Source organism: Pleurodeles waltl, chromosome 10, assembly GCF_031143425.1.
Source record: "Pleurodeles waltl isolate 20211129_DDA chromosome 10, aPleWal1.hap1.20221129, whole genome shotgun sequence".
NCBI classification, from domain to species: Eukaryota; Metazoa; Chordata; class Amphibia; order Caudata; family Salamandridae; genus Pleurodeles; species Pleurodeles waltl.
The window spans coordinates 908,131,152-908,203,240 of NC_090449.1; positions in this window are offsets into that span (position 1 = coordinate 908,131,152).

The following is a 72,089-nucleotide window of genomic DNA, read 5'->3' on the forward strand; positions in this document are numbered from 1 at the left end:
GGTCCACGGCACTCTAACCTGCATTGCATGACTTTCTAAGTTGGTCTCCGGCGACGTGGGACCCCTTTGTGCGACTTCGGGTGAGCACCGCTTCACGCATCCTCGTAGTGCCTGTTTCTGGCACTTCTCTGGGTGCTACCTGCTGCTGAGAGGGCTCCTTGTCTTGCTTGACGTCCCCTATCTCTCCTGGTCCAATTTGCGACCTCCTGGTCCCTTCTGGCCCACAGCAGCGTCCAAAAATGCTAACCGCACGATTTGCAGCTAGCAAGGCTTGTTGGCGTTCTTTCGGCGGGAAAACACTTCTGCACGACTCTCCACGGCAAGAGGGATCCGTCCACCAAAGGGGAAGTCTCTAGCCCTTTTCGTTCCTGCAGAAACCTCAGCTTCTTCTGTCCAGTAGAAGCTTCTTTGCATCCACAGCTGGCATTTCCTGGGCATATGCCCATCTCCGACTTGCTTGTGACTTTTGGACTTGGTCCCCTTGTTCCACAGGTACCCTAGATTGGAAATCCACAGTTGTTGCATTGTTGGTTTGTGTCTTTCCTGCATTATTCCTCTAACACGACTTCTTTGTCCTTAGGGGAACTTTAGTGCACTTTGCACTCACTTTTCAGGGTCTTGGGGAGGGTTATTTTTCTAACTCTCACTATTTTCTAATAGTCCCAGCGACCCTCTACAAGGTCACATAGGTTTGGGGTCTATTCGTGGTTCACATTCCACTTTTGGAGTATATGGTTTGTGTTGCCCCTATCCCTATGTTTCCCCATTGCATCCTATTGTAACTATACATTGTTTGCACTGTTTTCTAAGACTATACTGCATATTTTTGCTATTGTGTATATATATCTTGTGTATATTTCCTATCCTCTCACTGAGGGTACACTCTAAGATACTTTGGCATATTGTCATAAAAATAAAGTACCTTTATTTTTAGTATAACTGTGTATTGTGTTTTCTTATGATATTGTGCATATGACACTAAGTGGTACTGTAGTAGCTTCACACGTCTCCTAGTTCAGCCTAAGCTGCTCTGCTAAGCTACCATTATCTATCAGCCTAAGCTGCTAGACACCCTATACACTAATAAGGGAGAACTGGGCCTGGTGCAAGGTGCAAGTACCCCTTGGTACTCACTACAAGCCAGTCCAGCCTCCTACATTGGTTGTGCAGTGGTGGGATAAGTGCTTTGAGACTACTTACCACTCTTGTCATTGTACTTTTCATTAGAGAAAAATATACAAAAGAAGTTCAGTGTATATACACATAGCCAAAAAGTTTTGCATTTCCTCTTTTCACTCTTTTCCAAGTGCTGAAAAGTACTTCTAACTTTCTAAAAAGTTCTAAAAATTTAAAAAGTTTTTTTCTCTGTCTTTCTAAAAGCTCTGACAAACTTTTTATCTTTTACTATCACTTTAACTCTCTCTAAAAATGTCTGGCACAGGCCAAAATGTTGATCTGTCCAAACTTGCATATGACCACCTTAGCTGGAAAGGAGCAAGGAGTCTCTGTGTAGAGAGAGGTTTGAGTGTAGGGAAGAATCCTTCCTTGGAACTGTTACTTAACATGCTTAGAGAACAGGATAAGGCTAGAAGTGCCCCATCTGTTGAAAAAGTAGCTAATGGTTCTCAATCTGATCCAGGGACTCCCCCAGGAAAAGATTCAGGAAAGAAACTTCCTAGCCTGCCCATTACTAGACAGTCTAGCATAGTTGGTAATGATGATGAGCCACACCATATAAATAGTGTTGTCTCACATCATAGCAAAAGCATTTATTCTCACCATACTGGTAGTGATGTTTCTGTTAGCCAAGCTGTTAGGGTGGCTTCTGTAAGGGACAGGTCTCCTTCTGTCCATTCTCACCATACTTCTGTTTCAAGGCATGTCCCTCCCACCCACCCTGATGACAGATTGTTAGAAAGGGAGCTCAATAGATTGAGAGTGGAACAAACCAGACTGAAGCTCAAGAAGCAACAGCTGGATTTGGATAGACAGACTTTAGAAGTAGAGAAGGAGAGACAGAAACTGGGTTTAGAAACCCATGGTGGCAGCAGCAGTATTCCCCATAGTCATCCTGCAAAAGAGCATGATTCCAGGAATCTGCACAAGATAGTTCCCCCTTATAAGGAGGGGGATGACATTAACAAGTGGTTTGCTGCACTTGAGAGGGCCTGTGTTGTACAGGATGTCCCTCAAAGGCAGTGGGCTGCTATCCTATGGCTATCATTTAGTGGAAAAGGTAGGGATAGGCTCCTTACTGTGAAAGAAAATGATGCTAATAATTACCAAGTTCTTAAGAATGCACTCCTGGATGGTTATGGCTTAACCACTGAACAATACAGGATAAAGTTCAGAGAGACCAAAAAGGAGTCTTCACAAGACTGGGTTGATTTCATTGACCATTCAGTGAAGGCCTTGGAGGGGTGGTTACATGGCAGTAAAGTTACTGATTATGACAGCCTGTATAACTTGATCCTGAGAGAGCATATTCTTAATAATTGTGTGTCTGATTTGTTACACCAGTACTTGGTGGACTCTGATCTGACCTCTCCCCAAGAATTGGGAAAGAAGGCAGACAAATGGGTCAGAACAAGGGTGAACAGAAAAGTTCATACAGGGGGTGACAAAGATGGCAACAAAAAGAAGGATGGTAAGTCTTCTGACAAGGGTGGGGACAAATCTAAAAATGAGTCTTCATCAGGCCCACAAAAACACTCTGGTGGGGGTGGTGGGCCCAAATCCTCTTTTAATCAGAACAAGGAAAAGAAACCATGGTGCTATTTATGTAAAATAAAAGGCCATTGGACAACAGATCCAAGTTGTCCAAAGAAAGGCACCAAGCCTCCTACCACTACAACCCCTACTGCTACACCTAGTGTCCCTACTAATAGCAGTGGTGGTGGGAGCAAACCTACTAATAGCCAATCCAAGGGAGTAGCTGGGCTCACTATTGGTAACTTAGTTGGGGTTGGCCTTGTTAGGGAGGCCACAGAGGCTGTGTTAGTCTCTGAGGGGGCTATTGATTTAGCCACCTTAGTTGCTTGTCCCCTTAATATGGATAAGTACAAGCAGCTACCCCTAATAAATGGTGTTGAGGTTCAGGCCTACAGGGACACTGGTGCCAGTGTGACTATGGTCATAGAGAAACTGGTCCACTCTGAACAACACCTACTTGGTCACCAGTACCAAGTAACCGATGCTCACAACAACACACTTAGCCACCCCATGGCTGTTGTAAATCTCAACTGAGGGGGGGGGGGGGGTTACTGGTCCAAAGAACGTTGTGGTAGCTTCAGATTTACCTGTAGACTGTCTATTAGGGAATGATTTGGAGACATCAGCTTGGTCAGATGTGGAGTTGGAGGCCCATGCAGCAATGCTGGGCATCCCAGGGCATATTTTTGCTTTGACAAGGGCTCAGGCCAAAAAGCAAAAAGGACAGGGAAGCTTGGATCCTGGAACAATGGACCAAGTGCTCCCTAAAGCTAGGGCTAGTAGAAGCAAACCACTTCCTACTATCCCTCCCTCTACAGTGGATTCTACTTCTGAGGAAGAAGAATTCCCTCCCTGTGCAGAACCTACACCAGAGGAGCTGGAAGCAGACACTGCTGAGCTTTTGGGTGAAGGAGGGCCTGCCAGAGAGGAGCTGAGTGTGGCACAGCAAACCTGTCCCACATTAGAGGGTCTCAGACAGCAAGCTGTCAAACAGGCTAATGGGGATGTCAGTGACTCTCACAGAGTTTACTGGGAGGACAACCTCTTGTACACTGAGCATAGGGATCCTAAACCTGGAGCTGCCAGGAGATTAGTGATTCCTCAGGAGTACAGAAAGTTCCTCCTAACCCTGGCACATGACATTCCCCTAACTGGGCATCTAGGACAAATGAAAACTTGGGACAGGCTTGTTCCCCTGTTTCATTGGCCTAGAATGTCTGAGGACACAAAGGAATTTTGTAAGTCCTGTGAAACCTGTCAAGCCAGTGGCAAGACAGGTGGCACCCCAAAGGCACCCCTTATTCCACTGCCTGTGGTTGGGGTTCCCTTTGAAAGGGAAGGGGTTGACATAGTTGGCCCCCTTGACCCTCCTACTGCTTCAGGCAATAGATTCATCTTAGTGGTAGTGGACCATGCCACAAGATATCCTGAAGCTATTCCTTTAAGGACCACTACAGCACCTGCAGTGGCAAAGGCCCTCCTGGGAATATTTTCCAGGGTGGGCTTCCCAAAGGAAGTAGTATCAGACAGAGGAAGCAATTTCATGTCTGCATACTTAAAAGCCATGTGGAAGGAGTGTGGTGTAACATACAAGTTCACAACACCCTATCATCCACAAACAAATGGACTGGTGGAGAGATTTAATAAAACTCTCAAAGGCATGATTATGGGTCTCCCTGAAAAACTCCGCAGGAGATGGGATATCCTTCTACCATGCCTCCTTTTTGCCTACAGGGAGGTACCCCAGAAAGGAGTGGGCTTCAGCCCCTTTGAACTTCTTTTTGGACACCCTGTTAGGGGTCCACTCACACTTGTAAAGGAGGGTTGGGAACAACCTTTAAAAGCTCCTAAGCAGGATATTGTGGATTATGTACTTGGCCTCAGATCAAGGATGGCTGAGTATATGAAAAAGGCCAGTAAGAACCTTCAGGCCAGCCAAGAGCTCCAGAAGCAATGGCATGATCAGAAGGCTGTTTTGGTGCAGTACCAACCAGGACAGAAAGTGTGGGTCTTGGAGCCTGTGGCCCCAAGAGCACTTCAAGATAAATGGAGTGGACCCCACACAATTGTTGAGAAAAAGGGTGAAGTCACTTATTTAGTTGACTTAGGCACTGCCAGGAGTCCCCTCAGGGTGCTCCATATCAACCGCCTGAAACCCTACTATGACAGGGCTGATCTCACCCTGCTCATGGCAACAGATGAGGGACAGGAAGAAGACAGTGATCCTCTACCTGATCTCTTCTCTTCCACAGAACAAGATGCTCTGGTGGAAGGTGTAGTTTTGGCTGATTGTCTTACTGCTGAGCAGAAAGACCATTGCATAAATCTCCTAGATCAATTCTCTGAACTCTTCTCTACTGTGCCAGGGACCACTTCTTTGTGTGAGCACACTATAGATACTGGAGACAGCTTGCCTGTCAAAAGTAAGATCTATAGGCAGCCTGACCATGTCAGGGACTGCATAAAGCAAGAGGTCCAGAAAATGTTAGAACTAGGAGTGGTTGAGCACTCTGACAGTCCATGGGCTTCTCCTGTGGTACTGGTACCAAAACCCCATTCCAAAGATGGAAAGAAGGAAATGTGGTTTTGTGTAGACTATAGAGGTCTCAACTTAGTAACCAAAACTGATGCTCACCCTATACCCAGGGCAGATGAGCTCATAGATACACTGGCATCTGCCAAGTATCTAAGCACTTTTGATTTGACTGCAGGGTATTGGCAGATCAAATTGTCAGAAGATGCTAAACCTAAGACTGCATTTTCTACCATTGGAGGACATTACCAGTTTACTGTAATGCCTTTTGGTTTGAAAAATGCACTTGCCACTTTTCAGAGGTTGGTGAACACAGTCCTGCAAGGGCTGGAAGCTTTCAGTGCAGCATATTTGGACGATATAGCTGTCTTTAGCTCCAGCTGGGATGATCACCTGGTCCACCTATGGAAAGTTTTGGAGGCCCTGCAAAAGGCAGGCCTCACTATCAAGGCTTCAAAGTACCAGATAGGGCAGGGTAAGGTGGTTTATCTGGGACACCTTGTTGGTGGGGAACAGATTGCACCACTTCAGGGGAGAATCCAAACAATTATTGATTGGGTTCCCCCTACCACTCAGACTCAGGTGAGAGCCTTCCTAGGCCTCACTGGGTATTACAGGAGGTTCATTAAGAACTATGGCTCCATTGCAGCCCCTCTTAATGACCTCACATCCAAGAAAATGCCTAAAAAGGTATTATGGACAGCAAACTGTCAGAAAGCTTTTGAGGAGCTGAAGCAGGCCATGTGCTCTGCACCTGTCCTGAAAAGCCCTTGTTACTCTAAAAAATTCTATGTCCAAACTGATGCATCTGAATTAGGAGTAGGGGCAGTCCTATCACAACTTAATTCTGAGGGCCAGGATCAACCTGTTGCTTTTATTAGTAGGAGGTTGACCCCTAGAGAAAAGCGTTGGTCTGCCATTGAGAGGGAGGCCTTTGCTGTGGTCTGGGCACTGAAGAAGTTGAGGCCATACCTGTTTGGCACTCACTTCATTGTTCAGACAGACCACAAACCTCTACTTTGGCTAAAACAAATGAAAGGTGAAAATCCTAAATTGTTGAGGTGGTCCATATCCCTACAGGGAATGGACTATACAGTGGAACATAGACCTGGGAGTAGCCACTCCAATGCAGATGGACTCTCCAGATATTTCCACTTAGACAATGAAGACTCATCAGGTCATGGCTAGTCTTATTGTCCTTCGTTTGGGGGGGGGGTTGTGTAGGAAAGTACCATCTTGCCTGGCATGTTACCCCCATTTTTCACTGTATATATGTTGTTTTAGTTGTATGTGTCACTGGGACCCTGGTAACCCAGGGCCCCAGTGCTCATAAGTGTGCCTGAATGTGTTACCTGTGTAGTGACTAACTGTCTCACTGAGGCTCTGCTAATCAGAACCTCAGTGGTTATGCTCTCTCATTTCTTTCCAAATTGTCACTAACAGGCTAGTGACCATTTTTACCAATTTACATTGGCTTACTGGAACACCCTTATAATTCCCTAGTATATGGTACTGAGGTACCCAGGGTATTGGGGTTCCAGGAGATCCCTATGGGCTGCAGCATTTTTTTTTGCCACCCATAGGGAGCTCTGACAATTCTTACACAGGCCTGCCACTGCAGCCTGAGTGAAATAACGTCCACGTTATTTCACAGCCATTTTACACTGCACTTAAGTAACTTATAAGTAACCTATATGTCTAACCTTTACCTGGTAAAGGTTAGGTGCAAAGTTACTTAGTGTGAGGGCACCCTGGCACTAGCCAAGGTGCCCCCACATTGTTCAGAGCCAATTCCCTGAACTTTGTGAGTGCGGGGACACCATTACACGCGTGCACTACATATAGGTCACTACCTATATGTAGCTTCACAATGGTAACTCCGAATATGGCCATGTAACATGTCTATGATCATGGAATTGCCCCCTCTATGCCATCCTGGCATGGTTGGCACAATCCCATGATCCCAGTAGTCTGTAGCACAGACCCTGGTACTGCCAAACTGCCCTTCCTGAGGTTTCACTGCAGCTGCTGCTGCTGCCAACCCCTCAGACAGGCATCTGCCCTCCTGGGGTCCAGCCAGGCCTGGCCCAGGATGGCAGAACAAAGAACTTCCTCTGAGAGAGGGTGTGACACCCTCTCCCTTTGGAAAATGGTGTGAAGGCAGGGGAGGAGTAGCCTCCCCCAGCCTCTGGAAATGCTTTCTTGGGCACAGATGTGCCCAATTCTGCATAAGCCAGTCTACACCGGTTCAGGGGACCCCTTAGCCCTGCTCTGGCGCGAAACTGGACAAAGGAAAGGGGAGTGACCACTCCCCTGACCTGCACCTCCCCTGGGAGGTGTCCAGAGCTCCTCCAGTGTGCTCCAGACCTCTGCCATCTTGGAAACAGAGGTGCTGCTGGCACACTGGACTGCTCTGAGTGGCCAGTGCCACCAGGTGACGTCAGAGACTCCTGCTGATAGGCTCCTTCAGGTGTTAGTAGCCTATCCTCTCTCCTAAGTAGCCAAACCCTCTTTTCTGGCTATTTAGGGTCTCTGTCTCTGGGGAAACTTTAGATAACGAATGCAAGAGCTCATCCGAGTTCCTCTGCATCTCTCTCTTCACCTTCTGCCAAGGAATCGACTGCTGACCGCGCTGGAAGCCTGCAAACCTGCAACATAGTAGCAAAGACGACTACTGCAACTCTGTAACGCTGATCCTGCCGCCTTCTCGACTGTTTTCCTGCTTGTGCATGCTGTGGGGGTAGTCTGCCTCCTCTCTGCACCAGAAGCTCCGAAGAAATCTCCCGTGGGTCGACGGAATCTTCCCCCTGCAACCGCAGGCAACGAAAAGCTGCATTACCGGTCCCTTGGGTCTCCTCTCAGCACGACGAGCGAGATCCCTCGAATCCAGTGACTCTGTCCAAGTGACCCCCACAGTCCAGTGACTCTTCAGTCCAAGTTTGGTGGAGGTAAGTCCTTGCCTCACCTCGCTGGGCTGCATTGCTGGGAACCGCGACTTTTGCAGCTACTCCGGCCCCTGTGCACTTCCGGCGGAAATCCTTTGTGCACAGCCAAGCCTGGGTCCACGGCACTCTAACCTGCATTGCACGACTTTCTAAGTTGGTCTCCGGCGACGTGGGACCCCTTTGTGCGACTTCGGGTGAGCACCATTTCATGCATCCTCGTAGTGCCTATTTCTGGGACTTCTCCGGGTGCTACCTGCTCTTGAGAGGGCTCCTTGTCTTGCTCGACGTCCCCTATCTCTCCTGGTCCAATTTGCGACCTCCTGGTCCCTTCTGGCCCACAGCAGCGTCAAAAAATGCTAACCACACGATTTGCAGCTAGCAAGGCTTGTTGGCGTTCTTTCGGCGGGAAAACACTTCTGCACGACTCTCCACGGCAAGAGGGATCCGCCCACCAAAGGGGAAGTCTCTAGCCCTTTTCGTTCCTGCAGAAACCTCAGCTTCTTCTGTCCAGTAGAAGCTTCTTTGCATCCACAGCTGGCATTTCCTGGGCATATGCCCATCTCCGACTTGCTTGTGACTTTTGGACTTGGTCCCCTTGTTCCACAGGTACCCTAGATTGGAAATCCACAGTTGTTGCATTGTTGGTTTGTGTCTTTCCTGCATTATTCCTCTAACACGACTTCTTTGTCCTTAGGGGAACTGTAGTGCACTTTGCACTCACTTTTCAGGGTCTTGGGGAGGGTTATTTTTCTAACTCTCACTATTTTCTAATAGTCCCAGCGACCCTCTACAAGGTCACATAGGTTTGGGGTCCATTCGTGGTTCACATTCCACTTTTGGAGTATATGGTTTGTGTTGCCCCTATCCCTATGTTTCCCCATTGCATCCTATTGTAACTATACATTGTTTGCACTGTTTTCTAAGACTATACTGCATATTTTTGCTATTGTGTATATATATCTTGTGTATATTTCCTATCCTCTCACTGAGGGTACACTCTAAGATACTTTGGCATATTGTCATAAAAATAAAGTACCTTTATTTTTAGTATAACTGTGTATTGTGTTTTCTTATGATATTGTGCATATGACACTAAGTGGTACTGTAGTAGCTTCACACGTCTCCTAGTTCAGCCTAAGCTGCTCTGCTAAGCTACCATTATCTATCAGCCTAAGCTGCTAGACACCCTATACACTAATAAGGGATAACTGGGCCTGGTGCAAGGTGCAAGTACCCCTTGGTACTCACTACAAGCCAGTCCAGCCTCCTACAGTAAGCTTCAATCCAGTGACTAAAAATGCACACAATCACCAACACATATCTCAAACCTCCACACACAGGCATCTCAATAAAATCCATCTGCATTCTGCTGAATGGACCGCCTGCCCTTCCAATCTGGCTCAAATTAACCACTGTCCCTTGTCCTGTGTTCAATTGTTAGCAAATGATGCAACAATGGCCAACTGTTTCAGCAACCTGTCTAAACCTTGGGTTGAACCAATCATGCTTGAACAAACAAATCATGGCATCCCTCCCAACATGTGCTTGACCATGATAATACCTAGCCATTTGAGACAACAGAATATTAGACAAAACTAATTGACCCTCTTCTGAAACCCACAATTCATCTTGTTGCTGTTCATTATGCTCCATGAACTTTTTTCCTCCCTGTCAACATTGTTCTGTAACATTTTCAATTCCTCCAACGTACTTTCCATGCAAAACTTGGACATGTTTCATCTTCTTCAGGCAACAGTTCCCACTTAGCCTTGAACGATATACAGTTTCATGCGCAAAACCTTGCGACTTGATCAGCATATCCATTTCCCAATTACACAAATTCCTGCGACTTCAGATGTGTGTTGCATTTCACCACGGCAATCCTTTCAGGCATTTGGATAGCATGCAACAGTTCTCTAATTCTCTCACCATTTCTCACTGGTGAACCAGAAGAGGTCATGAAACCTCTATCTGGCCTCAACTGGCCAAAATCATGTACTATTCCAAATCCATACTGGCTATTCACATAGATGGTAACGTTCAGCTGAGCAGAAACATGGCACGCTCTAGTAAGGGCTACCAGTTCGGCTACTTGGTCAGAATACAGTCCTCAAAGCCAAGAAGCTTCCAGAATACCAGTAATTATGCACACGGCATATCCTGCTCTCAGTGTCCTTGCACTGTCTCTTAGGCAAGAACCATCAACAAAGCTAATTTGGTAATTCTCTTCCAATCGAGTGTCCTAACTGTCAGGTATCGGTTTTGTGCACAAGTCAGTTACTTCAAGACAATCATGCTCAACATCTTTTAATTTTTAAATTTCAACATTTTCATTCGGAAGTAATGTTGTCAGGTTCAGCACTGTACATCTTTTCATTGACATATACTCATTTCAAATCTGGCCAATCTTGCACCAGTCAAATATTGGGTTTTCGCCTTTCTAAGTAAGATCTCGATAGAGTAGGGGACCATTATAGTCAAGGGATACCCATCACAATGCCCTCACACTGTGCAAGGCTTTGTCCAACTGCTGCAACTGCACGCAAACAACCCAGTAAGTGTGCTGCAACTGGGTCCAAAGTAGCTTATAAATATGATACTGGGTGGTTTACACCTCCATGGCCCTGTGTCAAGACAGACAAATAACGTGGATCACGCTCATGGCAAAACAATGTGAAAGGTTTCATGTAGTCAGGCATACCCAAAGCTGGAGCCTTGCACAGACTCTCTCTCAATTCAGTAAACGCTTTCATTCCAGCCTGGTCTAACACTATGGGATCAGGGACTTCCTTATGAGTCAGCTTCTGCAGTGGTCTTGAAATGAGTGAAAAATTAGGAATCCATTGGTGACAGTAGCCTGCCATCCCAAGAAACATCCTGACATCTCTCTGTGTATTTAGGGGATTTGTCTGCAATATGGTTGTAACCCTTTCTCTAGATATCTTTCTCGATCCCTTCTCAGTCTGATGACCCAAGTATTTCACTTCTTTCTGACAATGTTACAATTTTAGCGGGACACTTTGGCCCATATTTATACTTTTTTAGCGCCGCGTTTGCGCTGCTTTTTGACGCAAAAGTGGAGCAAATTTACAAAATACAGTTGTATTTTTTAACTTTGCAAAGCTTTTGCATCAAAAATCTGCGCAAACGCGGCTCTAAAAAAGTATAAATATGGGCCTTTATGTCCATTCTTTCCCAAATAGTTCAGCAAAGCAATTGTGTCATACTTGCACTCGTCCCTTGGTTTGGACGCAATCAGCAAGTCATCAATGTACTGTACGGAGATAGATTGGGAAGGCAATTCCACGGACTCCAAATTATTTTTCAAGATCTGGTTGAATATGGAAGGTGACTCTGAAAACTCTTGAGGAATTCAACACCACCAATAAACTATGTCCAAACATTTGAAACAAAAGAGAAATTGGCTGTCCTCATGAAGAGGCACAGAAAAGAAGGCTTGCAACAACTGAAACATTATTACAGCTGGATTTGGCACCACAGGACAACATTTTACCACAATGTAATTTACTTTTCTCAGATCCTGGACAATTCGAACTTTCACACAGGGCTTTTTCAAACCCATCATCGGTGAATTACATGTGCTGCTCAATACGTCCTTCAAAACCCCTTGTTTTACAAATTCATCAATTATTTGGGCAACCTTTATAAGAACATCCTGTGGCATGTGGTGCTGGGGAATTTAAGAGAAAACAGCATTCGGCTTTACAGTAACTTTGACTGGCTCAACTCCCTTTATCAGACCTATCTCTTTTCCTGTCAAATCCCACACCTTCTCCTTAACTGTTCACTGTAAGTCAGGATGAAGCTCCTACACTGTGAACACTGGAAAAAATTCAGTCAGAGGGTATTCCTCCTTTATTGTCTCACGTTCTGTCTCTTGGGCCTGGTCATCTTCATCATCGCTATTCATCTGAATCTCAATTCCATCATTTGAATAAGTAATCAAGCATTTTGTTTTACACAGCAAGTCCCTTCCCAGTAGGGATACTGGACTTGAATCACAGACTACGAATTTGTGGAATCCCTGGAAGTTGCCAATTTTTAACCTGAACTAGTTCTGTAATTGGGTTAGTCAAATACTGATTGGCCACTCCTACAATCTAAACCTTTTTATCTGAAAGGGGCAAGTTTGGAACCTCACTGATCTTACTGTAAAGCGTGTAGCTCCAGTGTCAACCAAGAATGAAACTCGGTGACCCATGACTCTTCCCTTCACATATAGACCTCTCTGATCTACTTCTAAGGAGGTTGCAAGCACACATGGCTTCTCATCTGAATGTTCCCTCATCCAATCATTGTTTACTCCATTCTCAATTTGTAACAGGAATTGGTGCACTATGTGATTGCTTTGGTTAGGCTTCTGACCTGTGACCTGTTGAGAAAGCATCATTTGCTGCTGTTCCATTGGGGCTTGAGGTATTTGAATTTGTTGTCTAGGTACCATGGGAACTTGCTGCTGCATTGGCTGCAACTGTGTCATTTTTACATGTGGTATTTGCACCTGCTGCATGGGTTGGAAGTTCTGCACTTGATTCGCATTATTTTGAAGATTCAGATTAGGACCTCTCATTCTCAGTCCTCTCGTGTTCTGGAACAAATTGATATCATTAATCTGCTGAACAACACCTTCCTGCACCAGCATTGACACTCCTGTTTCCAATGTCCGATGGCTCTGCAAACAATTTCATCATCCCTTGAACATTATTATGAACCACTACAGTACCCAAGTCTGGACCACTATTCATATTACTTCTGCCACCTCTACCCCTCAGGGGCTGAAACGCCATGTTTCCCTGCTGCTGCTGTGCTAGCTGTTGGGGAAAATTCCCTTGCATGCCTGTCTGACCAGCTTTAATCCACATCACCATCGCCTTTTCTTTCAACTTTCTCTGATTCAACTCAGTTTCATCACTACAGTATTTTGCATACTGCAAGACCTCAACAATTGGCTTGGCTTGCCAACAGATCAAATGACTCTTAATTATCTGGCTAATTTGAAGTCTCAATCCTTCCACAAATCTGAACACAAAATGAATCATGCCCTACGCCTCATTTGTCTCTGTACCACTGTAATGCTTGAACAACTGTAAAAGTCTCTCATAGTATGCATGTATTGACTCCTTTGCTTCCTGAGCTGTCCTGTCAATTCGCCGCCAATCAATGTTCTTGGGTGAAATTCTCGTTTTCAAAAACTTAATCACCTTATAGTAATATTTCATAACCTTGGGAGACGGTGCACCTGTAATTTAATCTCTCTCTGGTTCTCTTGTTGGCCACTCTACACTCCTCTCACACTCTATCTACAGATCAGCTGGGACCACTATCTCTAATAAGGTTTTCAGATCTTCCCACAGGCACTTTGCAAGTTTCACAAACCTATCTATCTTCTGGTACCACTCCACTGGCTTCTCCCTCAATTTTAGACAATCATTTGTAAATGGTAGAATATTGCATCTGCTCCAAGGGACATGAACACAATTCTCTACTGGAATCTCTCTCATTGGTAAATTCTTCACTGGATCTTGACCTTGCTGCTCATTTTCAGTCAGCTCCACAGAATCCCTTTTCCTTTTGTCTCTTTTCTTTACCCATCTGCCTTCCCATTAGTCTAATGCTCCCCAGGTCTGGGCACTTTGAAATAATTCCCTAAGGTGTGCCTTCATTCCGGCAGATCTCATGTGTTCAGAATCTTTAGTCTCAAAATCTAATCTGTAACTCCTTTTCAAATGCTTCATTTTCTCTATTTCTATGCCGTACTTCTCTACCAGGTCTGCTAGCTTCTGATGCACATTGCTCAATTCCCTTGCAATCTTTGGGCACAAATATTTCAACTCTGCTTCTGTGTAGGATTCTAACCTGTCCACACCCATTGTTCCCTCAATGAGCTCAACAGCTTCCGTGCTTAGCCTAGCGTAATTCAAATATTCCTCTCCCTTAGGAGGACTTTGCAGGGTATTCAGCTTGTCTAACCATTCAGTCAACTGTTGAGCAGTCAAAACTTGCAACAAGATGTTGCTGGCTTGGACAGGTGTTACCTGCTGTGCAGCTGCATTCGGGGTCTGTGGTGTCAGCAATTTTAAGCTCTGGCTAATGTTTGACCCTATCATAGTATCTGGAAGTACTCTGAATGGACTAAGATCCAGCAAAGAGCTCGATCCATCAAAAGTCTTTCCCACAGGAGAGGCTACTCAAGTATTTTCTCTATGTCCTCCCCCCATTGCATTTTGTGTCCTGACACCCTGTTTACATCCACTGGGTTTCTTTTGTGCAAATAAGGGTACAGCCGGACCAACAGTAATAGATAACGATATAGCATCTGGGGTTGACCTGGTGCTTAAGTTCCCATGTTCTGATTCATCATTGAAGACATATCTGACTGTGTCCCTGTTACCGGGATAAATCTCTTCATTACTTGTGGCTGCAATTGGGGCAGTAAAAGTGGAGTTGGTTCTGTCTGAACCATCATCGGTCTCGGGAAGACCTGTTCCGTATGCACCATTAAGTTTGTAGCTGTTTCCATGATGGATACATCAGGGTAAATTCTCTGAACCTCTGGTGGCTGCACCTGATTTTGTACCACTGGAGTATTAGGCGCGTTAAGACCACCTTGCATCGTACTCTGTGTCTGGCTAGTATTAACCTGCACCGGACTCTCTGTCCCATTAACCTGTGTCAGAGTTTAAGGATCAGCACTGGTGCTCGGATCACCCTCATGTGCTGCATATGGTGGTGAAAGATTTCTCAATAGCTGTAAAATAAATTCATCATCATCTGATTCTTCTTCCACTGCTGAAGTCTTTCTAGCCTCCCTACTTTCGGATGGGCTTCTGTTAATCTTGATAGTAGCTTTCTATCCTTCCTTCTCATTTCATGCAAATTCTCATTCCTCCAAATTCTCTGAACACGGTCCCGTCTGGCCTCTGTTAATGCCTTTTTGGCCTTTCTCATTCTCCTCTTGAATTTCTCTTGCTGTTGCTGTCTGGCTACTAGCTCCCAGATCGCTAATGCCTCAAACTGTGCTTGTCTCAGAGGGGGTTTCAGATCATACAGTACCCTCCTCAAATGCTCTAAAACACTCAAATTGAATGTTCCGTGAGCAGCAACTGCTAAACTCCCATCTTTATCTGTCACTATGCACCATTGAATAAGCCAAAGACATGGCATGACACCCTTCTCTTCCATTACAATATAAGCTGGTGTACTTTCTGGCGGTGTAGCTTCGCCTATATTCGTTGTAATGTACGTATCTCCCCTTAAAGCACTGTTTAAAGCCTCATGTTTTTGACTTTTATGTTATTCAAAATCAAATCAGTGACTTTTAATCCCAGAATTCTGTTCACCCACTTTCTCAACCAGTTAGGCCTCACAGATGGCTGCCAATCCGTGTGCGACCCTTCTCACTAACCAACCTATCCTAGCACGGCTCTAAAGACGTCACACTCACACATACTGCGGCTGACAAAGTCTTGCAGCTTGCCCTCCCAACTCTGATTCACACAAAATTAATGCAAAAATTGCGGGCACTTACCCAAAATCAAAAAACAAATCTGCTGGCTTACTACAGGAAAGATAACACAATCGCTTCAGCAACTTTACGGATTTTTCACTGACAGCTCTTCCCGCACTTACAGCTACTCCTTCTTTCTCAGTCTCCCAGATTTGCAAGCACAATTCGACCCGCAAATTTTACACTCAATTGATCAGTGAGTCTGTCCTGGTGCACATAGGACTCGCCAGATCTGAGTCAAAATTCACTTCACTCATTTTGACTCACACTCTCAATTGTCGACCACACCCGATAGACCTACTTAACCAGACAAATTACAAAATTAAACTAAGGCCCATATTTATACTTTGTTAGCGCCACATTTGCGTCATTTTTTTATGCAAAAGAGGTGCAAATTTACAAAATACCATTGCATTTTGTAAGTTCGCGCTGCTTTTGCATCAAATGCGGCACAAATGCGGCACTATAAAAGTATAAATATGGGCCCAAGTGTCTCGTACACCTTTCAATATACTCTGGAGTCTTAGACCACACAGGGTCCATACATCAACAACCAGGTGGACAATTTTTGGGCACAAAGCGCCATACACATGTGAAGTTTGACGACTTCTCTTCTCTCACACTGTGGAGTGAACACACTCCTGCTACAACTTCATTTGGAGTACACAAACTCCCTAAACCCTCACAAACATTGTGCAAGCGCAAACCTACTTCATTCACACTGTCACTAGAATGCCGAGAACATCCTTAAACAACCATTGGCAGACTCCAAGGTTGTGGGTAAGTCATTTCAGGACATAGGGAAACATTTTCTCTTCCATTTGTATAATTGAAAAATAAATCCAAATCTAAGTAATAATGAACTCACAAAAGACAAAATCATCAAGCTACTACCATCTTTGGGAACACCTGTCATTTCTCAGTACCATGTACCAGGCTTCTATGATGGGCTCTTAAGGAGCCTAACTATCGGTCTGCTACCGTCTCTGTTAGCACGTCTGACCTTAATAAGTAAACTTACAAGGGGACCGAATAGGTCGTTGAACCTTTTGACTCACAATTAAGACGTTCCCACCATAACTCCAGTACATGCAGAACAATAACCAATAATTAATCAGTAACATCAATGAATAATGATAATCAATAGCATTAGTAATCAACGGAGTCAGTAATTGTGACACACCATGACCTTTCAGTCTTGAATAACCACACCTTTATGTAAAAGTTAGAATATTAATTTCCCTATATTAACAATGCTAATGTCCTGAAGATAACCTCAATTCAAATAATACACATACAGAGACATCATTGGCTGTCTGAAGTAGTGAAAGAAGCGTAATCTCATCAAAGCTTGAGCCACTTTACTTTCTAAAGTTAAAGTGCAAATTAATAATCACAACAATTGCGCAAACGATATCACATACATTTGGATTCAGCAAAGAAAATACATCAAACGTTATTCCCTATGACAGATTTTCATTAATAAGGATCACTTAACTAACACCAGATTAGCATCAGCATGTTGGGCTTCATGCAAAACAATTTGGTAAACACAAATTTGGAAAACATCTAACTATGGCTCTATCAAAATAGTGTGGTTGGTACATAGAAATTGAAAGCAAATAGTCTTAAGAAACACATCAGTAATGATATACCTCTCCTCAAATGGATCGGCAAGCTAAGGTAGTCTTCGTCATTAGGACATCAGTTTGGTCAGCAAGGCATCAGGATTCAGCATCAAAGTTCAGAAAAAGCAAAGTCTTTAAGCAGCAAAGTTAAACACGTCTCTTGTTAAGACGCTCAAGAAAGTAATAGCTGTGGAAAAAGGCAAAAGCGCAATGGCGACTTCTTCTCAGTGCAGTCCTGCTAAGTTAGATTTCCTAAAACTACTTCCCAAGTCTCTATTGGTCAAGGGATCGCATGCTCCAATAAAACTAAAACCTCAAATATATACTTTCTACTAGTACTCGGTTCACATATCGCTGATTGGCTCTCCTTATCCTGTCCTCATCATTCGGCTGGTCAGGGAACAATGTTGCAGCTTATACTCCAGTCAGTGTCTCCATTGTTCTTCTCTTGAGAAAGTCAGTCTTACACACACTACACTCATATTGTTACATTTAGCAAGAAGAGCATCTTCTAGCAATCACTTCTCATGAGAAAGTCTTTTAGCTATGAGCACATGGGCAATACAGTGGAAAATCACAATTTAATTCTCTAAGCAAACATTTTATTAATCGGTTTAGAAATACAGCTTGACATGAGGCCGTGCAACTAGTCCAAGACCTCCGCTAAGTTAAGGCCTACAAATAATAAATCTAATAAATAATGCATAACCCCTAATATGACATATTACTACATTAATCATACATAAACTCCACATTTCACAATAATAAGCCATTAATAAGTACACTTTGTGAACATTGGTGGCCACTCATCGTGATCACACTTTCAAATACGTGCATTATTTTTCTCTATATTATTACATTTTCTACACAAATCCATCACACAGAGTACATGAATATTCATTAATATTTTTTATTAAAACTCCTGCTTTAGCATGTCCTAAATAAAAAGTTAATAAAGTCATTAGTCCTTCAGTTTTATGTTGTGGTATGTGGATTTGTAAAGCGCACTTGCACACTCTTGGATTTCCTGGTGCACAGCAGGTGTTAATCCAGACACATAAACAAGGACACACCCTGTAAATTTAGTAGTTGACATCCACACGTGCAGATAATGTTATAGAGTGTGTAGGTGTTCTAGACATTGTTCAAATTAATCAGCAAAGTAGAGGTACAATTTAGTTAACTATAAAGAATATATTTAAAGATGCGGTTGCCCTGGTTTGTGGGTTTTTTCTTCTCCTATAATCTTTAACCATTGACGGTTGAGCAGTATTTAGATTGAAAGAATAATCTTTTTTTCTACATTTAGTCTTCATCAGTTCAAATCCTATTGCGAGAAAATTTGAATTTACTTGCAGTACCTCTGGTGGCATTTAGGACATTTTCGCTTTTTTCTGAAATATAATTTCTGTTGGGGCGATTGACAGTTCCCTTTGGTTTGGCCTTTGTACTTGTGAAAATTTGACAGTCTGAGATTTCCTTACAGTTCACAACAAAAGGTCAGGCTATCCCCTTTTCAGACAGAAATGCAAATTCGCTTCAAGTGAATTGCTAAAAATGCTAATTTGAGCCATGGCTCTCAGAGAGCTTATATGTGGACGGCACAAAAGCCTATTTAAAATTCAAGTTAGTAAAACTAAGAGGGCGATTTGCCCTGAGCTTCATTTCCTAGTTTTCTGAGGTAGGTTATGATACATTCGTATATACGAAAATAAAACGACGTGATTTTTGGAAAACAAATCTCTTTCTGACACATGCTAGATAAAAAAGGCTAAAATGTATTTGTATTTTGTCTAACAGACAATGGTGGTCCTACTACTGGGAAGCCAGGTAATGCAAAATAGGTCAGAAATGATCTACTGGCTAATCGCTAATCTGCTCTGCTGTCATGTGATTCTGGGCGATTCGTGTTATCTCCTTGTGCTTGAAATTGGAAAAGTATGGAATGGGATGTAAGATCCGCCATATGAACAAAGCAATGTCTACTGCTATCTTCAGTGTTCTTTATAACGCTCTCTGGTGCTCTTTGAAGCATCGCTGGTCCTACATATATTAGAAATAAAACTTATATTTTCCCTAGAGAGTTTTCTGATTCATTTATCCGTATCAATGAAATCGATGGTGAACAGCAATTCTCTATGCACCGTGCGCAAAATAATTAATATTTGCAGCTAGAATCATAATCAGGTAGCTTTTATGCTTCCTAGTAGTGCTTCTCTCATGGTAGCTAGGGGCAAAATCCATAATAGCACAGTATTAGGAGTGGTTTACAGCGAGAGGAATAACATAACCAATCCTCTCACGTGTAATGCATAGGAATTGTAATTTAATTTCAGTATAATTAGGGGTAAACATTAATATACTACTCACTGTAGCTGTTCAGTTTCTTACTACAGGTGCATGCTGACATCAGAGTACACCTCGCGTAAGAAACATTACATCAGAGTGGAACAGCAAGGAGAGCAAGATCTAGGATGGTAGCTGTTGATCGGGTGTAGCACTCTTCTCTGCTCTCCATCGTGTTACAATAACGCTGCATTCGCGTTCCTTCAGTCTTCTTCCTTATTTTGTTTTTTTTAGATCGCCTTTGTAATCTTTGTGAATAACATCAGCGGCGTCAGCAATTCTGCGACAACACCATTGCAGCATCTGCTCTCTGGATTTTTCTCCCGGCAGTTTTACTTCTCCCATTGTGCGGGGCAGAGTCAGGATGCCAGTATGCAGCCCAAACAGCCCAAAGGGCCCAGCCAGCCCAACCAACCCAAGCCACACTCTTCCAGCAGCCGCTTGACGCATCCACAGACTAGAGATGCTGCAGTAGCTGTCACAGTAGATTCTGCAGATGTAAAGCAGATAGCCTCGCAGCTCAAATCTGCAGTGTTCAAGGAGACAACTAGGAGTTCAAAGGCAGCCCTGATTTCCAATTTTTTTGCTGGATCGAGCGCTAGAGATAAGAGGGGGAAGGGGCCTCTGCTGAGAATGCTGCTTACAGCCAGGCCGTTGGTGATGAAGGCCCTTGTGTCAGAACGTAAAGTCCCGTGAATAGTCCCCTGGGTACATTAGATTATCCAGATAGGTCCTCTAGCCATTCTGGTGTAAGGACTAGGGCAGGCGAAGAATGCTCTGAGCTGGAGAATGATTAAGGTGGGTTGAGGCTGCTTTAGCTAATGATGATTTAGTGGGTGCTGCGAGTGATAACCCCAGCATGGGCGCAACTTTAGTTGATCAAGTTCTGCAAGCACAACCTGACTTGCCAACCGCACTCCGATTACCACGGCCTTCAAAATGACCCTGTGAAGAGAGAGCCATCAGCCCCATATTAGGTACCAGGAATCTGGATTGTGTGTTTTCAGCTATTACAGGGCTGTTTTAGGAAACTTGCAGGATGGACATGCCCCCCGCCGAGGCACAAGTAAAAGGGGGGATCACTGCGGGCTTACACAGCAAAAAAGGAAGACATTATAGCAGGACAAATACTGACTCTCTGTACTTGATGAGGATGGAACAGGATATTGGAGAAACGTGTCTCTTGACCTAGTTTGGCCAGGTAGCACACTCCCTGTGTGCACAGCACCACCAAGCCGTGCCCAGTGTCTCCCCCTCCCCACCCTTGCTGCTTCTAGGGATCGAGGCCCTCCGGGACCCGATCCACTAGAGTGTCTCTCTGGTTCCCCGATCTCCCTCTGCTCTCTCTGCTTCTTTTTACTCTTTGCCTCGTTTCTGCCTTTTGCTCTTTGCCTCATTTCTGCTTTTTACTCTTTGCCTCGTTTCTGCCTTTTGCTTTTTGCCTCGTTTCTGCTTTTTGCTCTTTGCCTCGTTTCTGCTTTTTGCTCTTTGCCTCGTTTCTGCTCTTGGCTCTTTGCCTCGTTTCTGCTTTTTGCTCTCTGCCTTTTTCTCAGCCTTTACTCCTTTTGCCTCTTTTTGGTCCTTTTTTGCCCTCGTTTGTTTTTTCGCCTTTTTCCCGCTCCTTTGCCTGCTCCCCCCACCCCCCCACACCCCTGTGCCCCCATTCGCCCGCTCCTCCCGCCTCCCAGCTGCTCCTCCCTCCCCCCTCCCTTCTTAATGGCGGTCGCTGCGCGAGCACGCCGCTGGCGCGCCAGAGGCACACCAGAGGCAAGCCCGTCTGCGCCTTGACCGCGCCCAGCGCCAGACCCCCTGGACCTCGCAACAACCACAGCCCCAGCCTCCGCTATGACGCCGACGCCCTCCGCACACTCAACACCGGCCGAGACACCACCTGTTTCCAGGCTTCTCCAAAGAGCACGCACTGACCTTTCTCCTGCCACAACTGCAGCTTCACCTGCACCAGAGCCCACCAACCTCCTATGACCAAGACAAACCACCTCCGCTGCATACTCTTCAACACCCGCTCAGCACGCAAGCACGCCGTCGAACTCTGGGACCTGCTCGACTCCACCACCCCGGACGTGGCCTTTCTAACCGACACCTGGTTGAACGACTCCTCAGCACCCGACATTGCCATAGCCATCCCGGACCGGTACAAGGTCTCTCGCAGAGACCGCACCAACAGAACCGGGGGAGGCATAGCCATCAGTTACAAAGCCACCCTCGAAGTTAAGACCCTCCTGGACGACTCCTTCAGATCTGCCGAACTCCTACACTTTCAAGTCCACACCGACCCCAACACCATGCTCAGAGGAACACTCATTTATAGACCTCCAGGACCCAGGGCACCGTTCAGCAATGCCATCGCCGACCTTGCCAGCACCCAAGCACTCACCTCCATGGACTACATACCCCTCGGGGACCTGAACTTTCACCTCGAAAACAACAATGACACCAACTCCACCACCCTGACCGACAACCTCGCCAACCTCGCCAACCTCGGCTTCATACAGCTCGTCAACACACCCACCCACACAGCCGGTCACACGCTTGACCCCATCTTCTCCACAAGCAACCACGTCACCTTCAATCATACCACCAAACTCTATTGGACTGACCACCACTGCATCCATTTCACCTTCAAGAAACAAACAGAACACCACCTCACCAAACAACCACCCCGCCGACGCTGGGGCAAAGTCACCGAAGATCAACTAACCAACGCCCTAGCCCAGAAACCTCCCGCCAACCCCACCGACCCTGACACCACCGCACACAACCTCAAGCTATGGATCGACGACTGCGCCAACCTCCTTGCTCCACTCAGGAAACCCTCCAACAACCAAGTCAACAAGAAAGCCACCTGGTTCACCAACGACCTTCAAGCCTCCAAACGCCTTTGCCGGAAACTCAAGCAAATCTGGCTTCTTGAACACACTCCAAACAACCACACAGCACTCAAAGATACTACACGCGAACATCACCAACTCATCAGGCTAGCAAAATGATCCTCCTTCAAAACCCGCCTAGAAAACAATGCCCACGACTGCAAAGAACTTTTTAACATCGTAAAATAACTCTCCAGCCCAAGCGCCACCATCAACGACATCACCCCCTCCCAAGAACTATGCGACGCCCTAGGCACCGCCTTCCACCGAAAAATCACTGACATCCACAACAGCTTCAACACCCTTCACACCTCGGACACTCCCACTCCGTCCTCTACGAACTCCACCCGCTCCAGCCGACTGTCCTCCTGGACCAGCGTCAATGACGATGAAACCCGCAAGACCATGAATTCTATCCACTCCGGATCACCATCAGAACCCTGCCCACACCACGTTTTCAACAAAGCAGACACAGCCATCGCACCACACCTACGGAAGGTCATCAACATCTCCTTCGAAACGGCAAGATTCCCGGAAAGCTGGAAACACGCCGAAATCAACGCCCTTCTCAAAAAACCAAAGGCGGACCCCAAAGACCTGAAGAACCCATCTCCCTGCTCCCTTTCCCAGCAAAGGTCATTTAGAAAATCATCAACACACAGCTCACTCGGTACCTCGAAGACAACAACATCCTCAACACCTCCCAGTCCGGCTTCAGACGAAACCACAGCACTGATACCGCCCTCCTCGCTGCCACAGACGACATCAGAAGCCACCTCGACTATGGAGAAACATCAACCCTCATCCTCCTAGACCTATCTGCCGCCTTTGACACTGTCTGCCACCACACTCTGAAAATCCGCCTCCTCGAAGTAGGAATCCAAGACCAGGCCCTCGAATGGACCGCATCTTTCCTCGCCGGCAGAACCCAAAGAGTCCGCCTCCCCCGTTCCAATCCAAGGCCTACAACATAATCTGCGGCGTACCCCAGGGCTCATCCCTCAGCCCGACGCTGTTCAACATCTACATGGCCCCCCTCGCACAAGTGGCCGGTCAGCACAACCTCAACATCATCTCCTACGCCGACGACACCCAACTCATCCTCTCCCTCACCAAGGACCCACACACCGTCAAAACCAACCTCCATGAGGGACTAAAAGCCATCGCCGACTGGATGAGAGGCAGCCGGCTAAAACTGAACTCGGACAAAACAGAGGTTCTCATCCTTGGGCTCACCCCCTCCGCCTGGGACGACTCATGGTGGTCGACCTCGCTGGGCTCCCCCCCGACACCCACCGACAGCGCACGAAACCTCAGCTTCATCCTCAACTCGTCCCTCTCCATGTCAAAACAGGTCAATGCCGTCTCCTCCTCCTGCTACAACACCCTCTGCATGCTTAGCAGAGTCTACAAATGGATCCCAACCGAAACAAGAAAAACAGTAACCCAGGCCCTCGTCAGCAGCAGACTCGACTACGGCAACGTCCTCTACGCCGGCATTCCATCCAAACACCTACAACGCCTCCAACGCATTTAAAACACCTCCGCCCGACTCATCCTCAATATCCCTCACCACAGCCACATCACCCCCCACCTACGAGACCTTCACTGGCTCCCCGTCGACAAGAGGATCACCTTCAAGCTCCTCACCCACGCACACAAAGCACTCCACAACACTGGACCGACCTACCTGAACAGCAAACTCAGCTTCTACACCCCCACCAGGAATCTCTGCTCCGCCAACCTCACCCCCGCCTCCATCCCCCGCATCCGGCGCAGATCCTCCGGCAGCAGATCCTTCTCTTACCTCCCCGCCAAGACCTGGAATACCCTCCCGTCTGACCTGAGACGGACCCAGAACCTGCTTTACTTCAGAAGACTCCTCAAGACCTGGCTCTTTGAGCAGTAGCAGAACCCCCAGCTCCCCCCCCCCCCAGCGCCTTGAAACCCTCACTGGTATGTAGCACGCTATACAAATTGATTGATTGATTGATTGATTCTACTCTCTGTCTGACTTCTCTATGGACCAGTCCGAGGACAGTACAAATACAGACATCAGTATAGACAGCTCTGTTTCAGAAGAACCAGATCCTAATTTTACATTGTGTGCTGCTAATGGTGGGGCACTATGGACTGTGGACTGTATAAAAATGACTTCCTAGCGCATGCCACATAAAAGATTTGGCTGGGCCCTAAAGTGGGACTATTCATCCTCTCCAGTACTGACAAACGATACTTGTGCTAAGGCACCCAGCTATTTTCAGGGAGGGCCCAGGACAGAGGCAACTTAACTTTAGAGGGTATTTACTAGGACATTATGACTCATAGAGGAGAAACTAAAAAGGACATCATTACAGCCCGTACCACTATGAAAAAACCTTGAAAATGCCATCCGAAAGCTATTGAAAATATAATCAAGTCTTTGTCTGTAATTGAGGAGCATCAATAAAATCTGATTTTGCCGGCATGCAAGTCCACGTTAATCGGTATGACTCTCAACTGGCTGATGTTCACTGGAACTTGGAAGATTTAGCGAATTATCATTGTCGTAATAATCTATACATGCTTGGTATCAGGAAAGGCTCAGAAGGAAATAATGTATGTGGATTTATTACACAACAGTTTAGTCTGCTTTTTCTCATCTCCGTGAATGGAACTGGGAGACTGAAATACAAAGAGCACATATTTCTTTTCTCTATGAGATATTCAACTGCTGACAGAGTAGGCTGCGGACTATCTCATTTTATTTTGGAAATTTCTTATTGAAATAGATAATATATAAGAAAGCACTACCTCATTCTAAAAGGGAGTGCAATGGCCAAACCTTTTTTTACCAGGCCTAACTTCTGCCACGCCACAATGGAAAAAAGGTGGAGACTCATACAGATGATCATTCCCGTCCACTAGAAGGGCTATCGAGCTTTCTTATTGAACCCTGCTTCATTGAAATATGTTAAAGACAAAGGGGCTCACTTTTCAATTCAGAAATTAAAGCAAAATAATTTTTTGAAATGTGAAGTGATATTGTAGGTATAGTGCAGACAAAATAGGAACCAGATATTTAAAAAATCTCACAGTTTTTCTTTTCTAGGGCATGATTAAGTTTTCTGTTTGGTAGCACTAAGGGGAATCACAGATGGGCCAAAAGCATTTGGTGTAAGAGAACATTGAAGGACTGGGGATTTATGTGATCGTATATGCATGGCCTGCTGGGTGGGGAGGGGAGAGGGGTCATCGTAGACGCACCAAAGGGTGGCTCTACTGTGTAGGATCTGTTACGTAAGGAGGATGGGGACACAGTGGTGGCTGGGTGGCTCTGGGAGGAAGGGGAGGGGTGGGGAATAAATGGGGGCTCTCTGAGTTAGGGGGTGGATATTTTGCAAAAAGGAATGAGTGGTGATTTGGAGAGGGACTGAGAGAAGGGTTCAAAGTCTGGAGGGGGCACTGCCCAAATGCAAAGAAAAGAGGAGCTACTGGAGCCAAAACTCTTCTTTTGTTTGTGATCAAATTTGTCATAGAATAGGATCATCAATAGTGATAGGGATAGAGCAGACAGGGTTTCACCTCTCAATTTGCTATAATGGTTAATATTGCCAGGTTATGGGTGGTAACTATTAATGTAAGGGGGTTTGAATGGCACAAAAAAGAGAGGTGGGAGAGGAATTAAGATCTTTTGTGGCTGACCTAATCTGTATATAGAAAACTTCTATTCAGCATATGAAGAAACAGTTATTGTGCTCCTGGGGCTATGATTTGCTACACTACACAAGAGACTATGCCCAAGGGGGTGGCCATATTAGCTAAAAGAAACATCAACAATGCTAAACGCAAATCCTCACATAAACTAGGTTGGTGAGCTATTGCTGAAGTTTATTCTGCAAAAACAAAGTTTACTATCTGCTTGGTCCATGGTCCAGTTCTATATGACCACGGTATGATTGCATATCTGATAGTGGAGCTGGTGCAGTGGTCAACACCTATTAAATTCTGCAGAGATCTAAATTGAAATATGACCTTAAACCCCAAGGTTCCCTATAATGGCCTGAAACCTAAAAGTTATAAGGCAATGGTGAACTTAAAAGTCCCGACCCTATTACACTTTTTATTCATACACACATATAAAAGATGTACAAGGTTGGACTACTTTCTATTGTCATGAGTTTCTTAAGGAGTTCTCAAATGATAAAATATCAGAAAATCATCTCATCATAACCTCTTGTTGTTGGATATCATAATTCAACACCCAGGCAACTCTAAATCATGCTGGACATTTGACCGAGCCCTGCTGGGAGACCCAGGTTAAAAAGAACGTATGACACTGTGGATTCCAGAATTTTTAAATTGGAATTGGGATAGTACCCCAGTTGGAATGGGATATATTCAAGTCTGGCATTAGGGGAGAGACCATGAGCTATTCAATTATGAGAGTGAAAACTCAAAAACATCTTCTACAGGCATTGCAAATGGAACTAGCCAGATTAGAGAAACAGCATACAGACACAGCATGTCATCTGGTGGTCAGTGATGCTGCTGATGCCTCTATTACACAGAGAATCGCAGTGGTGAAGGCCCAAGAACACAGTCTCTTTGCCGAAAGACTAGCTTACAGGTTTCATACGCAGGTGTCAGAGAATTACAAATACAGTGACAGTAATGGGAGAGTTTCAGGGAGTACGGAGCTGGTGTAGGTGCATTAGAACGGTCCATCTGTGAAGAAATGTCCGTTAATGACTGGACAATTGAAGCTCTCCGACATCCCTATGGGGCCCATCCTTTAATGTGAGGAGGGTTCTTGTATTACATAATTATTTTAGCCCATTAGTGGAGGGAGGATTAGGTAGTTGATTTAAGGTCCTGATGAATCGCACTAGATCTTGATTGACTACTTGAGCGCGAAACATGTTGACCTACTTGACTCCAGTATAGGGATGGCCGATCCTGCCTTTACCATATTGCCATAAAATAGGGATTGTGGTCACTAGACATTGTATATAATAGGGTACGACAGACTTTATTCTATTTTCCCCTTATTCATTGTTTTTAACTATGACAGAGGGTTTTTTGTCAATAAATTGTTCCATTGAGATTTTTCCCTCTAGTCATTCTTAACAGCTTCTTTACCAATTCCCCACATAATTGCATTCACTCACCGGCAAACATCTTTAAATAAAAGATCTCCGGCAAAGAGCCCCCTCAAGGGGCCTGTCGGGCATTGCAGCGCCGGCCCGACGAGGAGCAAAGCCCAATGATGAAGCATGTCACCAATTGGTGAGTGAGGGCTCTTGTTCCAAAATATTGGATACTCACAGGGACCTGTTTTTCCTTTTTCTTGTCCCCTCATTGGGTTAAGTGTTCTTTACCCTTTTGTGGAACTGTGCATCTAGGTGTTCAGTATTGGGAGAGGCCTTACATTGAGGGTCTGAAAAAGGGAAGCAAAGATCTCGATCACAGCAGTTCTAAATGTACAGGTAGATGTGTTGTAAGGGCAAAATGATATTATTAGTGTATCGCAGGAGTATTAGCAGCCCTGTATTTTGAAGGTGCTAATGTTGCAGTAAGTGCAATTGACCATTTCCTGGATGTGGTCCACCTTAAGGTTCTGTCAAACAGAGAAAGAGCCAATATGGAAGCACTGGTGACTCTCCTGGAAAACATTCTGGCTATTAAGAGTCTACCTGCCGGGAAAGCAGCAGTGTTAAATGGGATTCAATTAGAATTCTACCTCTGCTTTGGCTTACTAATTCTGCCTAAAATACTTGGGTTATTTCAGGCATCACAGTAGAGCTAGTCACTGCCTAAGTCTTGGCCAGAAAAAATATAGTAGTATTTCTCAAAAAAAGAAAGCTTGGGATGATCACAGGGCTATAAAGGCCCATCTCTCTGATTAATCGTTTTGTAAAAATGCATTCTAAAATGATGACCACATGTATGAGCAGAGTTATTGTGAGACTAGTTTTGCCATGGCAACATGGATTTGTTCCTGTAAGAGGACAATGAACTAGAAAGTTGCATCAGTCCTGTCTTGTTATAAACTATTACAAGAAAATAGTGATATCATCACACCCAATCAGGTTGAAGAGAGCTCCTTCTCCTTCCACCAAATACATATGTGAAAAAATGGCAGCAGCAAAACTTCTTCCAAACCAGCTACGGTGATAGCTAGTGACCAGCCACAAGCCCATACTTCATTCTGGTGCATCACAGTCTCATTTAATGTGATTCCATTGAAAGGCTGTGGGCTAAGCCAAGGAGGCTGGTTACTAAAGGAGGTCTTACGCACTTTTAGTTTTTTTGGTGAGCTGTGCCATCTTTTATATGCTGTCAGTCCACTTTGAGGTCTAGAGTCTGCTCCAGAAGTCATTCATTACAAAGCAGTATGGAGATATAAAAAGTGTGGCTAGCACATACAGTTCTGTTTTGTACTTTATAATCTTGAATTTGTGGTCTTGATATTTCTCTTTTAAAAAATAAACTGTAAGTGCCACAACTTGAAGAATAAAACACAACTGCATGTAATACCTGTAAGAAAAGGCCTCCTTGGCATGGTTACCCCCTGAATTTTTGCCTTTGCTGATGCCAAGTTATGATTTGAAAGTGTGCTGAGGCCTGCTAACCAGGCCCCAGCACCAGTGTTCTTTCCCTAAAACTGTACCTTTGTTTCCACAATTGGCACACCCTGGAATCCAGGTAAGTCTCTTGTAACTGGTACCCCTGGTACCAAGGGCCTTGATGCCAGGAAAGGTCTCTAAGGGCTGCAGCATGTCTTATGCCACCCTGGGGACCCCTCACTCAGCACAGACACACTGCTTGCCAGCTTGTGTGTGCTGGTGGGGAGAAAATGACTAAGTTGACATGGCACTCCCCTCAGGGTGCCATGCCAACCTCACACTGCCTATGGCATAGATAAGTCACCCCTCTAGCAGGCCTTACAGCCCTAAGGCAGGGTGCACTATACCATAGGTGAGGGCATAGGTGCTTGAGCACTATGCCCCTACAGTGTCTAAGCAAAAAGTAGACATTGGAAGTGCAGGGTAGCCATAAGAGTATATGGTCTGGGAGTCTGTCATACACAAACTCCACAGCACCATAATGGCTACACTGAAAACTGGGAAGTTTGGTATCAAACTTCTCAGCACAATAAATGCACACTGATGCCAGTGTACATTTTATTGTGAAATACACCCCAGAGGGCATCTTAGAGATGCCCCCTGAAAACATTCCCGACTTCCAGTGTGGGCTGACTAGTTTTGCCAGCCTGCCACACACCAGACATGTTGCTGGCCACATGGGCAGTGTGCCTTTGTCACTCTGTGGCTAGTAACAAAGCCTGTACTGGGTGGAGGTGCTTCTCACCTCCCCCTGCAGGAGCTGTAACACCTGGCGGTGGGCCTCAAAGGCTCACCCCCTTTGTTACAGCACCACAGGGCATTCCAGCTAGTGGAGATGCCCGCCCCCTCCAGCCATAGCCCCACTTTTGGCAGCAAGACCGGAGGAGATAATGAGAAAAACAAGGAGGAGTCACTGGCCAGTCAGGACAACCCCTAAGGTGTCCTGAGCTGAGGAGACTCTGACTTTTAGAAATCCTCCATCTTGCAGATGGAGGATTCCCCCAATAGGATTAGGGATGTGCCCCCCTCCCCTCAGGGAGGAGGCACAAAGAGGGTGTAGCCACCCTCAGGGCTAGTAGCCATTGGCTACTAACCCCCAGACCTAAACACACCCCTAAATTGAGTATTTAGGGGCTTCCAGAACCTAGCAAGATAGATTCCTGCAACCTAAAGACGAAGAAGGACTGCTGACCTGAAAGCCCTGCAGTGAAGACGGAGACACCAACTGCTTTGGCCACAGCCCTACCGGCCTGTCTCACCACTTCAAGAAAAACTACAACAGCGACGCGTTCCCCAGGGTCCAGCGACCTCTGAAGCCTCAGAGGACTACCCTGCATCTAAAAGGACCAAGAACTCCCGAGGACAGCGGCTCTGCTCCAAAGAAGAAACAACTTTGCAACAAAGAAACAACTTTTAAAGGACTGCACGTTTCCTGCCGGAAGCGTGAGAATTTCCACTCTGCACCCGACGCCCCCGGCTCCACCTGCGGAGAAGCAACACTACAGGGAGGACTGCCCGGCGACTGCGACCCTGTGAGTAGCCAGAGTTGACCCCCCTGAACCTCCCCCAGCGACGCCTGCAGAGGGAATTCAGAGGCTCCCCCTGACCGCTACTGCCTGCTTCTAAGAACCCGACGCCTGGCAAAGACACTGCACCCGCAGCCCCCAGGACCCAACGGATCCCACCTCCAGTGCAGAACTGACCCCTAGGTGGCCCTCTCCCTTGCCCAGGTGGTGGCTACCCCGAGGAGCACCTCCTTGCCTGCCTGCTTCGCTGAAGAGACCCCTGGGTCTCCCATTGAACTCCATTGCAAACCCGACGCCTGTTTGCACTCTGCACCCGGCCGCCCCCGTGCCGCTGAGGGTGTACTTTTTGTGCTGACTTGTGTCCCCCCCCGGTACCCTACAAAACCCCCCTGGTCTGCCCTCCGAAGTCGTGGGTACCTACCTGCTGGCAGACTGGAACCGGGGCACCCCCTTCTCCATTGAAGCCTATGTGTTTTGGGCACCACTTTGACCTCTGCACCTGACCGTCCCTGAGCTGCTGGTGTGGTAACTTTGGGGTTGCCCTGAACCCCCCAACAGTGGGCTAGCTTGGGCCTAACTTTGAACCCTGTAGGTGGTTTACTTACCTGCAAAACTAACAAACACTTACCTCCCCCGGTAACTGTTGAAATTTGCACTGTCTAGTTTTAAAGTAGCTTATTGCCATTTTTATGAAAACTGTACATGCTATTTTGCTGATTTAAAGTTCCTAAGCTACCTAAGTGAAATACCTTTCATTTGAAGTATTACTTGTAAATCTTGAACCTGTGGTTCTTAAAATAAACTAAGAAAATATATTATTCTATACAAAAACCTATTGGCCTGGAATTGTCTTTGAGTGTGTGTCCCTCATTTATTGCCTGTGTGTGTACAACAAATGCTTAACACTACCCTCTGATAAGCCTACTGCTCGACCACACTACCACAAAATAGAGCATTAGAATTATCTCTTTTTGCCACTATCTTACCTCTAAGGGGAACCCTTGGACTCTGTGCATGCTATTTCTTACTTTGAAATAGTAAATAAAGAGCCAACTTCCTACAATACCCAAATGTAGCTTTTACCTTCCGATGTTCATGTCCAATAGGTGTTGCAAGCTAAACAAGCAAGAGGGCTTAGTATACATGGAATCAATGCAGTTTTATCTGAAACTCACTGTGAGAAAACACCCGCTTAAATTGCTGATGTTCTCATCAATCAATCAATCACTTGTTAAGCGTGCTACTCACCCGTTAGGGTCTCAAGGCGCTGGGGAGGAGGTTACTACTGCTGGAATAGCCAGGTCTTGAGTAGTGTCCTGAGGGTCAGGAGGTCCTGGGTCAGACATAGGTTGATGGGGAGGGAGTTCCAGGTTTTGGCGGCGAGGTGGGAGAAGGATCTGCTGCCGGTTGTGGTACGGTGGATGCGGGGGACGATGGCGAGGGCGAGGTTGGTGGAGCGGAGCTGGCGGGTGGGAACGTGGAAGCTGAGATGCTTATTGAGGTAGGCAGGGCCTGCATTGTGGAGAGCCTTGTGAGCTTGGATGAGGAGTTTGAAGGTGATCCTCTTGTTGACAGGGAGCCAGTGAAGGTCTCTGAGGTGGGTTGAAATGTGTTTGTGGCATGGGAGGTCGAGGATGACGCGTGCGGAGGCGTTCTGAATGCGCTGAAGTTTCCTCTGGAGCTTGGCCGTTGTTCCCGCATAGAGTGCATTGCCATAGTCCAGTCTGTTGCTGACGAGGGCGTGGGTGACCATTCTTCTGGTTTCGAAGGGGATCCATCTGAAGGTCTTATCTGAGTTCAGTTTGATGCGACTTATCTCCATCCAGTTGGCGCTGGCATGAAGTCCGTTGTGGAGATTGATCTTGGCGGTGGCGGAGTCCTTCATGAGTGAGAGGATCAGTTGAGGGTCGCCTGCGTAGGAGACGATGTTGAGGCCGTGGGATCAGACGATGTTGGCGAGTTGCGCCATGTAGATGTTAAAAAGGGTTGGGCTGAGAGACGATCCTTGGGGAACTCCACAGATGGTCTTGGTGGCTTTCAACAGGAACAGAGGGAGGCGGACTCTCTGAGTTCTACCGGAAAGGAAGGATGTGATCCAGTCCAGGGCCTTGTGGTGGATACCGGCGTCGTGGAGGCGTGTGCGGAGTGTGTGGTGACAGATGGTATCGGAGGCTGCCGAGAGGTCAAGGAGGATGAGGGCCACCGTTTCCCCTTTGTCGAGCATGATCCTGATGTCGTCGGTTGCGGCAATGAGAGCAATGCTGTGGTTCTTGCGGAGGCCAGATTGGGAGATGTCGAGCGAGCTGTTATCCTCCAGGAAGAGGGATAGTTGGCTGTTGACTATCTTCTCAATGACCTTCACTGGGAAGGGGAGGAGGTAGTTGGGCCAGTAGTTCTTGAGGTCTTTGGGGTCTGCCTTGGGATTTTTGAGCAGGGCGTTGACTCTCTGGAAAGGTGGTGGTTTGAAGGAGCTGTTGATGAAAGCACGGAGTTGGGGGGGCGATGATTTGGCTGGCTTTGTTGAAGACATGGTGAGGGCAGGGGTCGGTGGGTTATCCGGAGTGTATGGTGCTCATGGTCTTGGTGGTGTCCTCATCGTTGGTGTGGGTCCAGACGCTCAGGAGGTTGGTGTGGTTGGGTGCGTTGGGGTTCGTGTTGGCCACGGTGGTCGTGGGGATCCGGGAGGCGAAGCTGCAGTGGATGTCCATGATCTTGCAGTGAAAAAAGGTGGCGAGGGAGTCACAGAGATCTTGCGAGGGGGGGTCAATGAAACAGGACTTGGTGTTGGCGAGTTCTTTGATGATGCTGAAGACCTCTTTGCTGTCATGCACGTTGTTGTCGATTCGGTCTTTGTAGAATGATCTTTTGGTAGTCCGGATGAGCTGGTAAGGCTTGTGGATAGCTGTCTTGAGGGTGGCGTGATTGCTCTCTGTTTGTTCATGGTGCCATATCTTCTCGATTTTCAGGCACTCCCGCTTGGAGGCCTGAAGGTTGGCGGTGAGCCAGGGTGCTTTCGCGCTGGTGCAGGTGTTGGGTGATTTCCTAAGTGGGGTGAGGGTGTTGGCGCAGTTGTCTAGCCATTGTTTGAGGTTGAGGGTGGCAGTGTTGGGGTCGCTGGTGCTGGGTGATGGGTAATGGGCGAGGGTGGAGATCAGCTGGTCTTTCGAGATCTTGTTCCAGCTACGGCAAGGGATCTGTTGCAGGTGGTGGTGAGCGGTGGGTTTCTGGAAGGTGAAGTGGACACATTGGTGGTCGGTCCAGTGGAGTTCGGTGGTACGGGTGAAGGTGATGTGGCTGCTGGTGGAGAAGATGGGGTCGAGCGTGTGGCCGGCTGAGTGGGTGGGAGTCATGATGAGTTGTTTGAGACCGAGGTTGGCAAGGTTGTCGATCAAGGCTGAGGAGTTGCTGTCATTGGCGTTCTCTAGGTGAAAATTCAGGTCACCAAGGAGCATGTAGTCCATAGAGGTGAGGGCATGGGTGCTGATTGTGTCGGTGATAGCATCACAGAACTGTGGTCGGGGGCCTGGGAGTCTGTAGACAAGGATTCCTCTGAGAGTGGTGTTGGCGTGAATCTGGAAGTGCAAGTGTTCGGCAGCATCGATGGTGTCATAGGTGTTGGTAGAGATCCTGATGGTGCTCCTGTGGACTTTGGCAATTCCTCCTCCCGGTTATTTGGTGTGGTCTCTGTGGGTAATCTTATAGCCTTCAGGGATGGCTAAGGCAATGTCGGGTTCCGAGGAGAGGTTCATCCAAGTTCCGGTGAGGAAGGCGATGTCTGGGGAGGCTGAGGTGAGAAGGTCCCAGAGTTCGACGGCGTGCTTGTGGATGGAGTGGGTGTTGAGGAGGATGCAGCTGAGGTGGTTGTGGGTGGAGCTGTTGTGGTGCATGGTGGCTTGGGTGCAGGTGAAGCTGCACATCCGGCAGGAGAAGGGTCCATGGTTGTGCCTCAAGGAGTCTTGGACACAGGTCGTGGAGTTCCTCGGCATTTTAACGGCATCTGGTGGCGTTGAGAGCGCATGGGCCAGGGGGTCTGCCACTAGGCGCGGTCCAGGCGCAGACGGACACAGACGGGTTTGCCACCATTAAGAAGGGGAGGTGGGAGGGAGGAGCAGCTGGGAGGTGGGAGCGGTGGGCAAATGGGGGGGTGAGGGGGCGGGGCCACAGGGGACGCAGCGGCTGGAAAGGGGAAATCGGAAAAAAGCTGAGAATGAGAGAAATAGGTGAAAAAAGGCAAAAAACGAAGGAGAATAGTTCAATGCCATTTTAAGCCCAACCCATCCATCATGATTGTTTTGGGTCAGTCCTCATCAGCAACTACTTTAAGACATTGTCATTCACATTTTTAGATCAGCTCAGAAGAGTATTTCTGTCTCACACTACTGGATATTGGGTGTATCACACTGCATCCTCAAAAGTGCTTCTATTGCAATGTATGAGATGCACTGTTTTTGCAAAGCTAGTAGCAGCAGATTGTATAAACTATTTACTGAATGATGATGGCATCCTGAAAAGATTTCCTTAACTAACCACGCATATGGTATGATAATCAAATGCATACTTGAATGATCATCTGAATAAGTATCTAAGAGTGCTGTAATAGTTTAAATTACTTTATTTCCAAGAAGTTTTTTGTGTTAAGGAACACTTCCTAAAATATGCAAAACAAGCACTTTTATTGAAAATAACAGCCGCACTATCACATGTGAGTGGCTCCTCATCAGGTCTGTTGTGCTTCTCTCTCTGCTGGGGGGTGGAAAGTGGCATAACAAAAGGTATTTCTTTTCACATAATTCATTTTTTGGTTGAGCCTCGACTGAGCGCATGCACTGTCTGGAAGACCTGCTGTTAGGGATAAAGGCATTTTGGTCCCACCTGACCTGCCTGCCGCTTCCAATAGGTTGAAGGCAGTGTTGCTCTTGTTGTGCTGCCTTCTAAGTGGTTAGGCAGCTGATTCATCACTTCCTGTACTTGACTGAGGAGCACTGGCCAAGTACAGTTTCCTAATGCCTTGCATGTTTTTCTGTTGTTTGGATTGACTATTTTTCTTGGTTTCCTGCTTCTCGTGTTTTTCAGTAAGCATCTGTTCATGCACGGGGTTCGATTTCTGCTTTTGCCTATCACTTTTTCCTTACTTTACATAGTCAGTAATAACAAGTAGTTGTTTTGTACCTGTATTTTGTACTTTTTTTGTCGCTATCTAAAATATGAAATCGACCTAGGAATTAATCCTCAGGCTCTCACAGCACAGCGGGAGAGCCGATACTACAAAATTTACTGCACTCGGGATCTTCGACCAATAATGTTTTCCAAGCATACATTTTACAAAACATTTGTGTCCATAACTCAGCCTGTGGTCATCCCAGGCCAATGGGACCCCCCCCCCCCAAAAAAAAAAAACATTTAGAATGATGTGCTCTTTCTGTTTGGGCAATCTTGTGGGTCACACTAGGTGAGAGGGGGTCCAAATATCCTAACCTCATCCACCATTCAATGCATTTTTAAATTCTCTCATAACTGAAATGTTTGTTTCTACAGCCGAGAGGAGTTTGTGTAATAAGGGTTTTGTTAGTATTCTGACAATTCTACCTGGCCTGCAGATGTGTAATGCGCTACGCTATGTGCTCCCGATATTGAAAAAATAATTGTTTCAAAGTACTATTGACATAGTTGGTTTGAAAGGGGCATTTAGCCACCACCAGTGGTACTGCACCTTCTGCTAATGGACGAGCACACTTTATTTCTGATAAAGGTTAAATGTGTTCACCGAAACTCAGCCTATAATGTTTGCAGGCATCCTGTTTACAACACATTTGTGCCCGTAACTCAGCCTGTGGTGGTCCTAGGGCAATAGGACCACCCCCAAAGCATTTAGAACAATGTGTTCTTTCTGTCCAGGCAGTCTTGTGGGTCACACTAGGTGAGACGGGCCCAAATATCATAACCTCTTCCACCATTCAATGCATCTTTAAATTATTTCATAGCTCATTTTTTTTGTTTTTTTTACAGCTAAGAGGAGTTTTTGTTATAAAGGCTTTGTTAGCATTCTGACAATTCTGCTTGGCCTGTAGATGTGTAATTCGCTACACTCTCTACGCAGCATTCCAATACAAAAAAATAATTGCTCCCTGGCACTACTGATTTTATTTGTTCGACAGAGACATCTAGCTACCAGCAGTGGTACCCCACCTTCTGCTAATGGGGCATCTAGCCACCACCAGTAGTACTGCCCCTTCTGCTAATGAACGAACACACTTTGGCCCATATTTATACTTTTTTTAGTGCCACATTTACGTCATTTTTTTACGCAAACGTGGCGCAAACCTACAAAATACAATTATATTTTGTAAGTTTGTGCCGCTTTTGCTTTAAAAAAAATGACACAAATGCGGCACTAAATATGGGCCTTTATTTCTGATAAAGGTTTAATGTATTACCGGAAACTCAGCCATAAATGCTTTGCAGGAATTCAGTTTACAACACATTTGTGCCCATAACGCAGCCTGTGGGGCTCCTAGAGCCATGGAACCACCCCCAAAACATTTTGAATGATGTGCTCTTTCTGTTCAGGCAATCTTGTGGGTCACACTAGGTGAGAGGGAGCACAAATATCATAACCTCTTCCACCACTCAGTGTATTGTTAAATTCTGTCATAGCTGAAACTTTTGTTTCTTTAGCTGAGTTTGTGCCATAAAAGCTTTGTTGGTATTAGTATTCTGATAGTCCTGTTTGGCTTGCAAATGTGTAATGCACTACACTTTCTTCAAAAGGATAATTGTTCCCAAAGCACCACTAGTTCAGTTGGCTCAACAGGGACAAATAGCAACCACCAGTGCTACTGCACCTTCTGCTTTTGATTCTACAGGGACTTCTAGCCATGACCAGTGGTACTGCACATTCTGCTATTGACTCTACAGGGACATTTAGGGGGTCATTCCGACCCTGGCGGTCCAGGGACCGTGGAAGCACTGCCAACGGGCTGGCGGTGCTTCCTGACCAATTCTGACCGCGGCGGTAAAGCCGCGGTCAGAAAAGGGGAACCAGCGGTTTCCCGCCGGTTTTCCCCTGGCCAAAGGAATCCTCCATGGTGGCGGGATTCCGACCCCCTTCCCGCCAGCCTGTTCCTGGCGGTTTACACCGCCAGGAAGAGGCTGGCGGGAACGGGTGTTGTGGGGCCCCTGGGGGCCCCTGCACTGCCCATGCCATTGGCATGGGCAGTGCAGGGGCCCCCTAACAGGGCCCCATAAAGATTTTCAGTGTCTGCTTGGCACTGCACCCGTCGCACCGCAGCAAATCCGCCGGCTCCATTCGGAGCCGGCTTCATCTTTGCTGGGGCTTTCCCGCTGGGCCGGCAGGTGATCTTTTGCAGATCGCCCGCCGGCCCAGCGGGAAAGTCGGAATGTCCCCCGCGGTCATCTGACCGCGGGGCGGTGTTTGGGCGGTTTCCGCCCGCCGGGGTCGGAATGACCCCCTTAGTAATGATCTGTGGCACTGCACCCCTGTGCCACTGACTCCACAGTTAAATGATATTTAAAAGGCCTGCTAGGCCTGAAAATGTATAAAACACTATGGCCCTCAATACATCTCTGGCGGTCGGTGTTAAAGTAGCAGTAATATCGCCAATAGGCCGGGCAGTAAGAAAAATGGGATCACAACCATGGCAGAAACTGGCAACACATACAGCCACTTTAACACTCCGACCGCCACAGAGGTAGCAACAAGCACTGCGGCGGCATGCCAACAGACAGGCGGAAGTCAATGTACCGCCCACCCTATCACAACCCGCCCATCCGCCAGCTTTTCCGGGGTGGTACCAATGCCAACAAAAGCACGGCCGAAACAGGACTTGGAAGGGAAACCATTCACCTCTCGCACTCAACGAAGAACCAGGACACCATGGAGCCCGAGCTGCAGGTCCTGCCCATGCTGGTCTACCTCCTCATCTACCAGGAGTATGAATGACAGCGGCGACAACCACGGTGAGCGCTGCACCTAGTAGACAGGGGAGGGGAGGAGGAAAAAGAGAGTGACACACACATGCAACACGCAACACCCCCACCCTCACCCACATCACCATACACACAAACACCTGCAACAACATTTACACCCCGTAATCCCCTGGAAGAACGCAAGGACAAAAGGAATAGAGTCAAATCAGTGATATATTAGAAATAGTCAGATATACGTAATAATTTGAAAAACAGTATTTACAAAAATATACAATATGTACATAAGGCGTTCCATTGTTCACTCAAAATGTCCATGGGTCACTGGGCCAAAACTCATAGGCCAAGCCCACACTTGACTCCTGCCTCAATACGTAGATAACACTGCAGGGGCATCAGGTCCAAAACACACAGGCACCTCAGGGGGTTGGGGAAGGGGGAGGCACCTCAGCCAGAAGATGGAATAACGCCACTGCTCCTCAAGGGGGCTCCATGTCCACAGCGACGTCCTGGGGAGTGCAAGGCCACAGTCTCTCAAGTGGGTGGTTTGCCCACTGCTTGGGTCCTGGGGAGGTCAAAGCCACAGTCTCTCAAGTAGGGCCACAGTCTCTCAAGTAGGTGGTTTACCTACTGCTAGGTCCTGGGGAGGTCAAAGCCACAGTCTCTCAAGTGGGTGGTTTGCCCACTGCTTGGGTCCTGGGGAGGTCAAAGCCACAGTCTCTCAAGAGGGTGCATATCTCTACTGGTTCTGAAGGGGGCTTGGTGCCCAGTGTTCTTCATCCTGGCAAGGATAGAGTGAGTGGATGCCTTCTTCCACTGGTTTTGGAGGGGGCTTTGTGCCTAGTGTGCTTCATCCTGCCAAGGATCGGGAGAGTGGATGCATATCTCCACTGGTTCTGGAGGGGGCTTTGTGCCCAGTGTGCTTCATCCTGCTAAGGATAGGGTGACTGGATGCATTTCTCCACTGGTTCTGGAGGGGGCTTTGTGCCCAGTGTGCTTCATCCTGCCAAGGATAGAGTGAGTGGATGCATATCTCCATTGGTTCTGGAGGGGGCTTTGTGGCCAGTGATGCAACACTTGGGGTGTGGCAGTTCACAGTCCTTCCCCTGGGTGTCTGAGGCACGAGATTTGCAGGTACTAGGTTGCATGATAGTCCATGGAGGCAGGGCTAGACTCCTTCTGGTGGCGGCTACGGCTGCAAACTGGTGGTAGTGCCGGTGCTGGTGGGGGTGCTGCCAGTGGTGGAGGGAGGCTCCAGTCCTTCTCCTGCAGCCTTGGACGGCTGCCCACTGGGGCTGCTGCTGCTGGTAGTGGTGCTACTATCAGCAGTGCAGGTGGCAGTGCTTGCGGCAGTGCTGCCAGTGGTGGAGGGGGGCTCCAGCCCTTCTCCTGCAGCCTCGGATGTCTGCCCATTGGGGCTGCTGCTGCTGACAGTAGTGGTGCTTGTAGCGGTGCAGGTGGCAGTGCAGATGGCGGTGCTTGCGGTGGGGCTGCTGGCGGTGCTGGCCGTTGTGCTGGTAGCCACCAGGCCTTCACCTGCAGCCTCAAACGGCTGAAGTGCCTTGCCTGGTGTTTTGTGCCCCTTCCTCACCTTGGCAGATGGTGGTTTGACCTTGGGACTGGCAGCTGGAGTCTAAGAGGTGGCCTTGCTGGGTGGTTGTGTCTCGTTCCCCTTGCTGGATGCTGTCCCCCTCTTCACCTTGCCAGGTGGCGGAATGGGTTTGGCCTTGGCAGGGGTTTGTGGCACACTGGCTGGGCTGACGGGTGCCCCCTTTGAGCCTCTGATAGCTGCAGGAACCACAGCAGACGTAAACTTGGTGTCTGAGGGGCTGGGCTGGGTTCTGGCCACCCTGGCCTGTGGGGAAGGACGGGGGAGGGGGTAGGGAAGAGGCCAATGATTGCCAGGAAAATCTCCTTAGAGACATTGGGTGGGAAGGGGGAGAAGGTTTGGGAGCGGAGGAATAGGGAGTGGTTGTAGGAGGTGTCTGTCTGCTGAGTTTGGGTGCAGGTGCATGGGCTGGATGCTGTTGTGCGGTGGATGGCTGTTGGGTGGGTGCTTGCGTTTGTGTACCTTCAGAGGTACAGTGTAGTGATGGGCGTGCTGGTGATGGATGAGGATGTAGTGCATGCAGGTGTGAGTGGAGACACTACTGGAAGGGAGGTGGACGAGGAGGAGGAGGGGGACACAGTGGAGGCAGTGGATGTTGGTGTGTCTGTATGGGGATGGTGCTTGTGTGAGTGCCTGTGAGGTGAAGAGTGGTGCTTGTGTTTGCCTGAGCCACTTTTGTGTATTGATTTGGGTGTTGATTTGGGTGAATGCTGGTCTGAAGGTGTGCTTGGGATAGGCTGGGGTTGAGGGGATTGGGACTGGGTAGAGGAAGTCGGAGGGGGAAGGCTAGAGACAGAGACAATGCTGCCATCACTGCTGAGGCCAGAGCCTGAACTGCTCTCTGTTGGGCCGCCACACCAGGGTGAATGCCCTCCAGGCATGCATTTGTTTGTTGCAAATGCCTCTCGACACCCTGGATGGCATTCAGTATGGTTGACTGCCCAACAGACAGGGATCTCAGGAAGTCAATAGCCTCCTCACTGAGGGCAGCAGGGCTGGCTGCAGTAGGGCCTGAGGTGCCTGGGGCGAAGGAGATACCCACTCTCCTGGGTGAGCGGGCAAGGGAAACACGCTGAAGGGCTGCTGGGAGGGCAGTGCTGGTAGGGGTGTGGCAGCTGTACCTGTTGTTGGGGTAGGCACAGAGGTGTCCGCCACTGCCAGGGAACTTCCATTGGAGGAGGAGTCACTGTCTGTGGTGTCCCCTCCTGTCCCCGTCGTGGTGCTCCCCTTGCCTTCTTCCCACTGGTGCCCTCACCGTCAGTGGATTCGGCCTCCAGGCCCATGTGGGATGCAGCTCCCTCCGTTATGGGCGCCAATGTTCCTCCGCCAGATGATGCTAATGCAGACAAGGACAGGGTGACAAAACAAAAAGGGGGGAGAGACAGAGGATACACTTGGTCAATGCCAGCAACACCACTACCGTTGGCGTACACAACACACAGGGAGCAGCCCTATGCACTAGGCCATGCACTACCAGTTACTAAGATAGTCACCAGCCCATGGGGTACAATGTCTAACGCCATTAGCTGCACACCTGAAACCCATAGGACCCTGCCCAGTAGTAGATGCCCACTAGCACTATTGGGGTAGGAGTGCTTCAGAGCCTGCTTAACAAGGGACCTACCCTGCCATGTTCACCCTGGCATAGGGGCACCCACAGCCCACATCCCCCACCCAGGTAAATCTTAACGCGCGCACAGTCAGGAATCTGAATCTGTACTCACCCCCTTGTGGCTGCTGTGATGCCTTCAAGTGCCCATCAAACTCCGGATAGGCCACTGTCAGGATGCGGAACATCAGGGGGGTCAGGGTTTGACGGGCACCCCTTCCTTGTTGGGAGGCCAGCCCCAGCTGGGCCTCTGCCATCTTTCTTGCCCAGCGGAGAAGGTCCTCCCACCGTTTGCCGCAGTGGGTGCTCAGCCTGTCAAAGACACCCAGGGTCATTGGCGATGGCACGCCAAATACCCTTTTTCTGATGGGCGCTGACCTGCATGGGAAAGACAGAAGAAAAGGGAATTAGTTAACCGTCCGGACCATCACACTCATGGCCCACCAGATCCCTCCCATCCCCTGACGCACATACATTGACCACCATACATGCAGCACTCTGGCCAGGACGCCTCGGCCCCCGCCACATGGCTTACACACACCAATCCATACACTCATGGCCCACGCATCATGCTCACAGTGTACTCACCTATGTGTCTGGAGGACCGTAGAGTAACGTGTACTGGGGTAGGACCCCATCCATCAGTTTCTCCAACTCCTCCGAAGTGAAGGCAGGAGCCCTTTCCCCAGACACATGAGCCATTGTCGCTTCCAGACACAGGTCACAACACCCATTGCAGTGTAGGTCCTCTCCTGTTGAAGTTCAGGTAGCAAGTGAGTGAATAGATAGAAAATGGTGGTCATGTCCGCGGCGGTGCGTACAGTCACTGCTGGCGTACATCGCCATTGGCTCCTGGAACCCATAGGGCCCAATGATAACCAATGCGAAGTTGCGCGGCGGTCATCGACCGCCTACTGAAACGGCACACAACATCAACGGAATTACCTCATATCCACTTGTCCCTCCTCAGAGGTCAGGCAGCCACCATTTCAGGGGGGCACATGGCATGGCACCTAACTGCGTCACAGCAGACATTGGCACATCAACTGACTCTCAGATTCACATATTGGTTCTGTGAAGGAAAAGATGCATCATTATTTCAACTGATGTGTGAATATGACCCTATGCTCACCGTTTTCTTGCATAGGCTTCGACCGCTGAGGATGAATATGAGATGGCGACATCCTCCAGTGTACAGACACCTGGTGGACCTTGCGACAATGAAGGACAGACACATTAAACTGACATACAGACTTGATCGGGCCACAAATCCAAGAACTGTGTGCCCAATTGGAGCCAGACCTGATGTCAGCTATCCGCCAGCCCACAGGTATTCCCCCTCTAGTGCAGGTCCTGACAGTGCTCCATTTCCTGGCAAGTGGTTCCTTCCAAACAACAGTGGCCATGGCATCAGGGATGTCTCAGCCAATGTTCTACAACGTGTTGACTAGAGTGTTGTCAGCCCTTCTGAAACACATGTGCAGCTACATCGTGTTCCCCCAGGTGGAGGATTTGGACACAGTGAAAGCTGACTTTTATGCCTTGGAACATATCCTCAACATCATTGGTGCCATTGACGGTACACATGTGGCATTTGTCACCCCCACCCGGAGAAATGAACAAGTGTTCAGGAATCGAAAAAGCTATCACTCTATGAATGTGCAGATGGTGTGTTTGGCAGACCACTACATCTCCCATGTGAATGCCAAGTATCCTGGCTCTGTGCATGACACCTTTATCTTGAGGAATAGCAGCATCTCATATGTGATGGGCCAACTCCAGAGGCACCGGGTGTGGCTAATAGGTGAGCCCCTGGTCCCCACCCAGTATTAGTTGGTGTCTGGGCATGGGGTTGTCCCTAAAGGTTAGTGTGTCTAACAGGTATCCCTCGATATTTGCAGGTGACTCTGGTTACCCCAACCTCTCATGGCTACTGACCTCAGTGAGGAATGCCAGGACAAGGGCAGAGGAACGTTACAATGAGGCACATGGGCGAACAAGTAGAATAATTGAAAGAACCTTTGGCCTCCTGAAGGCCGGGTTCTGGTGCCTCCATCTAACAGGTGGATCCCTGTACTACTCACCAAAGAAGGTGTGCCAGATCATCGTTGCATGTTGCACAACCTGACCTTGAGACTCACACTAGAGGGATGCCAGAGGATGGAGGGGACCCTATCCCAGGTAAGTAAGGTAAGTACAGGTAGTTTTTTTGTTTTGTTTTTAAAGTGCCATATGCAGACCTAACTTGGGCCCCTCTACATGGCACTGGGCCCAATGGCCATGCCCAGAAGATGCATGGCCATTGGGGACTTTACTAATGCAAAAACAACAGATAATGGACAGAATGTAGAGCAAATCAAACATTCATCCCCAGACACATATCTGGGTTTAATCCATCATTTTTTTTTGTTCACCATGCTATTCCAGTTTGGACCCAGCCATATGCAAATCTGTCTTGACCCTGTTCCCCATGGGAACAGTCCAGCCCGAACTGCCAGGCTAGGTCCTCTCTGGACCAGAAACAAGCATCCTGGGACCAGTTTCAGGGTATCACCCTTCATCAGCCAGACTAGCTTGAATCTGGTGGTAGAGCAAGCACGGGACCCACTTCTGGGCATACCCTTCCCACTTGGGGCAACAAATGCAAAAACAACAGATGACGGATGGAATGCCGAGCAAATCAAACATTCACCCCCAGTCACAGATCAGGGTTTAATCCATCATTCTTTTTGCTTGCCATACCATTCTAGTTTGGACCCAACCATATGCAAATCACACTTGACCCTATTCCCCATAGGAACAGTCCTGCCTGAACAGCCAGGCCAGGTCCTCTCTGGACCAGAAACAAGCATCCTGGGACCGGGTGCAGGGTATCACCCTTCATCAGCCAGGCTAGCTCAAATCTGCCAGCATAGCAAGCACGAGACCAACATCTTGGCATACCCTTCCCTCTTGGGGCAACAAATGCAAAAACAACAGATGATAGACAGAATGCAGAGCTAATCAAACATTCACCCCCAATAACAGATCTGGGTTTAATCCATCATTTTTTTTGCTTGCCATGCTATTACAGTTTCGACCCAGCCATATGCAAATCAGGCTTGACCCTGTTCCCCATGGAAACAGCCCAGCCCAAACTGCCAGTTCAGGTCCTCCCTGGACCAGACAAAAAGCATACCGGGACTAGTTTCAGGATATCACCCTTCATCAGCCAGGCTAGCTTGAATCTGGTGGCATAGCAAGCATGGGACCCACGTCTGGGCATACCCTTCCCACTCGGGGCAACAAATGCAAAAACAACAGATGATGGACGGAATGCAGAGCAAATCAAACATTCACCCCCAGTTACAGATCTGGGTTTAATCCATCAGTTTTTTTGCTTGCCATGCCATTCCAGTTTGGACCCAGCCATATGCAAATCAGTCTTGACCCTGTTCCCCATGGGAACAGTCCAGCCCGAACTGCCAGGCCAGGTCCTCCCTGGACCAGAAACAAGCATCCTGGGACCAGTTTCAGGGTATCACCCTTCATCAGCCAGGCTAGCTTGAATCTGGTAGCTTAGCAAGCACATGACCCACGTCTGGCCATACCCTTCCCACTTGGGGCCAGATCTGTGACTAGGGTTGAGTGTTTGCATTGTTCAGCACTCTGTCCATCATCCTTTTGTGTTGCTAAAGTTTCCCCTAAGTGAGAAGGGTATGCCAAGACATGGGTCCCTTGCTCACTGTGCCACTGGATTCAAACTAACCTGCCTCACTTTGGAAATAAGTGTTACAGGGTTGGGAGGGGTAGCCTCCCCAAGCCACTGGAAATGCTTTGAAGGGCACATTTGGTGCCCTCCTTGCATAAACCAGTCTACACCGGTTCAGGGATCCCCAGTCCCTGCTCTGGTGCAAAACTGAACAAAGGAAAGGGGAATGACCACTCCCCTGTCCATCACCACCCCAGGGGTGGTGCTTAGAGCTCCTCCAGAGTGTACCTAGGTTTTGCCGTCTTGGATTCAAGGTTGGCAGGGAGCTCTGGGAGCATCTGAGTGACCAGTGCCAGCAGGTGAAATCACAGCCCTCCCTTGATGGTTGTTTACCTGGTTAGGTGACCAATCCCCCTTTCAGGGCTACTTAGGGTCTCTCCTTTGGGTGATTCCTCAGATGCGGAATGCAGGACTCCAGCAGGAATCCTCTGCATCCTCCACTTCAACTTCTCACTGGAGAAACTGCATATGGACCCTCCAGGACCTCTACAAGCTGCAACAAAGAAGCAAGACGCCTTCTGCAACTTTGTATCTCCAGCTCCTGACAGCAACCACAACTGTTTCCTGGTCGTACATCATCTGAGGACAGCCTATATTCAGGCTACACCAGAAGAGTGAAGGAATCTCCCTGGAGCTTCAGCAGGCACCAACTGCAATGATGACTAGCTGCGTGGATCTTCTCTCCTGAGGAGCTGCGTGGATTGTGCATCATGGGTGGTGGACTGAAGTGGTTCCGATGGTCTTCTCGTCCAACTTTGGTGGAGGTAAGAGCCTGCCTATCCACACAAGACAGTAGCCCTGTGCACAGTGTGTTTTGTAGCTGCCAAGGCTTGTTTGCATCTGTTAGATATGGGGTCTTTGTTTGGCAGCCAGGTTACCCCCGTCCATGAAATGACCCTCACCCTAGTCAGGGTAAATCACACACAATCCAAATTATCCTGTGCCCAACCATGGGTAGCTTGGCACTAAGCAGTCAGGCTTAACTTAGAAGGCAATGTGTAAAGTATTTGTGCAATAAATCATACAATACCAGCATTTAGCACCACAAAAATACACCACACAGTGTTTAGAAAAATATATAATATTTATCTGGATAAATGCAGGTCAAAACGATCAAAGATCCAATAAGTAAAATTACAGATATCACTGAAAATTGATATAAAGTGTCTCAATTCTTTTAAAAGCAAACAAAGGGCCTGATTACAACTTTGGCGGAGGGGGTTAATCCGTCCCAAATGTGACGGATATCCCACCCACCATATTACGAGTTCCATAGGATATAATGGACTCGTAATATGGTCAGTGGGACATCCGTCACATTTGGGACGGATTAACCCCCTCCGCCAAAGTTGTAATCAGGCCCAAAGTCTCTTTCAAGCACAGGGTTGCGGGGTTTTCAGATGCCCAGCGACGGTGCGTGGATTTACTGCGCTACCAGGTCGAAGTCACAGGACTGCATCGATGTGGTGGGTGTTGCATCAAATTTTCTACCACACGGCAGGTGCTGCGTCGATTCCTCTCTGGAAGTCAGGCTGCGTCGTTCCGGCTCAGCTGTGCATTGATCCAGTGGGCAGTGCATAGAATTTCCGGTCACTTCGCTGGTGCTGCATCGATCTTCTCGTTGCGAAGTCAGGCTGCGTTGTTCCGGTTCGGCGTGCAGTGAAATTTTCACAGCAGTGCAGGACGTGCATTGTTTCTGGCAGGTTGTGCATTGCATTTTGCTGCACAAGGAGTCCTTCTTGAAGAGATGAAGTCTTTTTGGTCCTGAGACTTCAGGGAACAGGTGGAAAGCTGTATCCAAGCCCTTGCAGAGCACTTCTTCTCCTCAGCTAGAGAGCAGCAAGGCAGCAGAGCAACAGCAAGGCAGCAGTTCTTCACAGAAAACAGTCAGGTGAGTCCTTTGGGCAGCCAGGCAGTTCGTCTTGGCATGATGCAGGTTCTGGTTACAAGTTTCTTCTCCAGGAAGTGTCTGAGTTGGTAGGGGCAGAGGCCCTGTTTATATTCCCAAATGTGCCTTTGAAGTGAGGGAGACTTCAAAGAGTGGCTTAGAAGTGCACCAGGTCCCCTTTCAGTTCAATCCTGTCTGCCAGGGTCTCAGTAGGGGGTGTGGCAATCCTTTATGTGAGAGCAGGCCCTCCACTCTCCCAGCCCAGGAAGACCCATTCAAAATGCAGATCTATGCAAGTGAGGCTGAGTATCCTGTGTTTGAGGTGTGTCTGAGTGAATGCACAAGGAGCTGTCAACTAAACCCAGCCAAACGTGGATTGTAAGGCACAGAAAGATTTAAGTGCAGAGAAATGCTCACTTTCTAAAAGTGGCATTTCTAAAATAGTAATATTAAATCCAACTTCATCAGTCAGCAGGGTTTAATGTCACCATTCTGGCCATACTAAATATGACCTTCCTTCTCCATTCAGATTAGCAGCTACCACTAAACAATGTATGAGGGCAACCCCAGTGTTGCCTATGAAGGGAGCAGGCATCACAGCAGTGTAAAAACGAATTTATGAGTTTTACACTACCAGGACATGTAGACTACATAGGTACAAGTCCTGCCTTTGGCTATACAGCACCCTGCTCTATGGGTTACCTAGGGCATAACTTAGTGGTGTCTTATATGTAGGAAAAGGGGAGTTTTAGGCTTGACATCTACTTTTAAATGCCAAGTCGAATTGGCAGTGAAACTGAGCACATGCCTTGCGATAGCAGGCCTGAGACAAGGTTACAGGCCCTGGGCACACATAGTATACTCTACTAGGGACTTGTAAGTACATTAAATAGTCCAGTTGGGTATGATCCAATGTTACCATGTTTAAAGGGAGAGAGCATATGCACTTTAGCACTGGTTAGCAGTGGTAAAGTGCGCAGAGTCTTAGAACCAGCAAAAACAGTCTCTAAAAAGTGGAGGGAGGCAGGCAAAAAGTTAGGGGTGACCACCCTAAGTCTGTTAGGTCTAACATGTATGTGTCCCCCTGCTGAGAGTGGGGAGAGCTACCCAACTTCCTGGGAGCTCGCATCGCTAAGGCGGAAGTATCTGGAGAGGCCATCAGCGTTGGCATGGTCAATCCCCAGGCGATGCTCCACCATAAAGTCCATCTCCTGTAGGGAAATGGACCACCTCAAGAGTTTAGGATTCTCACCCCTCATCTCCATGAGCCACCTGAGGGTCCTGTGGTCTGTCTGAACCCGGAAGTGAGTCCCAAACAGGTATGGTCTCAGCTTCTTCAGTGCCAAGACCACAGCAAATGCTTCTCTCTCAATAGCACTCCACCTCTGTTTCCGTGGTAATAGTCTTTTGCTAATAAAGACTACTAGTTGGTCTGAGTCCCCCTCATTTAGCTGTGCTAGAACAGCCCCTATGCCATGCTTGGAAGTGTCTGTACACAATAATTCCTGGGAGTAGTCAGGGGCCTTGAGCACCGGGCCGTGCACATGGTGGCTTCCTTCAGAGAATCAAAGGCTTTCTGACAAGCCTCTGTCCAATTCACCAACCTAGGTTGCTTTTTGGAAGTGAGTTCTGTCAAGGGTGACACAATGGTACCATAGCCCTTGACAAATGTGTGGTAGTATCCAGTGAGGCCTAAAAAGGCTCTCACTTCAGTCTGTGTTCTGGGTGGTTCCCAGGCCTTGATAGTTTCAATCTTGGCCTGTTGTGGCTGCACCTTGCCACCACCTACTAGGTGTCCCAAGTGCACCACGGAACCCTGCCCAATCTGGATTTTTGCTAGCCTTTATGGTCAGGCCTGCCTGTTGCAGAGCCTGAAGCACCTCCTTGAGGTGGAGCTGGTGTTCCTCCCAGTTGGAACTATAGACAGCTATGTCATCTAGGTAGGCTGCGCCGCCGCCAGGAACAGGATGGCGGGAAGGATTGTCAGAATCCCCTCGGCGGCGCAGCGAGCTGCGCCGCCTTGGAGGATTCTTAGGGGCAGTGGAAAACCGGCGGGAGACCGCCGGTTTTCCCTTTCTGACCGCGGCCAAAGCGCCGCGGTCAGAATGCCCAAGGGAGCACCGCCGGCCTGTCGGCGGTGCTCCTGCCCCCGTTGGCCCTGGCGGTTCTCTACCGCCAGGGTCATAATGAGGCCCATAGATGGGTAAATCCAGGAGTAAGGGAAAACATGGAAGAGAACTGCTCTAACAGCTCATATCAGTCTCCTCTCTGGTTTAGAGTCAGGGAGTCAGAGAGAAAGACACCCTCCACTGACCCATCACCTTCTTTGGCAGAGAGGAGGTCGGGGAGAGGTTCACTCTCCTCTTCCATGCCCTCATCTGTGACTAGGAGCATACTGACCTCTCAAAGTGAGGTTTGAGTCTGTTGTGATGGGGAAACCTCAGGGGGTGCCTAGGGGTCTTGAGGTCCACCAGGTAAGTGGCCTCTCCCTTACGCTCCTTAATCTCAAATGGGCCAGACCAGCGGTCCTCGAGAGCCCTAGACTGTACTGGCTCCATCACCCAAACCTTGTCTCCAGATGAGAACTCAACCAGAGTGGCCTTCCGGTCGTACCACTCCTTCATCAGCTCTGGACTGGCCTCAAGGTTACTTTTGGCCTGCTTCCAGAAGCGTTGGGTTTGGTTGTGTAGGGCCAACATGTAGCTTACCACATCCTGGGGAGGTGTCTTGGGAGCTTTCTCCCAGCCCTTTTTGTAGGAGGCTGGCCTGGCTTATAGTGGGTACCTGATGGTACTTACACCTTGTGCCAGGTCCAGTTATCCCTTATTAGTAGATTAGTAGTGTTCTAGCAGCTTAGGTTGATAGAGGTAGATATAGCAGAGCAGCTTAGGCTGAACTAGGAGACATGCAAAGCTCCTACTATACCACTTATGTCATATAGCACTATATAATAAGAAACACAATACTTTATTTTAGTGACAATGTGCCAAAAATATCTCAGAGGATATAAGGGGTCATTTTGACCTCAGCGGTCTTTTTCTAAGACCACTGAGGGACCGCCGTGCGGAAGACCGCCAGTGGTGGCGGTTTGCCGCTCAGCCTATTATGACCGTTGGCAGCTCTCTGTCCTTTTACGGATGGAGAGCCGCCAACAGCCATACTGGCGGGCGGTGGGGAAGTGGAGGTTGCTCCACCGCCACGCCAACAGAACCCCACCCAGCGAATCACGTCCTGTGATTTGCCGTGGCGGTGTTCTGTTGGCTGTGTGGTGTCGGCGGAGCTGCCCCCATGGCTCCCATGCCCTCCCGGAGGATCGTCGGACCAGGTAAGTTGATCGTCCTTGAGGGGAGGGGGGTGGGGGGTGTTGTGTGTAGTGTGCGTGCGTGGGGGTGTGTGTATGTGTATGTAGAGGGGGTGTGTGAGTGCGTGTATGCTTGCGGGGGTGTTGCGTGGTCGGGAATGAGTGCGTGTATGTCTGTGGGTATGTCTGTATGGATGTGTGCGTGTATGTTTGTATGTGGGTGTGCGTGTCTGACTGTGTGTGTGGATGTAGGCATGTATGTCGGTGTGTGTGCGTGTGTGTTGGTGGTGCCTGCATGCGTTTCATGTGTGTGTGAGTCCTGTGATGTTGGGGGTCGGGGTGGGGAGGGGGGCCCAGCCACCTTTGGGGGTGGCAGGGGTGGTGGGTGGTGTAGGGGAGGGAGTCGGGGTGGGGGGTGGGGGAGACCCCTATCAGTGCCAGGGAAGGAATTCCCTGGCACTGATAGTGCTTACTGCCATGGATTTCATGGTGGTTCCAACCGCAGGAAATCCACGGCGGTAAGCCGGGTCAAAATACCGCCGGCGGTATAGTGATGGCCGCCGGGCTGGTGACCCAGGTCTCCAGCCCGGCGGGCAGAACGGAGAACCGGCGGATGACCATGGCGGTAACCGCCATGGTCATAATACATAAAAAAAGACCGCCAGCCTGTTGGCGGTCTTACCGCCACTTCTCCGCCTTCCGCCAGGTTCATAATGACCCCCACAGTCCCTTAGGAGGTAAGTAATATACACAAAATATACACACAAACCAAAATCAGGTAAGTAAACAGTTAGAAAAGTAGCGCAAACACTGTAGAATACAATAGAATGCAATACGCCTAGGGGCAACACAAACCATATACTCCAAAAGAGGAATGGGAACCACAAATGGACCCCAGGCCTAGTGTAGTTTGTAGAGGGTAGCTGGGAGTGTAAGATACAAGATACCCCACCCCAAGACTCTGAAAAGTAGGAGTAAAGTTACCCTTCTACCCCAGAAACACAGTAAAGACGTGATAGGGGATTCTGCAAAGGCAACAACTGACTGCAAAGCACTGAAGACGGATTCCTGGACCTGAGGACCTGTAAAGGAAGGGGACCAAGTCCAAGAGTCACGCAAGTGTCCAGGGGGGGCAGCAGCCCACTAAACCCCGGATGAAGGTGCAAAAGGGCTGCCTCCGGGTGGAAGAAGCTGAAGATTCTGCAACAAAGGAAGATGCCAGGAACTTCTCCTTTGTAAGAAGATGTCCCACGGTGTGCTGGAGGATGCAGAGTTGTTTTCACACAGAATGACCACAAACAAGCCTAGCTGCAAGAGTCACAGTTGAAGAATTTCGGTGCTGTCCGGGCCCAGGAAGGACCAGGAGGTCGCCCCTTGGAGGAGGAGACAGAGGGGGCGCTCAGCAGCACAGAGAGCCCACGCAGAAGCAGGCAGCACCCGCAGAAGTACTTGAACAGACATTCAAGAAATCTGAGCACAGCAGTCATCTCAAGACTACAAAAAAGGGTCCAACAAAGCCAGTGGTCAACTCAGCGGGTTGAGCAATGCAGGATGGAGTGCTGGGGACCTGGGCTATGCTGTGCATGAAGGATTCCTTGCAAAAGTGCACAGAAGCCCTAGCAGCTGCAGTTCATGCAGTACACAGGATTACTGTCTGGTGTGGGGAGGCAAGGACTTACCTCCACCAAATTTGGACAGAAGGACCTCTGGACTGTCGGGGTCACTTGGACCCAGCTCCTGTGTTCCAGGGTCCATGCTCGTCAAGATGAGAGGGGACCCAAAGGACCGGTGAAGCAGAAGTTTGGTGCCTGCGTTAGCAGGGGGAAGATTCCGTCGACCCACAGGAGATTTCTTCTTGGCTGCCAGTGCAGGGTGAAGGCAGACATCCCTCAGAGCATGCACCAACAGGAAACAGTCAAGAAAGCCGGCAGGTTTAGGCGCTACAATGTTTCTGGTAGTCATCTTGCTACTTTGTTGCGGTTCTGCAGGCATCCTGGAGCAGTCAGCGGTCGATCCTTGGCAGAAGTTAAAGAGGGAGATGCAGAGGAACTCTGGTGAGCTCTTGCATTCGCCATCTGAAGAAAAAACCCACAGGCGAGACCCTAAATAACACATAGAGGAGGATTGGCCGCCTAACCAGGTAAGCACCTATCAGGAAGGGTCTCCGATGTCACCTGCTGGCACTGGCCACTCAGAGGACTTCATTGTTCCCTCACACCTCTGAATTCAAGATGGCAGGGGTCTGGGACACACTAGAGGAGCTCTGGGCACCACCCCTGGGGTGGTGATGGACAGGTAAGTGGTCACTCTCCTTTCCTATGTCCAGTTTCACACCAGAGCAGGGGCTGAGGGATCCCGGAACCGGTGTAGGCTGGTTTATGCAAGGAGGGCACCATTTGTGCCCTTCAAAGCATTCCCAGAGGCCAGGAGAGGCTACTCCTCTCAGGCCCTAAACACCTATTTCCAAAGGTAGAGGGTGTAACAGCCTCTCTCAGAGGAAATCCTTTGTTCTGCTTTCCTGGGACTGGGCTTCCCAGACCCCAGGAGGGCAGACGTCTGTCTGTGGGTTGGCAGCAGCGGTAGCCGCAGTGAAAAACCCCAGAGAGCTAGTTTGGCAGTACGCGGGGTCCATGCTGGAGCCCCGGAGATGCATGGGATTGGCACCCCAATGCTAGATTTGGTCTGGGGGGACAATTCCATGATCTTAGAAATGTTACATGACCATATTCAGAGTTACCATTGTGAAGCTACATATAGGTATTGACCTATGTGTAGTGCACGCGTGTAATGGTGTCCCCGCACTCACAAAGTCTGGGGAAATTGCCCTGAACTATGTAGGGGCACCTTGGCAAGTGCCAGGGTGCCCTCACACTTAGTAACTTTGCACCTAACCTTCACCAAGTGAGGGTTAGATATATAGGTGACTTATAAGTTACTTAAGTGCAGTGTAAAATGGCTGTGAAATGACGTGGACGTTATTTCACTCAGGCTGCAGTGGCAGTCCTGTGTAAGAATTGTCTGTGCTCCCTCTGGGTGGCAAAAGAAATGCTGCAGCCCAATGGGATTTCCTGGAACCCCAATACCCTGGGTACCTAGGTACTATATACTAGGGAATTATAAGGGTGTTCCAGTGTGCCAATCAGAATTGGTAAAAATGGTCACTAGCCTTCAGTGACAATTGTTAAGACAGAGAGAGCATAAGCACTGACGTTCTGGTTAGCAGAGCCTCAGTGACACAGTTGGGCACCACACAGGGAACACATTCAGGCCACAACTATGGGCACTGGGGTCCTGGCTAGCAGGATCCCAGTGAGACATATAAAACACACTGACAAATAGGGTTTTCACTATGAGCACTGGGGTCCTGGCTAGCAGGATCCCAGTGAGACAGTAAAAACACCCTGACATATACTCACAAACAGGCCAAAAGTGGGGGTAACAAGGCTAGAAAGAGGCTACCTTCCTACACTCTTTAACTATGCTCAGTGGTACCCTGACAGGGTGACCAAAGAGAAGTTCAAAGGGGCTGAACCCCACCCCTTTCTGGGGCAGCTCCCTGTAAGCAAACAACAGGCATGGTAAGAGGACATCCCACTTACACCTCATGGCTTGAGGCAACAAGATGCCTTTAAGGGTCTTGTTGAATCTCTCAACAAGCCCATTGAATTGAGGATGGTAAGGAGTGGTAAACCGGTAGGTCACCCCACACTCATCCCACATGAACTTCATGTACACACTCATGAAGTTTGCCCCTGTCAGACACAACTTCTTTAGGGAATCCCACACAGGTAAATATTCCCAGAAGGGCTCTGGTCACCACCGATGCAGTCATTGTTCTCAGAGTGATTGCCTCTGGATAGTGGGTGGTATGGTCCACCAAAACCATGATAAACATGTTGCTCAAGGCAGTTTTGGGGTCCAAGGGAGCAACATTCTCGATGCCCACCCTTTCAAAGGGGGTGCCAATGACGGGGAGTGGGATCAGGGGAGCTTTAAGCTTTTTCTCTGTCTTCCCACTAGCCTGGCAGGTGGGGCAAGCTCTGCAGAAAGTATCTGAGGCTACCCTCATTCTGGGCCAATGGAAGTGGGTGACAAGCTGTTAAAGGTCTTGTCTTGGTCCACATGTCCTGCCAGGGGAATGGGGTCAGCCAGAATTCTGCCCTGGTTGGCCCACCCTCTACTTGCCAGCCAGCAAGTTCAAGCAGGTTGACCAGGTCAGCTATGTCCTCCCCAGTTGGCTCAGAGGCCTCCTCCTCCTCAGGGGCCCCGTCCACCACCGTGAGAACATCTGAGGCGGGTTTCCCGCACCTCTTGCCATTCCTCTTTGCAGCTGTGTGGACCATTGTTCCAGGCTTCAGACACCCATGACTCCCTTCCCGGCAGTCATGGACCTTGTGGTCATGCAGACCGACTCAGGCAAACCTAACATCTACAGGTGGGATCTGAGCTCTACCTCCTTCCAGGCAGTATGCTCAAGATCATTGCATAATAGACAATTTACAGTCATGGCAGGACTCACAGTTACTTTCAGAGTACCAGAGGCCCTCTCCACTCAAAGGGAACCAGAGCAACCAGTAGGTGACTCTCCCAATTGTCAGTGACTATGACCTAGTGGAATGTATTAGGGACTATCTGCTCTGCTGACAGCAGCTGACTCTTAGCAGTAGTCATACTGGCCCTGTGTCATGCAGAGCTTCCACCCTTTGCCCATCAATGGTGACCCACTGCCCATACTTGGAAGTATTTTCTGGCATGTGGGCCTTAGGCACCATCTCTCTTTCTCCCAGGGACACTAGGGAAACCTCTGCCTATCCCCCAAAGCTAACTGGGACTGCCTCCCCCCGAGCGCTACACTAGCCTACCCAGGTGTCTGTCCAGTGCTGGACTGTGTTCTCTTGGAACACTTGGAGTCGCCCTTAGAGTGTCCATGCTGGTAGCACTCTAAGCATTTGGGGATGAATTTCCCTAATGTTCTATCAAAGTACCTTGGCTTCTTCCCAAATCTAGAAGAGAAATGGTTACCGCCACCCCCTTGGGAATTCTTTTGGGGGACTTTTGAGAACTCCTTATCTTTAAGTTTTCCCCCCCTCTGTCTTCTGTTGGGAACCCTGACCACTTTTGTGGGTATCCCCCTCAGATGCCTTCTTGGACACTCTGGTGCTAACCCAGAGGTCCGCCTCCTCAGCAAGTTTCCTGGGGTCAGTCAGCTTACTATCTACTAAGTGCTGACGTAACTCTGTAAAAGAAATACTGAGCATGTGCTCTCTCAGAATCAAGTCATATAACTCTTTGTATTCATCTACTTTGCTGCCCCACACCCATCCATCCAGTACCTTATTGTAGAAATCATAACAATCCACCCATGTTTGTGTTGAAAGTTTGGTGCTGTCCCTAAACCTCTGAAGGTATTTCTCAGGGGTCAGCCCAAACGTGGCCAGCAAAGCGGCTTTCATGGGTGCATGGACATATATATCTTGTGGAGCTAGTGTAGGAAGTGTGTCCCTCCCCATTGCTGGTACATAAAACCACAAATCCGCCCCCCCCTAGTGCTCCTCAGAGGTCCCATGGGCCCTTAGTGCAACTTCATAGGCAGCTAGTCACTTGTCAATGTCATCTCCCACCACAAAATTTGGCACCACCTTCTTGGGTATACAAACCTTTTTCTCCCCAACAGGTCCTGCATGTATGCTGCCACCATCAATGCTGGACTCAGACTGTCTCACCTTGATCCCCAGCTCCCTGAGACTCAGTTCATGAGCCAACAAAAGTTTTTTCTCAGCTAAGGCTCTCTGAGCTGCTTTTGCTTCTCTCTCTGCTCTACTTTCCTCCTGTTGAGCCTCAATGTTCAGCCTTGCCATTTGCAATTGAAATTTCCTCTCCTCTCTCCTTTCCTCTGCAGTCAGGCCCTGATTAGAGACACTGCTCCTTGGTTTGGCAGGGGGCACAATTGCAGTGGTTACATCATCCACTGATGGCAAAAAATCCTCTGGGGAGCCATCTTCTGGCTCCTCCTCCTTAACATCCTCCTCTGAATGGGCTTCTGTCAAGGCCCTCAGCGCCATTTGAAATTCCTACTTTCTGAAGGTACCTCGGGTGGGTACGCCCATATCCCTGCAGAACCATTTCAGCTGTTTGACAGTATATGTCTCCAACAGGGCTAAGTCAAAATCTCCTGCTTGAGACCCAGCCTGAGACATGTTGAGTGAGGATTTTGGTCAAAAAATTGACAGGAAAAACAAAATTGCTGAAAAAGATAAAAATCAAGTTGACCTTCAACTGTAGGTAGGTAGTGAAATACTTAGCTACTGTATGTCACTGTACAAATACAAGTCCTATCCTCACCGCTGATCACCAATGTTAGAAAAGGGGTCTTTGGTTGGCAGTCAGATTAGTAAATCACACACAATCCAAATTATCGTGCACCCACCCTCAGGTAGCTTGGCTCTGAGCAGTCAGGTTTAACTTAGAAGGTAATGTGTAAAGTATTTGTGCAATAAATCATACAATACCACCATATAGCACCACAAAAATACACCACACAGTGTTTAGAAAAATATATAATATTTATCTGGATAAATGCAGGTCAAAACGATCAAAGTTGCAATAAGTAAATGTAGAGACATCACTGAAAAGTGAGATAAAGGCCCTCATTACAACCCTGGCGGTCAGTGTTAAAGCAGTGGTAACACCTCCAACAGGCCCGCGGAAAAAAAAATGGAATCACGACCATGGCAGAAACCGCCAACATAGACAGCCACTTTAACACTCCGACCGCCACGGCGGTAGCAACAAACACTGCGGCAGTAACCGCCAACAGACAGGCGGAACACAAGGGTCTGTCCACTGTATTACAGCACGCCCATCCACTACCTTTTCCGGGGCGGAACCAAAGCTATCAAAAGTACGGCGGAAACAGTACACAGAAGGGAAACCATTCACCTCTCGACACCCAATGAGGAACCAGGACGCCTTGGAGCCTGAGTTACAGGTCCTGTCCATGCTGGTCTTCCTCCTTCTGTATCAGCAGCAGGACAGACGCCAGTGATGACCACGATGAGTACTGCACCTACAACACAGGGGAGGGGGGAGGGGAAAGAGAGTGACACACACACACGCAACACGCAATACCCCCACCTCCGCCCTCACCCACAACACCATACACACAAATACATGCAGCAACATTACATTTACACCCCGTCGCCCCCTGGAATAACGCAAGGACCAAATGAAATGATTGTAAGGAGTGTAATCATTGACAAGTCTGATAGGCCAAAATTAAAATCGTCAGTATATACAAATATGTACACCAACTACAAGAGTCCAGATAGTGTACCATTCATTGTCTGTGGACCAGTGGTCCCAAAATGCCTGGGAGAAGCCCACACAAGATACCTGACATGAAACGGAGAGAACACTGCTGGGGCATCAGATCGAAATTAAACAGGCACCTCAAGGGGAAGGGGAGGGGGGCACCTTAGCCGGATGAACGCACAACGCCACTGCTGCACGAGGGGACTCCATGCCCACTGCAGTATCCTGGGGAGTGCAAAGCCACAGTCTCTCAAGTCTTTCCAGTGGGTGGTTTTCCCACTGCTCTATCCTGGGGAGTGCAAAGCTACAGTCTCTCAAGTCTTTCCAGTGGGTGGTTTGCCCACTGCTTAGTCCTGGGGAGTGCAAAGCCACAGTCCCTCAAGTCTTTCCAGTGGGTGGTTTGCCCATTGCCCTATCCTGGGGAGTGCAAAGCCACAGTCTTCTAGTGGGTGGTTTGCCCACTGCTTTATCCTGGGGAGTGCAAAGCCACAGTCTCTCAAGTGGATAACAGTCTCCACTGGTTCTGTAGGGGGCTTTGGGCCCAGAGTGCTTCATACTGCCAAGGACTGAGGTAGTGGATGTCAATCTCCACTGGTTCTGGAGGGGTCTTTGTGCCCAGAGTGCTTCATCCTGACAAGGACTGAGGTTGTGAATGTCAATCTCCACTGGTTCTGGAGGGTGCTTGGTGCCAGAGTGCTTCACATGCAGTGTGGCTGGTCCCATTACCTCACATGGGTGTGTGTGCCACGAGATTGCCTAGGAACAGGTAGCATGATACGCCATGGAGGCAGAGACATACCCCACCCTGCTGCTGCTTCGCCTGTCACCTGCAGGTGCAAACAGTGATGAGAGTCATGCCTCATGGAAGCCAGGCAGGGTCCAGGAAGTCTCCTCCAGCCTCGGACGGCTGCCCACTGGGGATGGTAGCCATGTTAAATGTGTTGGCACTGTCTGAGCACATCATGGGGCTGGTGGCGATGCTAGCGGCGGTGTCTGTGACGGAGGTTCTGGCGGTGGTGCATGTTTCAGCACCTGTTGAGGGACACAACAGAACGTCTCCTGTAGCCTTGGACAGCTGCCCACTGGATATAATGCTAGGGACTGTTGCTGAGGCAGCAGACGTGCAGGTGGCGGTGCAGGTGGCAGTGCAGGTGGCGGTGCTGGTGGCGGTGCAGGTGGCGGTGCAGGTAGCCGTGCAGGTGGCGGTGTTCACCGCCGTACAGGTTGGTGTAGTGGTTGACAGAAGAGGTGACTCTAGTCCCTCAGTCGGAGCCACCGTGCCCTGTCCTGACCTGCTCTTCAGCTTGGGTTCCTTCCCCATCTTTGATGTTGCAGTAGGTGTCTTGCCACTGTCCCCTTTTGATTTGGAGCAGCCCTTGGTGACTGGTAGGTGTGGCTTCTCCCTCCGGGTTTTGGGCACCTTCTTCACCTTGGCAGGTGGCGGAATGTCCTTGGCCTCACTAGGTGGCACACTGGCAGCCCTGATGGGTGGCGCACTCGATGAGACCGCAGTTGCTGGCACCACTGTGCCTGGGGATTTTGTGGCTGAGGTAATGGGCTTGGACCTGGAAAGCCTGGCCCTAGAGGAAGTCTGGGGGGGGAGGTGTGGGGAAGAGGTCAATGTTAGCCAGGAAACGTTTTTTTAGACACACTGGGATGGGAAGATAGACAGGGTTTGGGAGTGGAGGAAGAGTTAGTGGTTGTAGGAGGTGTATGTTTGCTGAATTTGGGTGAAGGTGCATGGGCCGGAGGCTGTTGTGAGGTGGATGGCTGTTGGGTGGGTGGGTGCCTGCGTTTGTGTACTTTGGGAGGAGGGCTCACAGACACACTGGGAATGTGTGAATGGCAGTGGGGGTGGTGATTGCACGTGAGTGGTGTGTGGCGATGGGCATGCTGGTGATGGAGGTAGTGGCTGAGGATGTAGTTCATGCAGGTGTGAGTGGAGACAAGACAGTGGAGGAGGGGGACACAGTGGAGACCGTGTGAGTGCCTGTGGGATGTGTGGTGCTTATGTTTGCCATGTCCTTCCTTGTGTGTTGATGAGTGTGCATGCTGGTCTGATGGTGTGCTTGGGATAGGCTGAGGTACAGGGGATTGGGTCTGAGTGGAGGAAGTTGGAGGGGGGAGGCTGGACACAGGGACAATGGCTGCCATCAGTGCTGAGGCCAGAGCCTGAAATGCTCTCTGTTGGGCTGCCTGCCCAGAATGGATGCCCTCCAGGTATGCATTTGTTTGTTGCAAGTGCCTCTCAACACCCTGGATGGCATTCAAAACGGTAGATTGCCCAACAGTGAGGGCTCTCAGGAGGTCAATAGCCTCCTCACTGAGGGCAGCAGGGCTGACTGGGGCAGGGGCTGAGGTGCCTGGGGCGAAGGAGATGCCCACCCTCCTGGGTGAGCGGGGACGGGACACACGCTGTGGCGCTGCTGGGAGGGCGGTGCTGGTAGGGGGGGTGGCGGCTGTACCTGTTGATACGGTGGGCACAGAGGTGCCCACCACCGCAAGAGAGCTCCCATCTGTGGAGGAGTTGCTGTCACTGGTGTATGCTCCTCCCGTCCCCGTCGTGGAGCTACCGTCGCCCTCCATCCTACTGGTGGCTTCAGACTCCGTTGCTTCACCCTCCAGGGACATGTGGGATGCAGCTCCCTCCTGCTCTGGTGCCACTACTCCTCCGCCAGATGCTGCTAATGCACACAAGAACAGGGTGACAAAACAAAAAGAGGGGGGAAGACAGAAGAAACACATGTTCAGTGAATGCAACACCACTACCGTTGGCGGACACAACACACAGGGAGCAGCCCTATGCACTAAGCCATGCACTAACAGTTCTTAGGAAGTTCACATGCCCATGGGGGACCATGCCTAAGCCCAATTGCTGCACACCTGGAAGCCACAGGAGCCTGACTAGGTGTAGATGGCTATTACCAGTAGTGGGGTTGGGGTGCCACAGAGCCTGCCTAACAAGGGACCTAGCCTACCAAGTTCGCCTGGCCTAGGGGAACCCACAGCCCACTTCCCCCACCCAGACACCTCGTAAAGCGCGCAAGTCAGCTGAATGAGAGTGTACTCACCCCCTTGTGGCTGCTGTGATGCCCTCAACTGCCCATCCAACTCCGGATAGGCCACCGCCAGGATCCGGTACATCAGGGGGGTCATGGGGCGACGGGCACCCCTTTCACGTTGGGAGGCCATCCCCAGCTGGGCCGTCTTCTTACTCCAGCGGCGCAGGTCCTCCCATCTTTTCCAGCAGTGGGTGCTCTGTCTATGGTAGACCCCCAGGATCCAGACGTCCTTGGCGATGGCACGCCATATACCCTTCTTCTGGTGGGCACTGACCTAGAGGATAAGTGAAGTTAGAATGGATGTTACTATCCTGTACATTTCATCTCACGCATTGCCAAATACCTCCCACCCTGGGCCAGACATACATACACACACACTATCCTGACATGCTGGCCTGTCCCCCTCCCCACCCTCTTCCATCCACGACACTTCATACAAGGGGCCCTTTCCCCAGACACCGTAGCCATTGTTGCTTCCAGACACAGGTCACAGCAGCACTTGCAATGTAGGTTCTCTCCTGTTGAAGGTCAGGTATCAAGTGAGGGAACAGTTAGAAAATGGCAGCCACGTCCGCAGCGGTGCGTACCGTCACCGCCGGCGTACATCGTCATTGGCTCCTGGGACCCATAGGACCCAATGTTAACCAATGCTGAATTGCACAGCGTTCTTCGACCACCTACCGCGACGGTGTACTACTCCAGTGCAGTTACCTCATTTCCCCGAGAGCAGGCCCTCCACTCTCCCAGACCAGGAAGACCCATTCAAAATGCAGATGTATGCAAGTGAGGCTGAGTATACTGTGTTTGGGCTGTTTCTGAGTGAATGGACAAGGAGCTGTCAATTAAACTCGGCCAGATGTGGATTGTAGGGCATAGAAAGATTTAAGTGCAGAGAAATGCTCACTTTCTAAAAGTGGTATTTCTAAAATAGAAATATTAAATCCAACTTCAACAGTCAGCAGGATTTAATGTCACCATTCTGGCCATACTAAATATGACCTTCCCACTCCTTTCAGATCAGCAGCTACCACTGAAACAATGTATGAGGGCAGCCCCAATGTTAGCCTATGAAGGGAGCAGGCCTTGCAGCAGTGTGAAAACGAATTTAGGAGTTTTATACTACCAGGACATGCAGATTACATAGGTACATATCCTGTCTTTTGCCTACACAGCACCCTGCCCTATAGGTTAGCTAGGGCATACCTTAGGGGTTTCTTATATGTAGAAAAAGGGGAGTTTTAGGCTTGGCAAGTACTTTTTAATGGCAAGTCAAAATGGCAGTGAAACTGCACACACAGGCCTTGCAATGGCAGGCCTGAGACAAGGTTAAGGGGCTACTTAAGTGAGTAGCACAATCAGTGCTGCAGGCCCACTAGTAGAATTTAATCTATAGGCCCTGGGCAAACATGGTGCACTCTAATAGGGACTTATAAGTACATTAAATAGTCCAATTGGGTATGATCCAATGTTACTATGTTTAAAGAGAGAGAGCATATGCACTTTAGCACTGGTTAGCAGCGGTAAAATACGCAGAGTCTTAAAACCAGCAAAAACAGTATCTAAGAAGTGGAGGGAGGCAGGCAAAAAGTTAGGGGAGACCACCCTAAGGCGGTCAGGTCTAACAGCATCTTTCCTCCAAGTCCTTTGTGCATCTTGTAGCTCCGACCCCCAGGACTCTATCCTGAGACGCACAGCTTCCTGAGTGGGTCTCCTGCGGCGTGGGAGCCTTTGTCGTAGTGCTACACCAACCTCTTCTGCAACTTTCTTGTCTCCGTGTTGTGGGAATCATGTGTGCGCTGCCTGGTCCTAGGTAGAGTCCACCTGGTCCTTCCTGGTCCCGGGCAGCGCCATTTTCCGCTAACCGCAAGCTTTGCGTGTGCCAAGGCTTATTGGAAGATTACAACGACGCAAACCAGACTGCAATCCTCCATCTGGCGTGGGACATCACTTGCATCCTCCAGGAACCTGACTCAGTCTTCTTGGGTGCAGTTCTGGCTGTTCTGCTTCACCGGAGGTTCACCATTTGCACCTTCATCTGGGTTAGCAGGGGCTCCTGTTCTTCCTGGACTCTTCTGTGCTTCTTGGACTTGGTCCTCTTCTTCCACAGATCCTCTTGTCCAGGAATCCACTGTTGGTGTCTTGCATTCTCTTCTGGTTATTGCATAATCCTTTCCGTTTCTCTGTGTGTTTTATGAAACTTACTGTGGTTTACTTCTGCTTTCCTTGTCACTGGGGTGGATTCTAGCACTTACCATTTCTAGTACTCCCAGCTCCCCTCTACATACTACACTTGCATAGGTGGGAGACCGACCTTAGCATTCCACTTTCTTAGTATATGGTTTGTGCTCCCCCTAAGCCCATTTCTAACTATTGTGTTTTTCACTAAGTCCACTGTTTTCTAACTGTTTTTAGACATATTTTTGCAAACTAATGTATATCATTTGTGTATTACTTAACTCCTAAGGGAATACCTCTATGGTATTTTCAGTATTTATGTCTCTAAAATAAAGTACCTTTATTTTTGTAACACTGAGGCCCATATTTATACATTTTTTGTGCTGCATTTGCGTAATTTATTGACGCAAAAGTAGCGCAAACTTACAAAATATAATTATATTTTGTAAGTTTGCACCGCTTTTGCATCAAAAAATGACGTAAATGAGGTACACAAAAAAGTATAAATATGGGCCTGAGTGTTTTCTTTCACATGTATGCGTACTGTGTGACTACAGTGGTATTGCATGAGCTTTCCATGTCTCCTAGATACGCCTTGGCTGCTCATCCACAGCTACCTCTAGAGAGCCTGGCTTCTAGACACTGACTACATTTCATTAATAAGGGATAACTGGACCTGGTATAAGGTGTAAGTACCATAGGTACCCACTACAAACCAGGCCAGCCTCCTTCATCACCAAGTTAAATTTGTAAATAAACACTTCACGTATACAACCAATCATGCTTTAGTCTATTCAATCTCCTCTACATATACCGTAGAAATGTGAGTCTAACCTCAGGGAGCATGTAACAATTACTAATCTGACAAGTAATGTAGCAACATCATATGTGATGTGTTAGATTGTACTGCCACCATCACACACATCACTTACAGCCTTATCACTGGTATGTGACAAATGAAAGACACAATCCATGGACGACAACATATTTTGTACATTCACGTTGTCAACTTGCTATTCAATAGCTCATCACACCCAACTACATAATGTCCTAATAGAATGTATGCAAGGAGCCCACACAAGAGGTAGGAGATGTCAAAAAATAGAAATTAAGTTATGTTGGAACTGAACACTGTCACAACTCAGTGTGAGAGTTGCAATTGCTGCATGGAACATGTGTGATGAGGGTCGACTTTATTGGTAACTATGGTCATCATGATTTGCCCAGGGATATTAACCAATGGAAGAAGCTCATCCAGCGCAGAAGTTGAGTCAGCGCGGTAATCTGTCCTGCCACTGCCATAGGGCAGAACCTTGACACAGGGTAAACATGATCTCACTCATTGCATGGACACGTCTGTGCAATGCACTGGGCTGCAGGTCCACCATACAAAAACAACAACCATAGGTAAATGCACTGAGTGAAATGAAAAATTTGGGATCAAACCATATTCTGGGTGGAATGTAGGCAGAGTGTGTCATAAACACTATGTAACAAAGATACACACGTCAGAGAAATATGCTGTCTTCATACAGGTCTCTATAAATTCCAAATCTAAATATGGAGCCAGATGTCGGGTCAATATTCCTAGGTAGCAATAGTTCACCCATCATCAACAATGCCTGACCTGTGTGTGTAGCTTTAAATAGTATGCTCTGTCTGACAACATCACACATCACACACCAAAACACAATACACAATCACAATTCAGAACTATTGCATTGTACTGAATGGCAAGTATATGTGGACACACTGTTGTTACACATGAATATATATGCACAACGTGCAAAAGAGTGCATGGTGTTGACTCCGTAACACACACATTGGTGGAACTGACCAATCACACCCCTACCACTTTGCTCCATGGACTACCAAATGTGGCCATACCCAATATGCCATATTGCAGCACAGTCTGTGTCATATGTATGGTGAACCAGGGTGCTTCCAAAGACAATGCAAAAAAACATGCAATCGGGAAATGAGTTAAAAAATCTGACGCAAATTAGTCAAAAACATCTGCACATGTTAAAAAAAAGACACATGGGCCGTTAGCGTGATTTCCGCGTTCACACTCCTCTTAATGCAGCCTCCTGTGAAATCGACGCATAACCGGCATGCCTCAATGTGAACAACTCACGTGCCTTATGTGTCTAAAAAAACTATGCATATGCCAAATGTATCAAATAAAAACACTAACTGAAAAATATGGAGCACTCTCACAGGAAGTGATGTAATAGGAAATCATGTCTACAGCCATGGTACATTGGGTTTAGTTTCACTTTCTCTTTACAGTCTGTGGCTTTGTGACTGTGTGGTTGAGTATTGGAGCTGGTGGTTGATTCTTGGTTGTGTTTAGAAGTTTGTGGTGTCGTTTGTGCCTTGTCCTGTTGACTTTTTGTGTGCATTTTGTCCTAGAAGTTGTGATTTTGTTTAGTTTTTGTCCCGTTTTGTATTACTATTGTGGGGTGTCTGTCTGGGGTTGTTAGTTATTTTGGATAGTTGGGCTACGTTAGTAGGGTTACGTTTCCTTTTATTTTGTATTATTACTTATTGGGGTCAAATCTGACCATCAGTCGACATGTTTGGCAAAGGGAGGATATCCAGAATGTCAGCAGATGAGTTTGGTGGGTTTATTTGGCTGGTTGTACACTACCTGCCAATGATGCTGGAAGTGGGTGGCCGGGTGATCCTCGGCTGCCAGACAGAGGCAGGAGGCTGGGATGGGGCAAGGTGCTCCACCACCTGAAGTCTATCTACAAAACCCACACGAATGAGCACCAGGGGAAGAATCCCTAGGCAGATCTGGTGGCCAGAGAGCTAGATCATCATTTGGGGATCAAGACTGGCGGAACTGTTGGCAAGTCTCCCATTGGCATACTATTGACTGTTCACTGCTTTTGAATGACTGTTGCAGATAAGTTGGAGAGCTGCATGCAATGCTTGTGGACAAATTGTATGCAACCATTATGAAGAGTATCTGCGCCAGTTCAGGCCTGAAGTTCACATGTCTAACAATGATACCAATGCAGGTCAGATGTCTGATAAGTCCTGCACAACCATCACGAAGGCACACATTTCAGAGCCCATAGCGTCACCTGTGCCCCGGCATAGTGTCATGTATGAAACACCGACGCACCGTCACCCTACCATATTTTCCCAGGACTGTGTCAACAAAGTTGTGCAATGCATGCATGGCACAATTTTGTCAACATTTCATGCACATGACCCCTGCCTCAGCCATTATGTTTGCAAAGGGAGTTTACCCACCTTAACGGGTAATGAATATGGGGCATTTGATTCCATGAGACAACTTTGCAACATCAGTCATGAATTAATCAACGCATGATCATATCAGACTTTCAATTGAGCCGTATTTCTATCACAAAGTGCCTCTGGGTGCCTTGCAGGACAAGTTTGAGTACTTGAGTTGTAAGTCTTGCAAAGCGTCAGGTTAGTGTCATGTTTTCACTACAAACCTACCCTTTATACCATGTTGTGCTGTTTTGTATAGACGGTCCACACATGGTGATGTCAGGTGTGTGCTAAAGGGCACACGTCATGTGGGGCATCACTAGGTGCCGGAATCATGAGAGGCTAGAACTGCCCTTGCATCATTGTGTGACGCATTAGTAGCACAAAATTAACCTCAAACACATGATATGGTATTTAGAATTGCTTATGCATTGGAAAATGACGCAAAGGCAGCGCTCACTTTTCATTACTCAAGTCGCAGGTGCTGCACTGTTGTCCTATGGACCCCTTTGTGTCATTGAGCAAGGCTATGTAAGGGAGATTGAACGTGAATTGGGAGAAGACTACTGGCAGTTCCATGTTCCAGTTCATGTTCTGTAACATCCCCCTACCAAACACATGTGCAGAGTCTGTTCCACTGGCCTACAACTCCTCACTGACAGTATAAGGCTGCACTGCATCAGCTCCATCTCTCTTACATCACTCACTAACCTGCAACTCCAGATACATCCTCTGACCACATAGCAAATGCATCTGTGTTGAATGCACTGTCTATGCCCATGTACTTCTCCCTCATTGGATTGACAATAGTGTACAATGGCAACAATGGCAGGTCAACTACTATTTGCAATACATACATGTCACAATGCAGTCAATGTGCAGGTAGATAAAGCAACTACACATGAGTCCACAGCCATAGCAATTCCTTAAGTGTGTCTGCCTTGTGATGTCACACACCTTTAACACTGTTCATTGCAGGGTGTGTAATGCAAATTTCCCACACCTTGCAGTACCCATACAATCCCAGGGTAGTAGCGTGTCTCTGAGCTATGATGCTGACATAGTTGTTACCTACATCTGTTGCAGGAAGAAATGCCATGGGTGTGAAAATGGTCCTGATACTGCTACACCCATTGCATGGACCTCAGATGGAAAATGCATGATCGAATAGTCCCAATTGGCAATGGAGGTGTGGTGCCCACAGACAGCTGCAAGACAATGCCACATAATAATGTTGCAGGGTATAGCACCACAGGATTCTCTGGCCCAGTGCTAGTGTTCAGATGTGTGGCTCTAATTAACCTGAGTGTCTGTGTCATTGTGTGATCGTAGTGGTGCGTCTGTTTCACTGATTTCCACATGGATGACTAACTCACTTCTCTCAATTAGTTCACACTGAAATTTGTTGTCCACTCACAGTGACTATGATTTGACACTAAGCATGGTTTACCATTCATGTCTTACAGACCCCCTACACGATTGGTCAAATGGTGCATTTCAAAGACCCAGATGTATCCAGTAAGTGTGAAAATGTGTGTTCTCTGAAGTAATCCAGGGTTTGGTGTGAGTAAGTCATGTGTGTTGAATATAATGTCAGATGTGATAAGCTGTCCAATGATCAGATATCAAAATAGTCTGGATGGTGACATCAATGGCCTTTTTAAATAGCTCCAAGCACCACCAGAGGGTCGTCTTGTGAGGCTTGTGGTGCGCAATGGCCAGCATCGTGTATACAAGGTGGTGACAAGCCACGTGTAGGGCCATATGTATCTAAGAATGACAGAGTGCAATGCTGTGAGAAAATTGCCAGTGGTGCACTCCATCATTCTCACAACACAGGGATGCACCATATTGATCCTAATTTGGTGCATCCCTGTATTGTCATGAAGGTGGAGGACTGGGCTGGAAAATTGTCCCCCTGCATAGCGCTCCTTCTTTTAAACTTCAAGTTCTAGATCATTTTCTGCTATTGAATCTCTGAGCGCAAAGCCTTGCTTTATCTTTGCCAAGCCCAAGAGCTAGGGTGGCTTGTCCTTTCCAGAAGCTGAGCTTCAACTGGGGCACCTGCTACGTTTATATTTGTAAGTGCTTCCTGTTGAGGTTTAGTTTCTGTAAAATGAGCATCATGGCCTACCCAACCAGAGTATTTTCTACAAGTAAGTCAGTAAGCGTTACCTAGCATGTTTTATACGCCCCGTTGATATAGTACACTAAGGCTACGTGATGGACCACGGGGGAAACGTCTCCAGAAACCTTGTGTGCCTTTGGCAATGTGATTGTAACTCGTGCGTCTTTGTGGAGATGCCCTCGTGCTTCTGCGCATCAACAACGCACCACCTGAATCGGCGGTAAACGCAGTGGGGTCATTTTGGAAAGCTGTCCATTATCTTGGTAAAAGAGTTAGGGTTTCACTTTTGTGGAATGTAATTGACTTGCATACAGGTCAAGACCCAAAGTGTGCTGGCATGGAAGTGGGTGTGAAAGGAATAGTAGTGGCAGATCCCGTATTCATGGGTGTCTATACTTGGACACATGAATATAGATGTGATTGACCTATGGATACCAGCTTCCTAGTTGGCGGCCCTCCTAACATATGGTCCACTCCTTTACTCCATGCATGAGTGGTCAGGCCTTGGTTGATGATCAGGACTGCTGAGATGACGGATGGCATGCCTATCCCCCCTTAGGCTCAGGGGGAGAGGAATACCGAATTTGTAGGTAGATGTGATTTTCACAATGTAGGTGACAGTCATGTTGATCAGGCTTGCATGTGTACCTATCAGCTCTGACCCCTTATGGTTACCAACAGCATCCTATCCTCCCAATGACATGTCCAAGTTACTGGTGATGTATGGTTAGAAATCGACACAGATGATAAGGAAATTTGGGCCTGACCTATGTAAAGTTAGCCCCACCTTTGCATCATCTTTTTTACGCAAAAGCAGTGCACACTTCCAAAATTTTGGTTAATTTCTTAGGTTTTCATCGCTTTAGCCTCAAAATTATGATGTGAAGGCAGAGTCGATGTTACATTTATCAGGGTCTTTGTCTTTTCTGGAATGTGAGTTGGAGTACAAGTGTAATTATATGTAGCAGTGCAAGCTTGTAATCTGTACAGACTCCACACACTGCTGACACTGATGATTGGTTGCCTCCATATTACAGAGGCAGCAGTTTGGGTAGGAGGGCCGCGTCCCTCTGCAGATCCTGCAGCAACTATGTCGCAATGGCAGCAGTGCAACAGCCCTCACCACCTGCTGCCATTGCGACATAGTTGCTGCAGGATCTGCAGAGGGACGCGGCCCTCCTAAACAAACATTTGGACAGTTTGGAAGAAGAAGTTGCCGGAAATAAGAAGATTTTCAAATATATAAAAAAAACTAAAAAAGGCAAAACTGTGACTTTTATCTGATCTGGCACCTCCTAGTTCTGTCCCCTCCTTTATGATATTCTTATATATTTTGTTGTGGGTTTTAGAGGGTTAGGGTTAGGTTAGTGTAGGTCTATAGATTAGATAGGATAGGTGTAGTTGGGGGTGGTTTTTTACTTATTATGTGTTAGTACGTGGGAGGGTGGGTGGGACATGTTGGGGTATCTATGTGTTTTCTTTAATAAATAATGAAACAAAATACAAAATACAAAAAGTATATATTTGTTAGGATTATTTAGTATATGTGTAGTATTAGTATTTGTTGTCCTGCATGTGTCTTGTAACTTACGGTGGTTGGGGGCAATGTTTAGAGTGTTTTTTTTCAATGTGTAAGTTAAGTTTAGCATAGGGTATATAGCTTTAGTTGTTGGATAAGTGTAGTTAGAATAGGTTAGTTTACAGTAGGGTATGTTTTTTGTTTTTTTAGGTTAGTTGAAATTTTAATAAACATTTTTGCACTCTCCCATACAATTTGTGTTATATGTTTGTGTCTCAGGGTCTTCCCATGAGTGTATGGTGCAAATTGGGGGTTGGCCTTGTGATTCTGTCGTGCTTCTGTATACCTTGACATGTGCATCACCTATTGACAAGTGAGCTGTCATATTGGCAGCAACAAAACATCTACTAGTCCATGCATCTGCCATCCAATGTACCCACCACTCAAGATGACTATGTTTACTTTGTGTTGGACAAGTAGGCGTTGTGCTTCAGCTGTCAGTGTTGGGGTAGTGTGTAGGAATGTCGGGAACTGTGGCACGTCTGACAACAGCCTAAATTGGAACTCTATCCTTCAAAACTGACTGGTAGTAATCACTAATGAGGTTAAGTACCTCTGTATCACACCAATGTGTTCTACTGGTATGCCCAGCTGACGATATTGCCCTAGACTTGCTTTACAGCCATTCCAGCTTTATATAGTGAAGGAAGCATACACGTGTTTTTAATTTGTGACATACTCAGTGAATTGCTTGTAGGGGATGAGACCAGCATAAACATTTGTCATGTTAGGGACCTTGTGTGTAGCTTTGTGCCCCCACATTCCTGCACTATTGTACTGATATTTTGTGACAAATTACATGGATGCACCCATCAAAATTACTTAGCATAGTAGATGGATCACAGTACATGAAGACCAGCTAATTGTGTAGAACGGTGTTTATAAGTGTTGTAGTGCAATGTTTACAATTTTCAGGTCCGTTACCCCATTTGTGAAATCCATACAAGTGTTACAAAACACAAGTTTAGGGTTGAGGGACATATCATGGGACATGCTTGGGAGAAGTGTTGTTAAGTGCAGAGGAACAACAATTGCCAATTGGTGAGCGAGAGACAATGACAGTCCATAGCAGACAGGTCAACTGTGTGTGGGTGAAGAGTGCACATATCCAACTGTGCTAAAACTGGCATGATCTCAACCACAGGACAAAGGAGAACATTGTCCATGTGGCATGGGCTAGTGCTACTGGGAACTCTTACGAGTGAAGCTGATCTGTTCCACACCTTCATCCTCCGATGAGTGTGGTGTCTCCTCCGCCTGTGATGGTGGTGGTGGGGAGGTAGAGGAGGCCACACACACTTCAGTGGGTGAAGATGTGGAGTCTGCAGCAAGGAGGAGCTGCTGAGTTTTCAGGATAGCAGCAACATCCCAGTGGTACACAGCCATGTTTTCCCTGAGGGAGGCCATTTCCAAGTGCACGGAGTCCAGCTTGTTCTCAATCATGCTGCTGCCAGTTTGGGAGGGCAGTTGTTGTGGCCTCTCCTTCATGGCAGCAGCTCTGTCCCTCAGACACTGCTGGATTCCATTCATTGGGGAGTGTGTGTCTTGTCTGACCACTGTATGTTCATTGGCCGTATCAAAGCACATGCTCATTCCCTCTAGGCTGGCTGCCACAGTCTCCATCCCCACCTGCACATGCTTGGCCAGCTCCCCCTGGTCTCCTCCCACTGTACTCTCAAAGCTGGTCCCTGGGTCCTTGGAGTCCTCAGCTGTGTGGGTGCTGGCAGGTTGTACTATTGGGGTGTTGGCCAGGGCATCTGGGATGG